This window comes from Bubalus kerabau, chromosome 2, assembly GCF_029407905.1.
Source record: "Bubalus kerabau isolate K-KA32 ecotype Philippines breed swamp buffalo chromosome 2, PCC_UOA_SB_1v2, whole genome shotgun sequence".
NCBI classification, from domain to species: Eukaryota; Metazoa; Chordata; class Mammalia; order Artiodactyla; family Bovidae; genus Bubalus; species Bubalus kerabau.
In genome coordinates, this window is record NC_073625.1 from 9,376,511 (window position 1) to 9,446,750 (window position 70,240).

Below are 70,240 nucleotides of genomic sequence, written 5' to 3' on the forward strand. Positions count from 1 at the left end.
TTGGCATACGACCTGATTGGTCGTGCCATACTGGTTTTAAAATATTTTTAATATTCCCCCTGGGAAGACCAGGCAACCTTGTAACTCTCAAGATGTTCAGGCCCTGGAGAGGACTGTGGACAGGTCTTCTGCCTTACATCATGGACCAGCTCTGGTCCAGCCCTCTCTTTCTCTCTCTCCCCAGTGTAGCGAGCTCTCCCTCTTTGCATGGTTTGCAGTCTTTTCTCTCCTGGAGCTTTTCTTCTGGGCACCCACATGACGGAAGGTCGGCTGCACGTGTTTCATTGGCAGCTGCAGGCTCAGAGCGTTATAGTCCCCTTGGCAACCCAGGACCCCCGAGTCCCTTTTCCTGGCAGCAGTCCCCACACCCAACTTCTGACCGCCACAGGCATCTGCAACTCCTTCCTGCTCTTCTGTGGGGAGACGATGGGTGAGTGTCTGTCAGGTGTGGCGACCGTACTGGCGCTCTGAAGCCAACCACCCTCTGGTCTCCATCCGCAGCTGGGGGCCCCTCTCCCAGTCTCCCTCTGTCTGGATAATGCATCCCATCTTAGAGGTCACGCTCACCTGAATTCAGGCACTTTGCTCCCCATCCCCAGGACCCTCAGGAAGGGACCTTGGGCACTTGCCCCTGCTTCAGACCCATCTCACCATCCTGCCCTCTTTCAAAACCATTGCTTCCTTCTAGCTGGTCTCTGGGAAGAACTTGATAAATGAACACACAATAAGATGTCAATGCCAGCAAAGGCTCTCTGGGTTTCTCTCCCCAGAGATGGGCATTTCACAAAGGCAATTAAGCCGAGTCAACAGGATTGGAATCCAAGATGGGCTTTCCTGACTTGAGTCTGTCCAGCACCGAGCACAGTAATGGCTGGACTGCTAGTAAGGGTCCCACCGCTCTGAGCCTCTGGGTCTTCTGTTCAAGGGGAATAACGAATTGCTCCACCTGCTCAGAGGTTTTTGTGAGGCCCAAAGGGGATAATGCAGGTGGAGTCAGACCTGGGAAAGCCTGCAGAGGTGCAGTCACTACTGGGGATGGGGGGTGGGTGGGGGAAGAGCGCCTGAGCTCAGGTGAGGACCGCCTCTAAGACCGGATGCGTTTCTCAGGCAGAGGGAGACTGGGAGAGGGGACCGCCAGCTGCAGATGGAAATCAGGGGGTGGGTGCCTTCAAAGCACAAGTGCGGTCACCGTACCTGATGGACACCCACCCATTCTCTCCCGGCGCCTCGTTTATATCAAACTCCCAAGAAGGGCGGGGCGTGGGGCTCCTCTTCACACTCCCCGGTGGCCACCCATCCCGCCTCGGGAAGCCGTCTCAGCAGATTTATGGGCCCCTATGATGGAAGCCTGTGCCACTTCACTTTCACCGCTGGGATCGCCAGAGGGGAGGGGTTCCAAAGGATTCACTTTCCCTGCTCTGTGATGGCCAAGCAGAGCCCGGAGCTCAGAGCCACGACCTGGCACCGGGTCTCACCGCTGCCAAGCCTCTTCCAGCTTCTCTTGACCCTCCTCCTCTCTCAGGCGCTGTCAGAGGCTCCCAGGATCCCAGGCCTTTTGGGTTCCAGATGCCGAGTTTTTAACAGCCTTGTATTAGCATTTGGGGGTCAGGGTCCACACAGGATTTACAGGAAGTTCAGTTCTTCTCCAGGAATCATCCAGGGCATTCACCAACTCCCCCACGGCCCATGTCCACTGGCTACTGAGCAGCCTACTTGGTGCAGGCCCCCTGGGAGAGGTGAGTTGGATGGGCTTCTGCCCACAAGGTTCACTCTGAGGGTTAGAGGGATGCAGGGGGAAGGCCTAACCCGCCACTGTTGGCTCTGAAGATGGAGGAGGGGGCCAGGAGCCAAGGAATGCGGGCAGCATAGGAAGCTGGAAAACACAGAAAAGTCCCAGAGTTTCCAGAAGAAACACAGCCCTGCCAACAGCTTGACTGTAGCCCAGGGAGGCTCTGACCTCTGGAGCTGTAAGATGACAAAACATCAGTACATCTTACAACACGTCTTACAAAAGCCCCACGCCGTTTGCTGTTGCTTACTCACTCAGTCGTGTCCCACTCTTTGCGACCCCACGGACTGCAGCACACCAGACTTCCCTGTCCTTCACTATCTCCTGGAATTTGCTCAAACTCATGTCCTTGAGTTGGTGATTCCATCCAATCATCTCATTCTCTGTCTTCCTCTTCTCCTCCTGCCTTCAATCTTTGCCAGCATCAGGGTCTTTTCCAATGAGTTGGCTCTTCACATCAGGTGGCCAAAGTATTGGGGCTTCAGCTTCAGCATAGTCCTTCTAATGAATATTCAGGACTGATTTCCTTTAGGAATCACTGGTTGAACACTCTGTTCACAGTATAAGGTGCTGAGGATCAGTTCCTCTGCAGTCAAAGAGAACTGTGTGAGTTATTCATGCTGACTTATTGCCTTAGTTCTCAGGAAACAGTGCAAAATTGATGTTCGAGGATATACCTCTCTTAGCCTGGATCCTTCCCATATCTGCCTCCTTCTACTACATATTTATGCATTTACTGGTGCTGCAGAGACTTTCTGAGCACTTACTGTATGCCTGGCACCATGCCGGATGTTAAGGTTATAAGGATAAGTGAGACAAAATAAGACAAGATCCTGGCCTTCCAAGAGTTCCCAGTCACGTAGAAGACCCCCGAAAGCAAGCAGTTATAAACCAAGAGTGTGGTAATGAAGTGTACACAGATGCTCTGGGGGGCAGAGAAGAGGAAGTTAATCCCACTAAGGGTGGAGAAGGAAGGTGATAGGCCAAGAGGGGAATCAGGCAAGGCTGCTGGAAGAAGGCAGTGCTGGAGGGATGAACAGGTGGGTTTGCCACGTAAAATACAGGATGTCCAGTTCAATTTAAATTTCACATAAATAGGAATGAGGTGTAATATTAGTATATCCTATGCGATATTTGGGACATACTTATACTAAAAAAAAACTTGTTCATCTGAAATTCAGATTTTACCAGGCATCCTATATCTTCATTTGTTAAATCTGGGAAGTCTATGAGTTGGAATTTGTACAAAGGTGGAGGGTATTACTGACAAAATGACATGTGTGATCTGGAGGGTGGAGGTGGGGTAGTGGAAGGACGTTGGAGGACAAGATCTTGATTTGTTCTGAATTCTGGGCTTTTTCCTGTGGACAGTCAAAAAGTCTGTGAGGGTTTTAATCAGAGAAACAACCCATTAGAGATTTTTTTAATGCTAAGTTAAAAATATGGGTATTCACTAGATACTCATACTTAAAGCTTTGGAAGAACTTTTAGCTTAGAGCTCTTGAGTTATTTAGGCTGCCCTAGACTGTTTTATGGGAGAAGGCAATGGCAGCCCACTCCAGTGCTCTTGCCTGGGAAATCCCATGGACGGAGGAGCTTGGTGGGCTGCAGTCCATGGGGTCACGAAGAGTCGGACCCGACTGAGCGACTTCACTTTCACTTTCACTTTTCACTTCCATGCATTGGAGAAGGAAATGGCAACCCACTCCAGTGTTCTTGCCTGGAGAATCCCAGGGACGGGGGAGCCTGGTGGGCTGCCGTCTATGGGGTTGCACAGAGTCGGACACGACTGACGCAACTTAGCAGCAGCAGCAGCAGACAGTTTTATGTATTTAACTTTTTATTGAAATATATATATGCAGAGAAGAATTCATATTCTGTGTATTCCGTTTTTTTTTCTTTTTTGTAAATTGTGGTATATTCTGAATTTTGTTAGTTTTTCTTCCTTCATTTATCTGGATGATCCTATGATCATCTCATTTGTTCTATTAATGCAGTAAATTAAATCGATTAATTTTTGAACTTAAAAAACACGTGTCTTAATTCCCCCTCTTTTCTGGGAGACAGTATAGAAATTCTACAATGTATATATTTATAAATAAGGTGAAGTGAAGTGAAGTGAAGTCGCTCAGTGGGGTCCGACTCTTTTCGACCCCATGGGCGGTAGCCTACCAAGCTCCGCGGTCCATGGGATTTTCCAGGCAAGAGTACTGGAGTGGGCTGCCATTTTCTTCTCCAGGGGATCTTCCCAACCCAGGGATTGAACCCCGGTCTCCTGCATTGCAGACAGACGCTTTACCGTCTGAGCCACTGAATAAGGTAGTTACATGAATACAAAGGGCCAAACCCAGTTTGACAAGGACTCATCTGGAGAGTGAGAGGGTAGGTCTGTCTGAGTGGTGGGGCAGGGAGTGTGTGACTGAGACCTTGAGGTTCAGGGCAGGTCCACTGCAGCTAGGGTGGCCTGGGGAGCAGAAATTACAGGGAGCACAGTCTCCCCTCAGGAAAAGAAGAACATTCTACTGACGTTGCCTGAACCTAGTGGCTGTGTCCCCAAGAAGCAAAAGGAGCCAGTGCTGGCAGCTTGGGGCTCAGCCAGCCCCCATCAGGTGTGGTGCTGAGGTTCACCAGTCCTGTCCTGGATACTTAAGAATGCATTTGGAGGGACTTCCCTGGCGGTCCAGTGGCTAAGACTCTGAGCTCCCAATGCAGGGGGCTCTGGTTCGATCCCCGGTCAGGGAGCTAGATCCTGCATCCTGCAACAAAGACTTTTCAAGCCACAACGAAGCCTGAAGATCCTGCATGCCACAGTTAAGACCCAGTGGTGACTCAGTGGTAAAGAATCCGCCTGACAATGCAGGAGACATGAGTTCGATCCCTGGGCCGGAAAGATCCCCTGGAGAAAGAAATGGCAACCCACTCCAGTATTCTTGCCTGGAAAATTCCATAGACAGAGGAGCTTGGGGGAGGGGGGTGGGTACAGTCCAAGGGGTCGCAAAGAGTTGGACGCAACTGAGAATGCACACAGCCAAATATATAAATAAATAAAAAAATGCATCTGGAGGGCAGCTCTCATGTTACGTGTTCTTAGGACAATAGAAAGTGAATAAAAAGAAAGATGCAGAGGGATATTTGCCTGGGAGGAGATGGGGCTGTGCCTTTAACTCCAAGTGTTTATGGTTCTTCCCAGACAGTCCCAAGCCCCAGACAGTAAGTCAGGCCAGTTCTTGAGTCAGAGGTACTTGGGAACCACAGGACATTTGTACCTCCATGGAGGCAGAGTGGAAAAGATGCTTATCCAAGCGAGAACATTACTGTGCTTGATGTTGTCTTGTGTGGAATGCCACTTTATTTATGTGCTTATCGGTCATGAGGCACGTGGGATCTTAGTCACCTGACCAGGCGCATTGGATCCCCCGCCCCCCACTGTGTTGCAAGCTCAGAGTCTGAACCACTGGCTTAGCAGGGAAGTCCGTGGAATGCTTCTTTAAATGTTGCAGACCTTAGAAGCCTAACTGTGAACCTCAGTGACACTGGACACTGAGAATGCACAGATGGTACCTCCTGAGGGAGCAGGGCAGGCATTAACTGCTGCGATTTACAGATGAGTTGAGTGTGAGTGTGAGTCGCCCAGCCACAAGAAGCAGAACTGGAGCCACACCCTGTGTTTCTTGACTCTGGGTCAGGATGCTTTTCTCCACATGGCCACAGACCCATCACCGCCCAGCCACAGGCAGGACACCCTCCCCTCCGCCCTGGTGTCCCACTCCTGGCTGACTGAGAGGACGCCGAGTGTAGTTCTTGGGAGTGTGTGGTTAAGAATCTGCCTTGCAATGCAGGGGATGCAGGTTCAGTTCCCAGTCAGGGAACTAAGATCCCATGTGCTGCCGGGCAACTAAGCCTGCGTGCCACAACTAGAAGACCTGACACAAATAAATAAATACATAAAATATATATATATATATATATATATAAAGAACAAAACCTGCCGGGAAGTTTTCCCCACCTTCTTGTTTTTCTTCTTCTATTTTTTTTGGCTGTAACATGTAGCATGGAATCTTAGTTCCCAGACCAGGGACCAGGATTGAACCCTTGCCCCCTACAGTTGAAGTGGGAAGTCTTTACCACTGGATCACCAGGGGGTCCCAACTGCTGTTTTTCTGGCAAAGGGCAGGGAGGATCTCTGGGTGTAGGTGCTGGGAGGCCCCACAGTGATCCTGCTTGGCCTGACCGTCAGCTTCGGGCGATGGGGAGGCTGAAGAATGCCTCCTTAAGCTGGGGACTTGAGGCAATAGGGGACGTACTTCTGATGTTCTTGTACAGGCATCTGGTAGGGTGGGAAAAATAAGAACTTTTTTGAAATGAAAAACACAAATGTGAAGGTATTTTTTTGTTCATTCAAGAAGGAAAGGTGTGTCTCCTGGTTCCTGATCCCATTCTGGAGAATGCTGGTTTCCGAGATCTCTGTCATGTCAATAACATGTTTAAAGAATCTTTGCTCTAGGACTTTCTCCTCTACACACACACACACACACACACACACACACACACACACACAAATTCTTGCCTAGGGGAAGGGAGACTGGGCTTTGAAGTGCAAAATTTGACAACATGACAAAGGACAACTCCCCCTCCCTGCCCCTCACAAAACCCCAACAACTGCATTCACCTCTAAAATACGGAGTGTTTAGGACTGCGTGGTGCTGTCTTACGGTATGAGAACTGACTGGGGCTGGCAGTCATTCTCCAGAATCCTGTGCAGTGCTTAGTCGCTCAGTCATGTCTGACTCTTTGCAACCCCATGGACTGCAGCCCGCCAGGCTCCTCTGTCCATGGGGATTCTCCAGGCCAGAATACTGGAGTGGGTTGTCATGCCCTCCTCCAGGGGATCTTCCCAACCCAGGGATGGAACCCAAGGTCTCCCACATTGAAGGCAGATTCTGAACCACCAGGGACGTCCATGGAATGACTCTAAGCACTGCAGACCGTAGAAGCCTAGCCTCGGTGTGGGTTCAAGTCTGTCAGTGGGACTGAGACTTGAGCCCTGCCTTTCCAGCTGGGATTTGGGAGGAGCCAGAAATGCACTGAGTTTAAGATTCTGGCGGCTTAGTTGCTCTCATACCCCCTGTATTTCTTGGGACAGTCATGTCCCTGGGTGCCCCAAAAGCCCTCTCACTGAGACTGATTGGGGTGATAAATTGGAAAAAACCAGACCTAGGCTAGGCCCTCCCATGAATGGAACTGTGACATTTACTGCTGCCTCGAGACCCCCAAGGACTGGTGGAGGAGCCATCCCCTGAACTAATTTCCCGAATTTTCATATGGGACAGACAGGCCCTTCCACCATCTGGGGAAACAGTCCAGACATGAGTGAGGGCAGGGCGAAGCCTGCATGCAGAGCTGACAGGATGTTATCTGCTAACACAACTCTTTGCAGGCAGTGAGTAAACAGACACATTTGCCTTGGGACCGAGGGCCTGCCTCTAGGAGAGAAAAGGACCCCTACCAAACTGCATTTTTCTCTAACTGCCCCTTGAATTGAGACACAGTTGCCTGGTTTCCTGTGGTCTCTTCTCTGTCTGTGAGGAATGTCTTCCCCAGCTTCTGGGCTGAGCATTACCAATTGTTTAGGGATTAACCCTTTGCCACCCGAAGGAGTCTTGCTCTTCCCCCATCTCTTTCCCTTCGCATTGCCCCTCTTGCTTTAGAGCACCTTTCATCAGCTTAGAAGTGATGGAGAAGTTGACCACCGGCACACATTCCCTGGGTGCACAGTGGCATCACTATATCTTTAGGCGCAGGACTGCTTTAAGAGCCTCTCTTCATCGAAAAACTCCAGTCGTTTGACTTGGAATCTGTCCATCAAGAAATTTGGTCTGCAGGGTCCAAAGTCAGCTTCCCCCAGCAAGGCAGCGCCTCCTCTGGTGTCTGCCTTCAGCTCTGGGCTTGGTGGCCCATTTGCCACCTGGGGTAGTGCCACGCCACTCAGATGCGGTCTACAGCCTTCTCTGCGCCCCTTCTCCACCCCAAATTTCGGGACACAAGCAGTGTGGAGACCCAGCCAACCTCAGGGACAGCTGTTGCTCTTGCCTGTCCCTGGAGTTGGTCGTGGTCACACTCCTAGCTCTCTGGAGCTTGGGCCTCATTACAAAGAATCCCCAGGGACTCTGAGGCGGAGGGTGGCAGGGGGACCACCCTCTGTTCTGGGGTGGTGGAGGAGGGGTGTGGGGAGTGGGCTGGATGGAAAGAATGGGCTGTTTCTGCTGGGACTTTTCTCTCGCCTCTGTCTGAACAGGAACCCTTGGTTTTTGACTTGAGGTTCCTGGGCCGGCTCTGAGTGTAGCATGTGTGCCTGAGTGATGGACTTGATATTTACACAAGCCACGCTGATAAGTGCACATGTGTTTTTAATGTTTTGGCTTTCTAGACCACAAACATGTCAATGTGCATATGCGTGCACACACAGACGTGCTGTCGGGCTGGGCCTTGAGCGGGGCTCTTTTTTCCCTTCTTTTTCTTAAAAAAAAACAAAAACAAACAAAAAACCAAAACAAAAAAAAAAAAACCCCAATTGTCCTCCCCAAATCAACACCTTTGTGCGCACCCTTCCCTTCCACACTGCCTCGGGACTGTCGGAGGGCCATCATCTGGTTGTCTCACCTGGAAACGCAGCTGCCTTTTAAAGCCAGCAAACAGCCGGACTCCACCTTCCCCGGGTCTTCGCGGGAGCCGAGCCCCACCGGCTGGGGATGGAAAGGCAGACCTCCCCCGCTACAGCCTTCCTGAGCCCCGGTCCGTCGGCAACGGCCGCTCTCCGTACTGCAGCCACAGAGAACAACACCGAGAAAGCAGTCTGCTGCTGCGTTAAGTTAGGGAAAAGTGACCAAAAAAAAAAAAAAGTCTTGATTAGCTCATGGACTTGCAAGTACTGTTAAGCGTCCTTGCTTTCCTGAGATCTGACTCAAGCTAGCTGCAGCGTTGCGCATCCTTTTTACCCTCCGCACGCTTCTCTCCATCCCCTCTCTCCCTTCCTTTTTTCTTTCTCTCTTTCTTTTTTTGTCTTTTCCTCGTTTTCCCTCCCTTCTTCCTTCTTTTATTTATTTTTTTGGTTTTGTTTTTAAGGGGTGTTGACCTGCGCTGAGTTCTGGGGAGCCGAGCCCTCCCGCCCGCGAGCCGATTGGCCGGCGGCGCGGGTGACTGACGGGCGGGCCCGGAGCGCTCCCGGCGGCCGGCGCTGATTGGCCGGCGCGGCTCGGAGGGCTCGGCCGCGGGAGCGCCGGGCACTCGGGTCCCGCCGCCTCGGGCGCCTGGGCTGCACTCGGGCCGCGCGCTCGCCTCCCCGCGCAGCTCTCCTGGGCTGCCCCGCCAGCGCCGGGCAGGAGCGCGCGGCCGCCCAGTTGGGCGCGGGTGCGGACGGCGCCTTTTGTCCCCGGAGCCGTGGGGCGGGTGGGCTCCTGCAAGTTCGCGGCGGGACGCGCGCGGGGAGACCACCGAGGACGCCCCGCGTCGCGGGGGCCGGGGCGCCGAGCATGGGCGACGGGCGCTGGGCCGCGGCGGGCGCGCTGCTGGCGCTGGCCGCCGGGCTCCTGGCCGCGGGCTCGGCCAGCGAGTACGACTACGTGAGCTTCCAGTCGGACATCGGCGCCTACCAGAGCGGGCGCTTCTACACCAAGCCGCCGCAGTGCGTGGACATCCCGGCCGACCTGCGGCTGTGCCACAACGTGGGCTACAAGAGGATGGTGCTGCCCAACCTGCTGGAGCACGAGACCATGGCCGAGGTGAAGCAGCAGGCCAGCAGCTGGGTGCCCCTGCTCAACAAGAACTGCCACATCGGCACCCAGGTCTTCCTGTGCTCGCTCTTCGCGCCCGTCTGCCTGGACCGGCCCATCTACCCGTGCCGCTGGCTCTGCGAGGCCGTGCGCGACTCGTGCGAGCCGGTCATGCAGTTCTTCGGCTTCTACTGGCCCGAGATGCTCAAGTGCGACAAGTTTCCCGAGGGCGACGTCTGCATCGCCATGACCCCGCCCAACGCCACCGAGGCCTCCAAGCCCCAAGGTGAGGCGAGGGTCCCCCGGGCTGCGCCCCGGGCCTGGGGGACGTGCCCTCGGCCCTGCCCGACGGCCTCGAGACGTCCGAGGTGGTGCCCGGCTGGGCAGCCCCGCGCGCGCACCCGCTGCGGGTCGTGGAGCCGCTGCCCTGGGAATCCAGTTTCCAGGAAACAAAGCTTTAGCTCCGGGTCCCAGGAGAGTGCTTTTCTCCCCTGGGAGGGAACCGAGTCCCCATCGGAGCTTTGAACCCCGTAGAAGAGATGCCCCCTGGGCTGGGGGCGGGAAACACAACCCAAACTCTAAATCTGGGAAGCTCTGGAGGGCCGAGCAAATGCTAAGGTGCAGCTTTGTTTATATTCTTAGGTTCGAGGAGGATTTTCTTTTTTAAATCGCTTTTCTTAGCTAGTCATTCAGCCAAGTAGCTCCCGGACTGGTGCAGAAGAAGCCGAGAAAAAAAGTTTAGAAACTGCAAGGCTGTTTCCTCCTTTTAGGTAACAGCTTCGGGAGACTTGAGGGAGGGGGGTGGTTGGGAAAGACTTCTCCCCATCCTTGCATACCCCCTGCTTCTCTCATTCACACAAATCCTCAGGTAATTAGGAAGATAAAATTGTCATTAGCTCATTGTTCCGCTCTCCTTGGGGAGCGGGACCGCAAATTGAAGACTTTCCTAACAGCCCCGGGGAAGGGCAGGAGGTTGTTCTCAGAACCCCCTCCCTGGTAAAGGGCAGCTCTTGACGGGGGAGGAAGGCACATCACCCCGCCACCCCCCACACCCAGGCCACAAGACAGAGCAAAACAAGTTAACAAGCCAAAAAAAAAAAAAAAAAAAGAAAAGAAAATCCCCAATAAATCAACACCCCAGCACCCTCGCCTGACTTTGAGAGGAATGAATTCAACCCCGATTTCTTCGGAAGCAGAGTTGAGGCTCAAAGAGCTGCCAGTGATCAGAGGTGGAGAGCTGTGTGCCCAGGGCACCCAGCATAGGGCCGGCGTCTCTAGGGCTTTTGAGGAAAGGGCTTAAGGTGTGTGTGTGTGGTGGGGTGGGGGGGTTGGGGGGGGGAGTGGAAAAACCTGTTGCTTGCTGGCTCAGCTTGTCTCCAAGTGATGCCAGAGGAGGAATGTCTCCTGCGGGGCAGGCTCCCCAGAATGAGGGTGGAGTAGTCCGGGGAAGGGCACCCTGAAATTTGAATGCCTTTGCTTATTCAGGGAGGGCGGAGATAAGTCCAGAGTGGGGGATGTGGAGATGGGCTCGGTGGGTGGACAGGGCAACAGCCCGAGGTCTGGGCCCCGTGCTCACCCTTTCTGGAGGTCTGCACAGGGTTCACCTTCAGGGAGATGCTGCTAGTACCTGGAGCAGACTAAGCCCTTGGTGTTCTGTCTGGATAGAACCCATGGGATTTTCCTTCTCCCCTCCTGGGAGAGAAGCCCAGCCCTACCCCCAGAGACCTCAGCCAGCTCTGCTGGGGCAGAGCCCACCCCCAACTGCCCTTGTCTGGTACAAGCAGCAACAGAAACCTTCTGAGGGGGACTGGCAGGTGGGGGGACTGGCTGGGGTGCCTCCTTATGCATGGACAAGAATCCTCTTGGCTCGACACCCCCCCCCCCCCAGAAGCAGGGGTGGTTGAGGGAAGGGAGACCAAAATCCATGCTGTCTTCTTGGAGCCATTTACTCCTTGGCTGCTGCCCGCCTTGGCCCCCTCCCAAAGTCTCCCCTTTGCACCATCTCCCCTCCCCTCTCCATCCCAGAAGTGCTCAGGTAGCCCACTGGACCAGCCACACAGCGGTGAAGGGACCAGTCAGGGGTGGAACTTGGGACCTGGTTCTCCCCACCGTGTTTCTGGTGACAGGTTCTGCTGGAGGCACTGCTCCTACCTGGGACTGCAGCCCCCTCAGTGGAAGGAACCCCCAAAAGGCGTCCCCTGGGGCTGCGTGGCCCCTGCTGTCAGCTGAGCCTGGAAGTGGGAGGGATGTGTGTGTGTGCACGCAGGTCGGGGGGAGAGACCAGACTCCTGGTCCTCATCCCTTATGGCTCGTGCCTCCAGAATAAGAACTGGTACTTTTGGAGGTGACCAAGTCCACATGCCCGACTTTTATTCTTTATTTCTTTTTATTCTGTAAAATTAAAATGGGATTTTCAAAGCAGTGACATGTCTCTGAATGCCGGCCGGCTGGCTTCTGTTCACATACGGGAGCAAGTACTGTTTAGGGAACTGGGGCCGGCCTTTGGGGCCACACATCATTTAAGATCAACTTGATAATGAGATGAGTCAAAGGAGGCTCCCCTGCACCCCCAAAAAGCCGAGGCTCAAGCTGCTTCAGCATTGATTATGGGAGAGGCACTTCTTTTTTTTTTCCAGAGAAGTTATTTCTCAATCTTGCACTTGCATTAGACCCATGCACTCTCAGGCCGATACATTGTCATTCCTCCTCCCTGCCAGGTTTTACTGATTCAAGCTCTGTGAGTGAGCACATATTTTTAGTTTTATTTTGTTGTTGTTTAGGCATGTTGTGCGTTCAGTGAGCCTGACTTTCAGGCACAGATTGCAGAGGCCACGGTGCCTCATTCTTCCCTAGAGCCTTCCTTAAAGTCCCTTCCCTGTATTGAGGAGCTGGCCAGGGAAGACCTGCTGTGTGTGTATGTGTGTGTGTGTGTGTGTGTGTGTGTGTGTGTGTGTGTGTATTGTGTGCATGCGTGTGCATTGATTAAAAAAAAACCCACGTGTTTCTGATTCCAGTGTTGCACTCCTCTTCCCCTTAAATATTGATGAAACACAACACCTTTTGGTTTTTGCTTCTTTCACTTGAAACATTTTAAATGCGTCTAAAAACAGCCATTTCGTCCTGCCTCTCTGATGGATGACTGGGTGGGTTTGACTTTTTGTGCTCAGGCTGCCTGCTGCCCCCCGCAACCCCCGCCCCGGCACAATCTAGAGAGACCACAAATTAATATTGCCCTTCAGAGCTGGCTGTGAGAAAAGTTGAGGCGGGCTGGGGAAAATACACTGAGCTCATCCCAGCCACCTCCTGCCCCCCGGGGGTCGCTGAGGGCCAGATGTGGCGATAGGACTGAGAACAATGCCCAGTGGTGTGCAGAGCCCTGGGCTGCAGTCAAGTCGGGGAACTCAGGGCGTCCAAGCCAGGTGGTGTGAGTGAGCCGAGGGCACCCTGTGTTTGCATTCGGATAGTCCTGCCCTGCCGCTTGTTTGGCCAGATTATAGTCATTGAACTTTGCCCTGTGATAACTTCCATTAAAAATTTTTTTAACCCAAACAAGGAAAGCCCCCCAGCACAGTCCACACTCCCCAGGCAGGTACCATGGTCCTTAGTATATATGGTGGGACTTCCTTTCCATTTTTCTCCCCATGGAAGCCAGAATCAGATTGCACAATTCCGGGAAAGTGTTTCCCTTTTGTCAGAAACACGATCTCTGGAATCTGATCTTAAGTTCTGGCTGAGAAGCACAGTTCCAGGCTCTGGGTCCAAAGATAGTCCTACCGTCTTCTGCTTGGAGAGCAGCAGTGGTCCTGCTGCCGAAGGAGTCTGGATGGCGCGTGGCCCTGGGCCCAGCATCAAGGTGGGAGAGGGGTCTGCCAGCAAAGACGAAAGCGTATGGCCTCTGCTGGGCCTCACAGGGACCCTGCCTGGAAGCGGGGCGTGGTCAGGCACCCCGTCCCGGGCGCTGGGGACCAGCTGTGTCCCGGGGGGCAGCACCGGCCCGGGAGTGCTTTAGCTGACTCCCTGTCTGCCATGGGAGGCTCTGCCCATTTCTCTGGACCACAGAAGTGCTCCAAGGTGAAGGAGATGCTGCCGTAGGAGCCACAGAGAGGGAGGGGGAGGAAGAAGAGCCTTAATGGGAGTGAAGGTGCTCAGCACACCGTCCTCCTTTGTGACTTTCCCAAAGCTCATGGCCTCTGCTACTGTGCTGGATGGAAGCCCCTTAAGATGTGCCCAAGCTTTCCTACATCCTGGATAAAACTCCAAGATGTCTGATAGATGATGGAGGCGATGCTGATGCTGACGGGGGGATAGTGGCGGCGGCGGTGACAAGCCACCTCCCCTTCTGGCGATTCCACTGCGTGGTTTTCTCCCAGCTCTTCCACAGGAGGCCGTTTACCAGGGGAGGGGCCCCTCCAGCATCTGCAGCATTTGGCCGGGAGGATCCGCTGGCCCTGGCTTCCAAAGCCTCCTCCCCCTGGGGCCTAGTCGCCTCCAGTTCCCCCCATGCCTGCGGCACACACACCTCCTCTTCAAAGTACTTCACCGTGTGAAAACGCAACAGAGGGTCTCCCTGTCCCACTCGGTCCTTCCATTTGGCAGCAGGGCTGGTGATGCCCCCCCAGCCCCCACCCAGCTCCTCTTGCTCCCCGCCCCGCAGGATCTCGCTGCAGCAGCCCTTCTGGACAGGGGCATTCAGAGCCTTGGTTGGGCTTTGTGAATTTGGCTGATTTTCTTTCTTGGCTCATGGAGAGCTGGTCAGATGGATCGGGGAGTTTGGGAACACGAATAGGGCAGGAATCAGGCAGGTATTTCAAGGGGAGAGGAGAAAACAGGAAACAAACAAACAAACTCTGATAGAGGTGTTTGGTTACAAGTCAGCTTTTCCCAGGGACCCACCACCTCAAGACACGATTCACAGGACCCGCCCCATTCAGCCCCAGATAATGTTGATCTGAATAGCTGTACTAGATTCAGTAGCTCTGCTGCTGCTGCTAAGTCGCTTCAGTCGTGTGAAGTTGTGTCGACTCTGCGACCCCATAGATGGCAGCCCACCAGGCTCCCCCGTCCCTGGGATTCTCCAGGCAAGAACACTGGAGTGGGTTGCCATTTCCTTCTTCAGTAGCTCTAGTCCCTGAATTTTCAAGGAACTTGATGTCTGCCTGGGTTTCCAGGACTCGTCTTTTCTGGGATTGCCTTTCAGAAATTCCAGAAGACTGTCACCCCCTTCCAGCCTGGTCCTGAGGCTGATCTCTGTCTGCCCCGGGGGCAGTTCCTCCAGCATCCTTGCCCCCCATCACTCAGCTCCTGTCCTCCCCTTTCCTTTCCTAGGCACGACCGTGTGTCCTCCATGTGACAACGAGCTGAAATCTGAAGCCATCATCGAGCATCTCTGTGCCAGCGAGTTTGGTAAGAAAGCAGCCCTGGCTGCCTCCGGGAGGTTGGGCGTCCCTGGCTCCTCCTGGTCTGCGTCCCTGGAGCAGAGCCTTTCGGAGCTTCTTTTTGGAGATACGTGTTCTCCCTCCATCCTCCCCAGACAGCTGCTTTTCTCAGGCTGATGGGAGACTAGATAGGGTGGGGAACTGGCTTCTTTTTATGAAAAGACAAACTTGGCTTCTGCCTTTCCGTGTGTGGGATCACTGGATGGGTTTGGGGGGACCTTCTCTGGGCATAGAGGGAGGCAGATTTGGGGTGAGCTGGGGAAAAACCAGGCTGCTGGGCTGGCTTCCCGCATGGCTGTTTTTCCATCCACCCCTAGGTGTCAGCACCATGCCGCCCAGGATCCGGGAGGGGGGTCATTGGCGTTTAGGGCCCTGGGGGCAGGGGCTCTCAGGAACTTCCTGGCAAGTAAAATGACATCCCCACAGTGGGGGGAATTTCCCTCCCTTCTTCCCAAATCTTTCTGGGTTAAAAGGGAATTCTGGGTCCACATTTGCAGCCCCAGGAAGAGGGCTGGATGTGGGCCCGGGGCCTGATCTCAGGTGACCTTTCAAGGGTGGTCCCTGTCTTCTGCTCCTCAGAAGACAGAGCCTCAGACACCTCGAAAGTATGTCCTCTGGAAAAGTAGACATGAACTGCATCCTTTTGAAGGGTCGGCTCCCTTCAGCCTGCTACTATTTTGTATGGAGCTGATGTATAAAATAGAGGCGGCCGGGGCTGTTTTGCTAAGGACAGGTTCTCACGATTCCAGCCACGGTGTCCCCGAGGCTGGATTTGTTACAGAATTCCTCCCAGGAAACATGTCATGGGCTTCCCTGGTGGCTCAGACAGTAAAGAGTGTCTGCAATGCAGGAGACCTGGGTTCGATCCCTGGGTTGGGAAGATCCCCTGGAGGAGGGCATGGCAACCCACTCCAGTATCCTTGCCTGGAGAATTCCATGGACATAGGAGCCTGGTGAGTTACAGTCCATGGGGTCACAAAGAGTCAGACACGAATGAGTGACTTAATACTCAGGGCTGTTTTGCTAAGGACAGGTTCTCACAATCCCAGCCATGGTGTCCCTGAGGCTGGATCTCTTTCAGAATTCCTCCCAGGAAAAGTGTAAATGATAGGTAAAAGAAATCTTTATGTGCATTCAGGGCTACCTGTTGTGGGTTTTCATTAACCATGTGTAGTAATGCACATAAACGGGCCTTAGGCTGACAAAGTGCCGTTGGAGAGGTGCACACACTGACGCTGAAGGAAAGGGTACTTGTCACTGTGACTGCAGGCAGGAGTGGGCCCAGAGAGCTCCTTGAGAATGCACACGTTTTTCATGCCCTATTTCTGCGTTAAGTATTTCTACCTGCCTCTTTGGTTCTTGGTGGACGAGCTCTAGGAAGGTTTGTCTGCCCTGCCTTCTGCTGCTTGTATTTGAGTCACATCCTTTCTTCTGTTTGCCATTTTAAATGAATTTCAAATAAATTGCAAGAGAGCACCCGCAGCAGTGTTTGCAAACTCTGATGACCCTCCTTCTGTCCGACCGGGGTGATACTTGCTTCCTGAGGCTCACATTCTTACTCCATCAAGGGGACCCCAACGCCCACGAGGCTGGCGGGTCTGCATGGCCCTAACCTGTCGGAGTGACAAGCTTTCCTTCCACAGATGGCGCAAGATTCCTTCCCAAAGAGGCATTTGGGCATTGAGTAAAAGACCATAAATAAAATCCCTCAGAAGTCCTCACCAGAAACCTTTTGCTGCAAAGGGTAGGGGGGAGGGACAGGAAGAATCAGCTTGCATGCAGCCGTGATCCCAAAGCATCCTTCCTTGGGTGGGGGTGGGTGGGGGGTGCGTGGGAGTGGGAGGGGGTGGGGCGGAGGGGTTGGATAATACTCAGCCGCTGCATTTAGATTTCACCGACCCCCTTCTGATAGTGTAAATCACCACACTCTGAGAAGTTGGCTCCCTGATGTTTCAGCAAATCCGGGGAATCCTATTAGAGCCATCTCTGAAAGGTGGTGTATGAGCGGATGCTTGACGCTGGGATCCCATCTCCCGGGACCAGTGTGCGAAGGAGGCGGAGTCCGGTCACTGATTCATGCGTCCAGTCGGTCATTCAGCATTTCTCGAGCTCAGAGCTCTATGCTAGACTACATGTACCCAAATATGAACCTAGCATAGCTGAAGATTTAATTTTAAAAAATTTCATTTTTAACTCTGACCACACATGACCACACATGAAATCGGTCATTTCCTGGGGAATCATGGAGTCATATAACTCGCCGCCTGAAAGGGGCGCTGTTGGCGATGCAGGGCAAAGGATGTTCTGGCGCTTTGGGAAGAGAATCGGTTGTCTTTCTGCTCTGATTCCCTGGAACTCACCAACCTGAGTTTGTTGAGGGGCTTTGTGGCAGCTCGTTAATCTAGAGTCATTCCCTAGGTGTAGGCTGAAGAGGCAAACCTTGGGAAAGAATGTGAATGGGAAAGCTGATCTTTGAGTGAAGGGCAAGGGTCTCAGCGGGCTAGGATAACCCACCTGGGGAGATGAATCCTCCCCACGCCGCAGTGGGTGCCAGTAGGTCCCTGCTGGGTCGGCTGGCCACCTGCTCCCTGCAGTGTGCAGGCACCAGGAGTGTCTCTTATTTTAATAACCAGTCTGGGCTTGGCCAATCTGATTAGCAGTTTCAGACTGTGTTCCTTTCTCCCAAAGATGGTTTCCTTCTTGAGTGCCTAGAACTTTGGAGTTCTCCTGGGTCCTCTGGGTCATCCTATCAAGTCCACTTATTTCACAAAGAAGGAATATGACCTGCTCCCCTGGTGTTCTCTTTCTGACACGCTGCCTTTCCCACTTAAGATGAACAGCGTCAGGGCTGGACGCCAGGCTTCCCTATCTGGATGCAGGAGAGACTTTTATGGTTTGTGTGTGTGTGTGTATTGTATTCTCATAAGGCAATAGAGAGGATTTTTTTTCTCTCTTTCTTTCTCTGCAGGGGCTGAGTTCAGCTCTGCCCTTCTCAGCACCCTGGAGAATGCAGCCTTGTTGAGAAACTTGTTTCCTAGCTCAGTGCATTTCAAGTGAGGGAGGCAGTCAGCCACGCTGATGGGATTCAGTTAGGAGACAAAGAAATGCAGCGAGGCAAGCTGATACACAGCCGAGAAGAAAAAGAATGCTTTACTCCCCACTCGAGGGATCAAACTTTGCATTAAACGGCCTTGACATCCCCGGTGGGAAGACATCAGCTTATTGGAAGGCTCTTTGGGAGCTCGGGGAACAAGGGATCCATTCCTTCGGGGTCAGCACTCCCGAGCCCTCTCCTGCCAGCGGTCATCCTCAGACTCCTTACCCGGCCTATTACCACCTCCCCGGGAGGTGCGATTGTAACTCTCTGGCAGCTCTGCCTGCCCACTGGTTCTCTCCACCCCTACACTGTACCTCCGCAGTTGAGAGTACATTTTTCCCCCCCTTACCGACAGGGAAAAGCCTCAGTAGAAACACCTGTGGGCTGATGCTCAGGAATGCAGCTGGATCAGCCCGGATCAAGTCCCAGATGTGTGGCAGCCCAAAGTTAGCCGGGGAAGAGGTTCTGAATTCAGCTTGGCGGCCAGGGTGCCTGCTGGGCTCCATTCAGGACGCCTGGCCCCCGCCGCTTGCTCTGGCTCTGCTTTTCCTGCTCCGTGACAACAGGGTGCCGCTGTTTTCTCTTCGACGGGGTCAATATATTATTTGCGAGCTGCCACACTTAGTAATCCTGCTGTTAACAACTCAGCACCCATAACCATCTTTCCTTCAGCCCAGCTTATCCCAGGGGATGGGAGGGTCTGATTTATGACGGGGGGCTAGGACCTCCCCTCCGCCCCCCCCGCCCCACCCCCATCCCTGCTCTGGCCACTCTCTCGAGCTTCTGGATCCGTAAACACCCTTAAGCTTTTCTGGTCAAAATGGGCAGAAAGCATCATATACTTCTGCTAAGATAGTTCACAGCTTCCTCTTGTGCTGGCTTCTTTTCTGAGATTTCAGGTGGCTGCTTTGTTAGTCCAGTATTTTCTGGCTGTGGAAAACGATTTCTTGGCCCCCCTAGAAATTTTTCTTGCCTTCTGAACATTTTTTTTTCATTTATATGTTTCCTCATAAAGAGTAAAACTGTACATTGCAACACTAAACTGAGTCAAAGAGGAAAGAAAAAAAAGGCTCTCACCGTTAGCATTTGGGAGTATTTCCTAGAAGAACATTCTCGGCAGTGCCTGGACCTTTACCAATTTGTTCTCACTCTGCCTCATTCTGCTTTCAAGGTGTCTTGGCTGGGCTACTGTTTGGAGGCGCAAAGTTTTACTCGGAATGTTTGATTACTTGCAAAAAGTAGGCTCAGCCTTTCCAAGCCAAACCTTGGGTTTCCTCCTGCAGAGGAGGAGATGTAGCTGCCAGCAGGGTAACTGCAGCGTCTGTAAGCTGCTTGAGAGCAGGGTCTGTCTCTGGTACCATATTTTACCTACTGTAAGACACCCATTGATAGCAAGATGCGCCATCCATCACATGTGTGATGCCTTGCCTACAGGGGGACACATCCTTCGTGTTAAAATGTGAAAAGAATCTGTGTCTTAGAATGAACAAAATAAGGCCTGTGTGTACTTAGATCGGTGATTGCACAGTTCCACAGTAGGCATAAAATAAAAGTTTGTTGGACTCATGTATGGATGACACGATATGACTGGGAGATGGAAACTGGCCTTTTTTTTTTTTTTTTAAAGTGGTTTAATTTCCAGCTTATTTTCTGTTAAGTAACTACAACTTGATTTTAGGATGCATCATCTGAAAATCCACCAAGATAGATGAATATAGGAATTTTTAACTCCAAAAATATTACAATAGGAAGTACACGTTTGAGTATAAATCCTAGATTTTCTACAGTGTGCATAAAGTGCCTTTCCTGAACATTCACAATTGTTAAATGGGCACAAGTACATTTAAATCGTAAGATTGGGCTGTATTTAAGTGAGAAAAATGATATTAAAATTATTTAATATTAAAATATCCCCAGATGAATACAAATTGGGATAATTTAGACTTACATTTCAACTCTTTGTACAGGGTGGCCTTTTTTTTTTTTTTTTGCTTGACCTAACCATTGTCTATCCTCATTTTTGGCTGTTATTAGATTCTACTAGTTCTTATGGAAACTTGGAGAATAGACAAATGATATTGTTCTGGCAGTAAGTGCACCTTGTAGGCAAAAAACGGAGCATTGGTTTTGTTTTTCAGTTTTCTTCTTTTTTAAAAAAAGAAGTGTAGCTGATTTACAGTGTTGTGTTAATTTCTCCCTGAGAAGGCGATGGCAACCCACTCCAGTACTCTTGCCTGGAAAATCCCATGGGCGGAGGAGCCTGGTGGGCTGCAGGGCATGGGGTCGCTAGGAGTCGGACACGACTGAGCGACTTCCCTTTATTTTTTCACTTTCATGCATTGGAGAAGGAAATGGCAACCCACTCCAGTGTTCTTGCCTGGAGAATCCCAGGGATTGGGGAGCCTGGTGGGCTGCTGTCTATGGGGTCGCACAGAGTCGGACATGACTGAAGTGACTTAGCAGCAGCAGTTAATTTCCTCTTTACAGAAAAGTGATTCATATATAAACTATATTATATATACTTTATATACATAAGTATACATATATACACTTTTATATATACATGTATATATATTTTTCATATTCTTTTCCATTATGGTTTATGTGCTACATGGTAGGACCTTGTTGTTTATGGCCTTTTTTTTTTTTATATATATAAGGAGAAAGCTCCTTTCCAAACGAGTATGTGCATTTGTTTATTAAGTTTGAGGGAAAGTACATGCCCTGTTTTGGGTAACTGAGTGTATATGTCAAAAACAAAACAAAACGCTAATATCCAAAAATCTAGTTCAGTTGATTTATCATTACTCAGTTGAAGTAAAATTAAATAGCACATAGATGATGGCAAGGTAACCCCGGGGTGGAGTTGTTGGGCTGAAGGCAACTGGTTTTCGTTGTCCCTGAAAGTCTCTAAAATACACAGCCCGTCCACAGATCTGGTAATAGTTGGAAGGAGTTGTGTGGCGTTTCATGTTCAAGGAAACACAGAGTCAGCCCTTTAAGTGCCCTGGCAAGGCAACTCTCAGCCTGCGGTCCATCCTGAGTCCTCCAGGGACTCAGGGGGTGGCTTGTTCTGTGCAGAGACCGTGGCTGAACCCTTGAGCACCCTTTTTTTTTTTTTTTTTCGAGCACCCTTGAATGGGCCTGGTGGGTCGTGATGGTGAGTCCCTGCTCACCCATGGATCCAAGTGGAGAGCTAGGGGCCTGACTGGGGCCGTCAGTCCCCGGGCAGATGGGTACCACTCTGCGCTCTGAAGCCATGTCAAGGAGCTGTGAGCAGAAGCTGGGAAAGGAGCCGACTTTCCCCTCTGTGAGCACCCCTTCTGCACATCTCATTGTCTCCTGGCAGGAAGTACTTAGATGAGGTGGAAGTCCATAGCAACACTTTTCTTTAGCATGTTTGACCCTGAAGACGTATACTGAACTGAGAGACTCAAAAGCCAGGATCCACAGGTTGGGGTAGCACTCTGGGAGCTGAGTTCATTTCTCCTTCTGCCCCAGTTCGTACACCTGGCAATGCTGGGAAGTCTCGGAACCTCTTCAGGCCTCAGTTTCCCCACGAAGTGGCAGCTGATACCCCAGGATGGGTTTTCAGGAGCAGATGAGCTGGTGTACGGAACCCAGGCCTGGGCCCCCACACCGACCAGACTCACTCACTGTCCATCCCCGTGGTCCTGCCAAGAGTGGAGTAGCCCAACCCAGCCCAGCCCTCTGTCTCCAACAGGCGAGGCCTCCCTTCACCAGAGAAGCTGGGGCTGCAGCCCACAGGCTCTGGGTTGAAACCTCTCCAGAAGCTGTTTCCAGCTAGCTGTCCCGTGGCTGGCATCCTGCTGGGTTGGTGCTCTAGGTGGGGGCACTGCTGCTTCAGGACGTGACGGCTTCCCCTCTTCGGTGATGAGTGCAGCCCCAACGAGGTCATTTCTTGAGACAGTCAGTTGCCAAACTGCATGGTTTGGGCGCCGCTTGACGTGGTTTTCAACCTTCCATCCCGTGATTCTCCTGTTGAGTGGCTCCGATCCACTGCCTTGCTCTCCTTAAAAAAAAAACCAAAAACAAAACTGCACTGTGATAAAATATACATAACATAAAATGCACCGTTTTCATCATGTTTGGGTGTACAGTTAGTTCAGTGGCATCAAAAAGGTTCACATTGTGATACAGACAGCACCGTCCCTCTTTGGATATTTTTCTTCATCCCAAACTGAAACTCTGTACCCAGGCACTGGCCACCGCGCCCCGCCCCCGCCACCCCCCAGGTCTCGGAGCCCCCGACTCTATTTTCTGTCTCTAGGACTCTGACGATTTCAGGTGCTGCATGTAAGTGGAAGCCTACACTGTTTGTCCTTTTACGGGTCTGGCTTATTTCACTTAGCATCGTATCCTCCTTATCATTCGATGTGTATATAAACAGTCGTGGAGAAGTAGGGGGGCAAGGGAAGGGTTTACCCTCGAGTTCACCTGTGTTCCCTGGAGCCTTCTGGGGGTGGGTACAGAAGGAGGGGGTAAGGGATGAGCTGAGGATGGGCGGGCTGCCCACCCATTTGCTCGGGTGCTGTCTTGCTCCTCCTCCGTACCCCTGTGCCATTGTGAAGATCTGATGGGCTGGATGGGACCTCAGAGATCAGCCCGTCTTGGGCTGTCAGCTTACAGATGGAGGGAAATAAAACTCAGATAAAGGCGTTACTCATCAGATGGCCCAAGGCCACTCCACCTGGCATCCCTTGCCGTTTTTATTCCCAGCAGCTCTTAGCTGGGTAGCCGGTTCGGATTCCACACCCATCCACCTTCATGTTCCCTCATGCCCATCGCGTTCCCATTCTGCCGGGAATGGGAGAGGAAGCTTTCCGGGAAGGGGCACTGGGCGCTTTCAGAGTCTGCCCGGTATAAATGGACTGATGTCTGTGCCTGACACAGGGAAGGGGCTCCGTAATCCATTGGTTTCTTTATCATGAGGTGGGCCGTGCCATCCAGGAGAAAGAACATAAACTTTGGGCCAGACAGACTGGGATGAAGTCCCACCTTTATATGCGGAGTGACCGCGAGGAAGTCTCTTAGCCTCTCTGAGCCTGTCTCCATCGTCTGTGGGCAGTGGTTCCTGTGCGGTTGTGTTGGGAAGGGAATTGGGTCAGTCAAGTGGATTCAGTTCCTGGACCATGGCAGTGGCTCCAGCCGTGACCAGTATTATCTCTTCTTATTGGAAAGAATTATTTCAGGGTGGAAACTGGCCTCCGTAGGAGGATTGGAGCGCTAATAAAATCAGCTTGCTTGGCATGAAGTGTTAGGAAATGGAATGGAATGTCCTGATGGATTTCTGGTTAGTAGAGGATTAAACAGGAGAGACCTTGCACAAAACCCGTTTAGGAGAACTTTTAAAAGCTTGACATGGCTTCAAGGTGCTAAAGTTCACATAACCAAAAACAAACCAAAACCCAGACAAACCAAACAAAAAGCAACCCTATACATACTAGAAGTTAGGCAGTCCGGGCTTTAATTAAATGACACCCTAAAGTCACTGTAAGACTGAAGTCATCGGACAATGATGACCGCGGGGCACATGGAGCTTGGAATGAGTTTTTGCTAATCCCAGGACACGCCCACAGAACTTTGTTCTTTTGTTCTGGGGTGATTTTTAGAAATCTTATTCCTGATAAGAGTTTTTCTGCTCATAATGTATTGAGTCTAAGGGAGCTCTTTCGGCCCTTTGTGTGTCTACTTTTCCCAAGCACTGTCTCTGCGTAGTTTTTCACATTTTTGCCCCCAGCAGTTGTGATACTTGTGAAATACACAGCCGTTAGCAAAAACATAGGCCATATTCAGAAGCAAACGAGCATTTAAATATTGGCTAATTTCTTCCAGTTTTGCAGAAATGAGCCAGAAGCTCCCATCCGTATTTATTTTTCAAAGGAGAGCAAGTGGCCAAAGAGACGTCAGGCCCTCGCCCTGCCCCAGCCTGCTTGGAGCAGCCAATTAAACATGCATTAGCTTTGGAAGGCTGCTCAAAGGCCTATAGATTGCACTTGAAATCTTTGTTTAGTCTTTCAGGAACACTGTCACATGGATGATTTATCAAAGAAAGTTGTTTATCTGGCAGTAAAATAAACTCCGGGCCTGTTCAGACGAAGGTTTCCCGTGAATTTCTACCAAGGTAAACACTGGTAACTGGCAAATTCCGTGTGAAAGCCAGATGCACACGATAAATATTTGAGCTACAGCTCTGCGGTGTCCGAGGCCCGGCCTGTCACCGGCTCTGTCACTCTCGCCACAGCCTGGAGGCCCTGGCCTTGCAGCCTGGCCGGTGGGGCCGCCAGAGTCCACGTGTGTGCCGGAGCTGCCCCCACATCGTGGGCCTCCCGGGGCTCGAGTGCCACTTAGTGCTGGCACCGCGGCCTCCCTGGCTCGGAGCAGGCCAGCCTCTGGCCCCTCCCGCCTGCCTTGCACTCACAGCCTGCCCAGAAGTGGCCAGTTTAGGCTTCCCTGCAAATAGAGACCTGTTGAACCCAACTGGCAGGAGGCTGGGTGTGTTGAAGGATTTGGGAGCTGGGGCGTGGTGGTCGGGGGTGGTGCCTGGTGGATTCTGCTGAGCTAGAAGTAGGGTCTCAGAAGGCTGAGATACTTCCCAGGGGTCTCTGGCTGTGCTCCTTGGGGGCTGGGGGGCTTCATTTGGGATTAAGGAAGGGGCAGGTCCAGCCCTGTGAGGGCGGTGTGTGTGCCTGGGACCTGTCTGAGCGAGGGAGGGAATGAACGGATGAATGGGGATGATGGAGCAGGGGGAAGCCAGGCCTTGTGGGTCTTCCTGAGCCGATGTTTGTAGTGACCTTTCAGGGAGGGGCTGAGTTATCAGCTGCTTGTTCTCAGCCCCAGAGGCTGGAGGTTTTGGATCACCCTGGTCTTGGTCGGGGTCCTCGTGGCATGGCTGAGTTGGAAAGTGTCTGTGGGCACCACCTGTGACCCAGGCTCTGTCCTGGATCCTGCCAACCCTGATTTCCCTGGTGGGTCAGGGAGGAGAAGCAAGGACCCGAGAAGAGATGACGTTTGTTCACCTGCAAGGGCTTTCGGATGGGGGTCTGCGCTCATGCTGAGTCTTGAGAGCAGATGGCATTGGTCTTTTACCCCTTGCTGTTGGAGGGGCTGCGGGTGTGGGAGGCTGGCTGCTTCAACAACTCTTCAGGGATTGCTGTGCGGGAAATGAAATCTTCCAGGCCTGCAGATACTTAGGGGAATAAAGGAGTATTTCTTTAGGGCAGGAATTAAGGGGAATCATCCACCACAGATTCTGAAAGGATGTGTGTGAGCTGGAGAGAGATTCCAAAACAGTACTTTGGCAGTGGGGAAAAATCAGGAAGCAGCTTCCCTAAACCAGGCTTGCTCTCATTCAGGCGGGATTACCAGAGGGATTTTTCTCTCTCCTGTTTTCTTTAGCCCTTCTATGAGCGGTTTCCCTGGGACGTTTCCTCCCGGGGGTCCCTCAGATGTGTTCTCTGTGCTCTCTGAGCCCTTGGAAAATGAGTTCATCGACTGATGTGTCTTCCACTGCAAATCCAGTTGGCTTCTGGAGCTGGCTTTAGGGCTGAAAGTGAAAGAAAGTGAAAGTGAAGTTGCTCATTCACGTCCGACTCGGTGCGACTCTGTGGACTGTAGCCTACAAGGCTCCTCAGTCCAGTGGATTCTCCAGGCAAGAATACTGGAGCCAGTTGCCATTTCCTTCTCCAGGGGATCTTCCCGAACCAGGGGTTGAACCTGGGTCTCCTGTATTGCAGGCAGACGCTTTACCCTCTGAGCCACCAGGGAAGCGAGCCATTGGGAAAGCCCTTAGGGTTAGGGCTGAAGGAAATCCCTATTTCTGTGTCTGTGGCTGCAGAGCTAGACATGGGACCTGGAATAAGCATTTGAAACCCTCAGCAGCTGCTGGACACCCCTCTGTGGAGCAAGTCCCCTCCTGCAGGCTCCACGAGGGCCTCTCAGACCTCAGTCTGTGTCTGTGTCTTGCTACGGTCTCAGCACCCTATCGGGTCAGCAGATCCAAGGACCTGGAGGATGAGATAGGCCAGGGCCAGGCTTGTCTGTCTGTTTTCTCACTTTGGTGCCAGGTTCTAACTTGCAGGCCTATGGGAGGGGCAGGGTCTACAGGGGAGCTGGATACATCCAGAGTGTTTCTCTGGAGGAAATGAAGATGACTGCAGACAGTCCTTGGTGGCTCAGACCTGGTAAAGAATCCACCTGCCATGCAGGAGACCTGGGTTTGATCCCTGGGTTGGGAAGATCCCCTAGAGAAGGGCATGGCAACCCACTCTGGTATTCTTGCCTGGAGAATCCCCATGGACAGAGGAGCCAGGTGGGCTACAGTCCATGGGGTCTCAAAGAGTCACACATGACTGAGTGACTAAGCACAGCGCAGCACAGCAGACAGTGAAGAAAGGCATCCTGATGTCAGGAGAGGAGGGTGGGAAAGGAGTTAGGACTCAAAACAAATATTGAAAGTGAAAAAGGTTAGTCACTCAGTTGTGTCTGACTCTTGTGCAACCCTGTGGACTGTAGCCCATCAGGATCCTCTGTCCATGGAATTCTCCAGGCAAGAATACCGGAGCGGGTTGTCATTTCCTTCTCTAAGGGATCTTCCTGACCCAGGTCTCCTGCATTGCAGGCAGATTACCGTCTGAGCACCAGGGAAGCCCAAAACAAATATTAATAGTACTTAAAATTTCCAGGATTCTTGCTCCTTGGAAGAAAAGCTATGACAAAACTAGACAGCATATTAAAAAGCAGAGACAACACTTTGCCATCAAAGGTCTGTCTAGTCAAAGCTATGGTTTTTCTAGTAGTCGTGTACAGATGTGAGAGTTGGACCATAAAAAAGGCTGAGTGCTGAAGAATTGATGCTTTCAAACTGATGTTGGAGAAGACTCTTGTGAGTCCCTTGGACAACAAGGAGATCAAACCAGTCAGTCCTAGAAGAAATCAACCCTGAATATTCACTGGAAGGATTGATGGATGCTGAAGCTGAATCTCTAAAACTTTGACCACTTGATGCAAAGAGCTGACTCATTGGAAAAGACCCTGATGTTGGGAAAGATTGAAGGCAGGAGGAGCAGGGGGTTAGATGGTTGGATGGCATCACTGACTCAATGGACATTAGTTTGAGCAAACTCTGGGAGATGGTGAAAGACAGGGAAGCCTGGTATGCTGCAGTCCAGGGGGTCACAAAGAGCTGGACGTGACTGAACAAATTTTTTTTAAAGAAGTTACTTTATTGAAATATAGCTGATTTACAATGTTGTGTTAGCTTTCACTATACAGCAAAGTCAGTCAGTTATACATATATATACATTCTTTTTCATTATGGTTTATTCTAGGATATTGAATACACTTCTCTGTACTCTACAATAAGACCTTGTTGTTTGTCCAGTCTCCATGTAATAGTTTGCATTTGTTCATCCCAGCTTCCCAATTCATCCCTCCCCACCCTCCATCCCCCTTGGCAATGATAAGTCTGTTCTCTATGTCCAGGAATCTGTTTCTGTTTCATAGATAAATTCATTTGTGTCATATTTTATATTCCACATATAAGTCATATCATATGGTGTCAAATAGTATTTTGTAAGTTGACAAAACCTGATTCAGGTAAATCACGGGTAGAGAAGGTCTTCTGTGTTTTGGCAGCTGATTCGGTATCCTGTTAGGGCTCGCATTGGCCAAAACTCAGGGGGGCTCAAGGGCTGAGTTGAGGCGTGAGGAAGAAGGCAGTCCCTTCCAGCACCCACCCAGGAAGGGTGCTGGGATCCCAGAGGGAGCAGGATTTGGAGTGAGCAGGTGTATTACAGGAATGACCCACCCAGTGTGGCTGTGGGCCAGAGGCAAGAGGCCCCGCCGGCCCGGGGAGTGAGGTGGTCTGCTGTGCGCTGCTGAGCCCGTGAGGGCAGCCTCCAGACCACGTGCAGCCGCCTCCGTGACAAGGAGGGGCTGACCGGAGAGTCACAGGTTGGCCTCGGTTCTGAGATGGAGGCTCAAAATGGAGGCTCAGCTGCCCACCATGTGCCAGGTGCCAGCGAGCACCCAGCCTCTAGGGCGACAGCTCCTTCCTTTACTCTTAGCTTGCATTCATTTAAAGACAGGGGTGTGATGTGTGCCCGTGTTTTCCTTTAAAAACTTGAACGATCCGCCGAAGGCACGCACTCTTGCACGGATGTCATCCAACAGATGACTGTTGGGCTTCTGCTGAGGACCTCGCTGCCTCTGCTGGCTTTGGGATCCGCAGACATCCAGAAACACAAGTGTTTATTATCATTTCTTCCCAAAGTCTGGGAGGAGGGGAGTCCCCTGACGGTCAAAGCCAGAGACAGCAGCTGTCTCCTCCCTGCAGGTGCTCTGCCCTTGGCCAGGAAGGTCAGACCTCAGCCAGAAGGTAGCTTTTACCAGCACACAGGTGCTTTTTAGTGGGGGCAGCTCCACCCATCTTTTCGTGTGCAGCTTTTCAAATTGCATTCTCAGTGAGAAGGCCTGGGGCTTCCCAGGTGGCACTAGTGGTAAAGAAGCCCTGCCAATGCAGGAGACTTAAGAGACATCAAAGGGATCAAACACCCAGGGTTTGATCCCTGGGTGGGGAAGATCTCCTGGAGGAGGGCATGGCAACCCACTCCTGTGCTCTTGCCTGGAGAATCCCACGGACAGAGGAGCCTGGTGGGCTACAGTCATGGGGTCGCAAAGATTCAGTCCTTAGCACACCCACACGAGCTACCTCTTGGAGATGAGCAGCCTGTGTTCTCAGGCCTCAGTGGAGCTGGTGGGAGCTGGTGAATGTAGAGGTGAACTAGGGGCGGGGTGGAGTGTTGCGGGGGCGCGGTGTGTCTCCAGATGAGCTTGTAAGAGAACCAGGACACCTCCCCCTCTTTCTTCTCGGAGCCAGCTTGAGGCCAGAGCTTCGTTCGGGGGTGGGGGGCTCCACCAAGGGGCTCATATGCTGCCTCTCAGGGGCCTGGCACCCAGCCCCTCTGTGCCAGTCGGTGCGGTGTTCCTGCCCTCAGGAGAGAAGTGGGTCATGGAACCAGCCATGTGCTCAAGTTAGTCTAAGGCAAATTGAATTGAATGGAGGCTGTGTCTGGTGCAGACTCAGGACTGGTGATGCGCGGTGGGGCAGGATGACTGGGGTGTGGTTCCTGCCTTCAGATGGTTGACCATCTAGAAGGGACGGAGGGGAGAAAAGAGACAAACATCAGATCATGTCATCAATGCTGAGATCCCTGTAGGAGGGAAGCCCTGGGGCTGCGGGGGCCCAGAGGAGGGAGCAGGTCTTCCTGGGGAGAAGGTGGGGGATGGGGGCCACTCCAGAGAGAGGACACCGTGTACTGTCCTCCAAGGAGCTGCTCGAAGCTCGGTAGGCTGAAATGGTGGACGTCGGAAGAATATTCCAAGGGGAGGCCTCTGCCGCGACCAGGGCTCAGAGGCGTGATGTCACCCGGGTGCCAGGGATGGTGAACCTCTGTGGTCAGCTTGTAAGGTGTATGGGGGCGAGTGTCTAGAAATGAGACGCCTGGTGTCGGGGAAGGTCAGCTTGGGGCCTTGGATGCTGAGAGGAAGGAAGGAACTTTTTGTCTTGTTGGCTGTTCTGGGTATGGGGAGCCCATTTTAAAGTGAAGGCCTGGGGTGGGGAGCAGGGAGAAGAGGAGAAAGGAGGAGGAGGAAGGTGAAAGGGAAGCTCTGGCATCCACAGCAGTGATGCAAACCTCAGGCGTCTGGGGGAGATGTTGGGCTGGGGGCTGTGGGCTCAGGGCATCTCTGGCGGGGCCGGGCCACCCACTGGAAGGAACCCCTATCGGGCTGTTCAGATGAGCTCAGCATGCGGCCAGGGCAGCCGGGCAGGGCCCTCTGCTGTGGTCAGGACCCCGGGAGACCTCTGGGCACAGCGGGGCGGGAGCTGGAGTTCACCGTCGGCACGCACGTGGGGCAGTGCAGCGTGGGGTCATTATGAGCCGTCGTAAACACCCCGTTTCTCTGCAGGCCTCTTTAGCGGCGGACACACGGTGCTGGGCAAGCCGGCTGGGAACTGCGGGGCTGCAGGGCTGCATCGGCCCAGGTGTCTGGGGCCTCCCAAAGGGGGAGGCAAGGGGTTGCAGCCCCGGGACCAGGGGGCAGCCTGGGACGGGGTGCGAGCGCGATGTATGCGCGTGGACTCACATTTGAGTGTGTGGGCGGGTCTGAGGGTGGGTGTAGCCGTGCGCTGCACACGCATGTGTGGGTCTGTGCACAGTATGACTGCCTGGCGAGCATGCGTGCTAGCCACCCCTCCAGGGGCTGAGCCTCCACGGGTGAACATCAGAGGCCTTCTCCCCCTCTTCCCCCTCCCCATCTCCAGAGGGGCGCCTTCCATAACCTGCTAACGATTTCCCCCTACCCCGGACCCGGGAAGACTCTAGAGCCCGTGAGGGACTCCTGGGCAGCTGGCCTCCGGGCACGCCCAACAGCCGTCTCTGCGGTCCAGTCCCCCGTGTTTTATTTATTCCTCCAGATGCTAGCCAGGCCGATTTTGTTAGGTTTCAGTGTTTGCAGCAAGTCCATTTAGAACTGCTGGTTCTCTGGGCAAGAGCCACTTCCTTGGCGGATTCCAGCGGTTCGCAGGGATTGTCGTAAAGGGCACTGGTGTAGTCCCTGGGACAGAGAAAAAGAGTCCATCAGGAGGAACAAGCAGCGCCTGCGGCATCGGAAGGACCTGAGTTCAAGGCCTGGTCCTACCTAGTGTGTCAGCTCGGGCCAGCCGCTTCACCACCCTGAGACTCAAGTTTGCCCCCGCTGGAGACAAAATATCCACTCAACCGTAAAACAAAACTAAAGCCTTCTGGGCTTCCCTGGTGGCTCAGCGGTAAAGAATCCGCCTGCCCGTGCAGGAGATACAGGTTTGATCCGTGACCCGGGGAGGATCCCACAAGGCACGGAGCAACTAAGCCCGTGTGCCACGACTACTAAGCCTGAGCTCTAGAGCCCGGGAACTGCAACTACTGACCCCCCATGTGGCAACGACTGAAACCTGCGCGCCCTGGAGCCCGAGCTCCGCAACAAGGGAAGCCTGCGCAGCCCAACTAGAGAGTAGTTCTGGCTCGCCGCACCTGGAGAACAAGCAGCGGCGAAGACCCAGCCCAGCCCAAAATAAGTAAATGAAATTATTAAAACCCCCAAAGTTCTGTGCGAGATGACGTGGGATGTGACAGACCGTGATCCGGATACTGGAGGCCCTGTGCGCTGGTTTCCTGTGCTGATGCCGCCTAGCGGGGCGAGCGCTCAGCATCCCTTAGGTGGTGGCGGCCGATTTCGGGTGTTGTGTGTAGGCAGGAGCTGTGAAACGTCCGCCCGTAGGCTGCAGGGATCATTGTTTGATGCCATGGGGGTCAAGGTTGGGTGTTTCCCGCTTTCCCTGGGTCCTGGAGATGATCTTCCTATATCCTCTTTAAAATGACGAGGCTGCGTTTGCCCCTCAGAACAAGGGTCAGGGGGATGGTGGTTGAGAGCTGGGACCCGCTTGCTCCGCCAAGGGGAGTCATGTGCTGTGTCGCTTAGATAGAACCCGGCTTGTTGAGGCAACAAAATCTTAACCCACAAGGTGGTAGGGTCCCCACCCCAGGCACTGTTGACTGGTTGGATGGCCTCTTGCCTGCACTGGGCAGGAGGTGGGAGACACAACCCTCTGATCCCTTCCAGCCCTGTGGAGTCCAGGGCTCCAGGGTCCTCGGGGCACCTGCTGGCTGAGCTCCTGTGGACACGCTTCGCTGGGGAGGGTGGGGGGAACCTTCCTTCTCAGGAGGACTTCACGTGGTTTTCTGGAGGTCAGTGGAGGAGCTGCTGGGGCTCCCAGCTCATTGGGGCCCCCAGCAACCTGGGGTACCAGCCTGGAGTCCAACCTCACACATAGACCCTTCAGGAGGGCACCCTGGTAGGCACCATGGATCCTTGAAGCCATCTGGAGATGTGCGTATTTGTGATGAAGGCCAGAGGGCTTGGAGCACCTGACTCCTAGGACTGGTCCTCTGATTGCCAGGGAGGAGGCTGATGGGGCTTGAATGAAGGTGCTGGTGGGCCTCCCTCCTGCCCTTTGCTCCTTGCATGCGGGACCATTTGGTACCCCCCACTCCGGGAACAGCTTTCCCGGGGCTTGGCCTTTCCAGTTGTGTAACTGGGTGTGCAGAGCGGGGAGGCTGTGGAGCCCAGCCGCCTGCTTTGGAAGCAGGCGGCGTGGTGGCCGACAGGGGTTTGCAGGTGACGGACAGCTCTTCGCCTGCAGCCTTCTCTCGTTATGGACCTGATGTGTCTTCTGGCGGGTTTCCTTGCTCTGATTATCAGACCCCGCGGAGCACCAGCACTTTCCTCTGCTTCTGCTCACATCCCCATCCAAGTCCCCCCTTCCCCAGTGGGTCGGTGGGTGGAATCCCATCCCAGTGCCCCCTTCCCCAGTGGGTTGGTGAGTGGAATCCCATCCCAGTGCCCCCTTTCCCAGTGGGTCGGTGGGTCGAATCTGGTCTGGACCAGCTGAAAACTGTGCTCCTTCCTTGGGCCCAGGGGCTTTAGCATGAGGAGCCCCGGCCAGAGCTGAGAATCTGCCTGTTCTTCCCAGGGAGCCCTGAGTATGGAAATTCCAGGGGGGCCCACACCCCAAAACTCTGACACAGACACTGACACGCAGCTACTCATGTAGTGGCTTTTGGGGTTGCTGGCATCCCCCTGGGTGTGGTCATCAGGGGTGTGAGATCCGACAGCCCATTTCTCGGGGCGGGGGGTCACTCTAGTGAGGGGAGGCATAGGAGCACTTCCCTCCATTCAAGCCCCTGCCTCACCCCAAAAGGCCCCCAGAGGAAGGCAGGTTGGGGACTCACCCGGGCAGGCCCCAGGATTGCTCAGCAAGGGTGTCCTGGGCTGGGGAGACATGGGGTGCCAGGCCTCAGCCCGCTGTTCTGTCTGGTGGGTGGTCCTGGGCCAGAGGGAGGGGCTAAGCTCTCCTTGAAGGGGTGGGGGGCCAGCAGAGTGACCTCTGCCCCCCGTCTCCTCCTTCACTGCAGCCACGGCTTCTTGCAGGAAGTGCCAGATCTGAGAGAGAGAGAGCTGGGGTTCTACTTGTTTAGCAGCTCGGTTTTCTGGCTTGGGACATTTTGTCCTGGCCTCTGGGAGGGGCAGGATTGCTTGCATTTGGAAAGGAGGGGCCAGGCCTGCGTGATCACGTAGGGTAGGAGCCCGTGGGGCTGGGGTCCTCTTTCTGAGCTGGAGTGTGTGTTGGAGGCAGTGATTGGGGATCGAGGGGAGAGGGCAGCGGGGGCCTGGGTTCCAGCTCCCGATCAGCTGTGGGCGGTTGAGACCAGGGTCCTCTCAGCCCCTGTTCACTGATCTCCGGAACACAGCTTGGCTGGGTGGCCTCTCTGACCCCACGTTGCTCTCAGACTGTGCTTCTGTGAGCCTGCTCTGTGTCCTTTAAACACACCCATGCCATGAAGCAGAACCTTTCTTCAAAGGAAATCTTACCCTGCCCTCCATCGTAGAAACGGGTCCACAAAGACCTCTGGGCTAGAGGAGGGGGCCCTGGACCTGGGTGGACTTGGCTACTTCTTATTCCCAGAGCCCGACTGACACTTACTCTTTCTAGAGGTTCCTGGGCGTGTGGAAGGATGTCTGACCTCCAGGAAGAAGGGCTGCGCTTATCTGATGAGATATGTGTCCTGTATTTTCTTCCTGATGGACACTGGGGCCTCCACCCAGGGTGCCCTGTGGGTACGGACAATACCAGCCTTTTCTTGCTGGTGTCCACCTGCTCACCAGAGGTGGCGGGTACTCTCCGTGGGAGATTCTAGCTGTGTCTGCAGCAGACTTGAGTTCGGCTTGTAAGACTTTGCTAGGGCTGAGGTGACGTTGACCGCCGGGGCGGTTAGACAACATAGATGTATTCTCTCCCTGTCTAGGAGGTAGGTCAGAGGTGCGATTAAGGCTCCTGCTGGAGTCTGTGCTCCGCACCCACCCCTTCTGGCCGGGGGGCTCCTCTGGGCCCACTTGACCCTGAGGGCAGCAGTTTCCACATCCGCAGGCAAGTCTGTTGATGATGTATTTATTTATTTTTTTTAAATCTCTTTGATAAGGGCTTCCTAGGTGGCCCTAGTGGTAAAGAATCCGCCTGCGATGCAGGAGACCCAGGAGATGAGGGTTCGATCCCTGGGTTGGAAAGATCCCCTGGAGGAGGGCACGACAACCCACTCCAGTAATCTTGCCTGGAGAATCACATGGACAGAAAAGCCTGGTGGGCTACTGTCCACAAGGTCTCAAAGAGCTGGACAGGACTGATGTGACTTAGCACGCATGCTCTTTTTAAGAAATGGCTTTCCTGGAGATGCAGAAAGGAGACCTGAGTGGGGCTCCCCATCCTGTTGCTCTGTTCCCCTCGCACATGTTCCCCCCAGGCTCTCAGGACCCAGATCTGCGCCCCTTACCTGTGTGTGAGGCTCCCGGTGGGTGGAGAGAAAGAAAAGAGACTCAGTAAAGGATTAGAGGATCTGGAAGCAGGAGCCAGTATATACCCAGCTCGGGGCTGATTCCACCAGCCACCGGGAGTACCCACCCTCTGAGCTCGGCAGGAGCTGGGACCCTCGACAGTGGAGAAGAGGCCAGCTCTCTATATTTTATCTATTGCTTTATACAACTTATAGTTACTAAAAATTATTGGCTATATTCCCTGTGTTGTACCTACATCCTTGAGCCTGTCTTACCCCAGTTGTTTATAACACCCACTCCTCAATGCTTATCATGCACCCACCACTGGTTACTTCTAGTTTGTTCCTGTATCTGTGAGTATGCTTTATTTTTTATGTTATGTTCACCAGTTGCATTTTTTAGACTTTAAGGATCACATATAAGTGATATCATATGGTATTTGTCTTTCTCTGTCTGACCTATTTCAGTTAGCATAATGGCCTCCAAGTCCATGCATGTTGCTACAAATGGCAAAATCTCATTCTTTTTCATGGCTGAGTAATATTCCATTGTATATATGTACAACATCTTTATCCATTCATCCATGGGTGGAGATTTAGGTTGCTTCCATGTCTTGGCTATCATAAACAATGCTTCTATGAACCCTGGGAGGGGGGTGGGCACATATCTTTTTGAATTAGTGTTTTTGGGTTTTGGAGGTATATATGCCTAGGAGTGGGATTGGTGTGTCATGGTAGTTCTATCTTTAGTTTTTGGAGAAACCTCCATGCTGTTCTGCACAGTGGCTGCACCTCTGCACCTGCCTGGCAGCTCTGGGAGCCAGGAGAAGGAGAAGGGACTCCATCCTTTCCTTCCCACCAGGCCTGTCCCCACCACCTCCACTCCAGCCACATCTGTGAAACATGCATCCCCCCTTCACACATGGGCCACCTCCTTGTTAGGACGGCCACTTATCCTCCTTGCCCAGGACCATCCCAGTTTATTCTGTTGTCCCAGCGTCTCTTTCTGTCTCTGAAGTGTCCTGTTTTGCAGGCTCCATTGTAGAGCTCTCGCCCCCCCGCCCCCCACCCCATGACCTGGGCTTTCCCCTGCTGGACACCCCAGGAAACTTCACGGGATGACAGGGAATCGAAAAATTTTTTTGGATGGAAAATCTGGTTGAATGCACCCTGGGTTGATTGATGTTTAATTTAGTGTCTTGTGGGCTCGCTGTGGAGCCTTGCTTCTGTTCCTGAGGCAGCAGCCCCTCTTAAAGGACAGAAAGCAGCCTCTGAACACCCACAGGAGGAGTCATGAACTGTAGGCTGTGAGCATCTTATTTGCTCAAAGTAAGAAATGATTTCCCAGGTGGCTCAGAGGTAAAGAATCCATCTGCCAATGCAGGAGACATAAGAGATATTGATTCAGTACTTGGGTTGGGAAGATCCCCTGTAGGAGGGCATGGCAACCCACTCCAGTAATCTTGCCTGGAGAATCCCATGGACAGAGGAACCTGGTAGGCTACAGTCCATAGGATCACAAAGAGTCGAACGTGACTGAATGACCAAGTGCGCGTGTGCACGCGCGCGCGCGCGCACACACACACACACACACACACACACACACACACACACAAGATGCAGTGGCCGCCTGCCCAGCCTGCACACAGGGTTGGTTTACCTGGACCTTAGCTGAGCACCATCTGTGCTTCAGGTGGGGAACGGTGCCGGCCAAGGCCCCACTCCTCCTGGCATAGTTAGTTTCCCCTTGGGATTATTTATGAGTTGGACTCCCAGGAATCAAACCCCAGCTCTGCCATTGGCCCGTGGGACCTCGGCCAGCTTCTCAAGTCATCCCGCCTCACTGATCCCTCCCGGTCAGTAAGATCAGAAGCGTCTGCCCCATGTGGTGGCTGAGGGTTCGGCGAGTTAACGTGTGGAAGAGCTTAGACCAGGGCCTGGCCTGCCGAGTATATCCGTTGGTCGATGTTGTTGCCGCTGAAGCCGGGGTTTCTGTGATTAACACCAGTCTCACCAGTGAGGCGGTGACCTTCGGGACAGCCTGTGCTGTTTACATCTCGGTTCATCGGTGTATCCCGTCAGTGTTAGCCGAGCTCTGGGGCGTGTGGGGCACCCCCTAGTCCATGGACGGGGCTGGGGAGATGGACGGGTCTGCATGAGCTCACGTGGGGGTGTGGGAAAGCACGCTCATGGCCACGCCCACCTGAGCCAGGTCACCGTGCAGAGACGGTGGGGGGCGGCGCGAAGGTCAAGGCTGGACCGGGTCGGGGAGGCTTCTGGAAGAAGATGGCCTGGAGCTTGCCTGGAAGGATGCCTAGGAAAAACAGTTTTCCCTGGAGCACACCCTCTGCCTGCAGAGGGATCAGCTAGGAAAACGATGAAGGGCTGAGGTATGCCTCTCATGGGCTCTCAGAGGTGAAAGTCATAGCTGATCCAGGGATCTCCCAGCTGAGGGGTCAGTACCTCTTCTCGTATCCGTGAGATGGGATTCTGTGAAGCTCTGCCTGCCACCAAGCTGGGACATGCTCTGCTGGGGCTGCCTCTTGAGTTTAGACCATGCCATGGCCATTGCTGGACTCTTGAGCATTGTGTTCCCTGTGGGCTGACCTGTGACCACTGTCAGCGGGGTCCCCAGACACTGAGCAAGTGAGAGTAGCCCATCCCACCCGAGACGGAGGGTTCTTTTCCTCGGAGGATCTAAGCTGGATTTCAAGACAGAGAAAGGAGACGTGAAGGTTTAGACAGATGGCCAGTGCTAGAATGGAAGTCGATAGGAACTGGTCCAAGTGGCTCCATGAAGATCCAGAGAAGTAAAGTGATTGATACAGAGGTTAGTGATGGAGTCCCAACCAGAGGCTGGAGTCGGCCGATTCTGGGCTTAGAGTCCTTTCCTCTGAAATATACTGCCTTTTGCTGTCAAAGCCTTGGTTTTCTTGACTTTGCAAGATTCCACTCCTGCAGGGTAGCAGCCCCCGAGACCTCAGTGATTCTGAAAATGGCACTAGACCCGCTTGCTTGAGGTCAGTCGGGTCTTGGACATGCCCATGCTGACTTCAGCCTGAGCATTAATGCGTTTGGAGGGCTGTCCTGGGTCTCCAGAAAGTTCAAACACCATTCAAGAAAGAGTCCTCAGAGTACAACAGTGTGAATAACCAAGGTGATCGACCAAACAGCCCGCCCAATCCCCACCCTCCCACCCTTTGAACCGGTGGTTCTCAAGTGTGGTCCCAAGACCAGCAACATCAGCATCGCTTGGGAACAGATTAGAACTGCAGATTCTCGGGCCCCATCCCAGTGCCGCTGTGGGGGCTTCTGGGAAATCTGCATTTTAACCAGCCCTCTCCCTGAAGATCCTGAGGACTCCTCTCTGGAGCATCTTTCAGAGTCTGGACTGGCTTACATTTTCCTCGTCCTGTTTCTGAAACCCAGTCCCCATCTTTTTCTGTCCAAGAGACCATTGCACACTCCAACATGCCATGTGGGCGAACCCTGGGGGGTGGAATGCAGGGGAAGGGAAAACCAGTGACCCCTCTGGGAGGACTGTTTGCCTTGGCCAGTTGGCCCGAACTTGGAGCCAAGATTCCATCAATCCTCATGATTGACTTTATTTAAGCGAGTCTCCTATTCTCCTCTGCCTCCTGCTTGGGGACGCAGTCCTCCTGGGAAGGCGATGGGCCCGGGCCCCTGCTGCCTGGGCCGCCAGTGCACACGCTGTCCCAAATAAAACCACGTCAGGCAGCCCTTTGCTCTCATAGTGGGGCTTGCATTTTGCACCATTAGCTTCAATCAGTGGGGATTTAACACAATCCATGAAATCAAGCAATTAGGCAGTGGGATTCTGGATGGCTGACATGGACGCTGCACGCCCGGCTGTGTGTGTGAGGGCTTTGTGAGTGTGTCGGCGCTGGGGGCATAAAGTTCCGAAATCTACTCTCCTGCCTTAACTTACTCCCCTCTACCAACTCCCCAAGATATCTGGGATCCAGAAAACAGGACAATTTCAATGAAATAATTTGCCCCAAATAAATTGCTCAGGAACATTTTCTACGTCTGCTGGGTTTTTTTTTTTTTGTAAATGAGAGAAAAAGAAAATCTGCTTTCAATAATTTTTTTGTTTGTTTTCTTTGGGTTTTTCTTTCTTTTTTTTTTTGTAGCATCTGTCCTGTAGTTAGGAGGTGCATGTAAATCTGCCACGTGTGGTTTGTGGTCGGGGAGAGAGTCTGCGTTACTGTGACCAAGCGCAAGCCCCTTTGCTTTGCTCAAGGAATTAATGATGCAAACCCTGGCCCCTGCTGGGAGCGGAGTTCTGTGGAGCAGCCTTTGCAGGGCTTTTTCAGCAGGACTCATTTGGACCCGTTGCTGCAACCCGGACCCTCTGCTGAGGGTTGGAAGGAGCCTCAGCTTCTCGGGGCCCCGCCCTTACGAGCGGGTGACCAAACCTCATTTGCACAGTCGGCTTTGGGGACGGCACTTAGTGCCTCAGGGTTGCCCACCCAAGAGACTCGTGAAGGGCCAGAAGGTAGAAAATCAGGTCGTCTCTGTCTTACTGCACAGTGAGGTCCGCTCTCTGAATAGGTTTTTTTTTTTTCTCCCCCCACAGGGAGGCTGGATGGGATGGGGGATGTAAACTGTGGTCCCTTCCTGGTCCTGGGGGCGGGGAACGAACGGGACACTTGGGGAAGAGCTAGTCAGTCTTGTCATCCCCACCCCAGCTGCTCAGATCATCTGTTTGGGAACTTCAGCCCTGTCTGCCAGAGCAAGGAATTTAGGAGAGCGAGTCACTAGGAATCAGGTGATGTCAGAGGTTACTTGCCCCAGGAGTTTTTTATTAGCATCTCTTGGAGACAGTGTATCTGATTGCCAGTGGTCCCCAGAATCTGCAGGGACCCCATGCCGTCCTCCTCCTTGCTGGGAGGCCCTGTGACCTCAAGTAACGAGGTCTGACTGAGAGGCAGGGAACAGGGTTCCCAGCAGAGCTTGTGAGTACCTTCAGCCTTGGGCAGGCAATTCAGCTGAACCAGGTTGAATATCTCGTCCTGTTCAAAGTAAATAATCCAAATGCTAACGTAACTGGTTTTTTTTTTTATTTTATCTGAAAAATGATCGGGTTGACAAATCCTGTAGGCTACCTCCTCCTCTCAGATGAATGGTGGAAAAAGTAGAATTCCTACTCAAACAAAACCCTTGCTGAGAAGCCCCGAGTGAAGCTAAGCTGCTCTAGTTGAATAGGGATTGAAGGGCCTGGAATTGTAATCTTTGTGTTTCTTTTAAGAGCTCCCATTTTGTGATTCATTGACATTTTATATACATTTCAGCTCTTTACTAGACAGCAAGCTTTTTTTTTAAATCTAAGTTTTTTTACTTCAGTATAAATGCAATTTAAAATGTCAAATAGTATTAAAAGGCTTTTAACAAAAAACTGCAGGCCTCTGTCCAATGCCTTCCAACCACTGATTCCCACAACCCAGAGGAAGTAATTTTCAGCTATTTTAGCCGTTTTTTTTTTTTTTTTTTAGAGTTAGCAAAATGGAGTAAATAAAGACCATACTTAATTTTTTTAAATTTATTTTTAATTGGAGGATAAATGTTTTACAGTATTATGCTGGCTTCTACCACACAGCAGTGGATATCAACTATAAGTGCTCATGTCCCCTCCCTCTTGAACTTCCCCCCAACCTCCCACCGCATCCCACCCTGCCAGCTGGTCATCGAGTACCGGGTTTGAGCTCCTTGTGTTATACAGCAGCCTCCCGTTGGCTGTCTGTTTACACATGGTAATGTATATGTTTCAGTGCCGCTGTCTCACATTGTCCCACCCTCTCCTCCCCTGCTGTGTCCAAAGTCTCTTCTCTACCTCTGTGCCTTTATTCCTGCCCTGCAAATAGGTTCGTCAGTACCGTTTTTCTAGATTCCATATATATGTGTTAGTATGCTATATTTGTTTTCCTGTTTCTGACTTACTTCACTCTATAATAGGCTCTAGGTTCATCCACCTCACTAGAACTGACTCAACTGCATTCCTTTTATGGCTGAGTAATATTCCATTGTAATGTATGTACAACTTCCTTATCCAGTCATCAGTCTATGGACATCTAGGTTGCTTCCATGCCCTAGCTACTGTAAATAGCGGGCTTCCCTGATGGCTCAGATGGTAAAGAATCCAGGGGACTCAGGTTCAGTCCCTGGGTTGGGAGGATTCCCTGGAGGAGGGAATGGCTACCCACTCCAGTATTCTAGCCTGGAGAATCCCATGGACAGAGGATCCTGGTGGGCTACAGTCCATGGGGTCGCAGAGTCAGACATGACTGAGCAACAAAGCAGAAACATTGGGGTACATGTGTTTTTTTCAATTATGTTTTTCTCAGGGTATATGCCCAATAGTGGGATTGCTCGGTCATATGGCAGTTTTATTCCTAGTTTTTAAAGAAATCTCCATACTGTTCTCCATAGTAGCTGTATCAGTGAACGTTCCCACCAACAGTGCAAGGGGGTTCCCTCTTCTCTGCATCTTCTGTAGTATTTATTGTTTGCAGATTTTTTTGATGAGGGCCATTCTGACAGGTGTAAGGTGATACCTCATTGAGGTTTTGATTTGCATTTCTCTAATAATGAGTGTTCAGCATCTTTTCATGTGTTTGGGGGTCATCTGTATGTCTTCTTTGAAGAAATATCTTTTTCGGTCTTCCGCCCACTTTTTGATTGGGTTGTTTGTTTTTTTGTTGTTATTCAGCTGCATGAGCTGCTTGTAAATTTTGGAGATGAATCCTTTGTCAGTTGTTTCATTTACAAACCATATTTAATTTTAACTTAATTTTTAGACATTACTTATTGATGCTCTACGATTGAAGACAAAGATTTATCTTTTGCTTAATTTTCATTTTTAAACAATTTTTAGTTTTTAATCAAATTCTTAATTTTTAAACACTATTCATTTTCTATTATTGATAATGTCTATCTTATAGTCTATTCCCTCTTCTTCCCATTCTTTTCAGTTTAACATTTTTGGTTAAAATGATATTCAGTGTTTAATTTGTTGTAATTATGTAAATATAATTTATAGTTGAGTCGTGTGTGTACTGCATTTATATTTCCTTTCTTATGCACTGTTTCCCTGAGATGGTAGTTGCCTCATTTTATTTACCTGGTTCCTTATGTTATGAATTCAGTCCCAAACGTTCCTGCAGGTTTTCATCCAATCTGCCTGGCCCTTCTTTCCTCCTGTGTCTATCTGCACTGGTTGAGCTTTAAGCCCATCACACAGTTGTCCTGGAAAACCATTCTAAGGCTTCCATTGCTTTTATCTTACGTTAGACCTTTAGTTTCCTGATCCTGGGTTGCATTTTTAGAGCAGTTTCCCAAGAAGAGATACATGGAAGACTTTTTATTTATATCATTGAATGTCTGAAGTTGTCTTTCTTCTCCTTACCCCCGCTGAGTTTGGCTCAGTATTGAATTTGTTTTAAAAACCTTTTATTTTATATTGGAATATAGAAAATCCCATGGACGGAGGAGCCTGGTGGGCTGCAGTCCATGGGGTCGCTAAGGAGTCGGACACGACTGAGTGACTTAACTTTCAGTTTTCACTTTCATGAATTGGAGGAGGAAATGGCAACCCACTCCAGTGTTCTTGCCTGGAGAATCCCAGGGACAGGGGAGCCCGGTGGGCTGCCGTCTCTGGGGTCGCACAGAGTTGGACACAACTGAAGCGACTTAGCAGCAGCAGTAGCAGCAGCATAGACAATTAACAATGTTGTGATAGTGTCAGGTAAACAGCAAAGGGACTCTGCCTTACATATACATGTATCCATTCTCTCCCAAACTTCCCTCCCACCCAGGCTGCCATGTAACATTGAGCAGAGTTCCCTGTGCTACACAGTAGATTCTTGTTGGTTATCCATTTTAAATATAGCAGTGTGTACCTGTTGATCCCAAACATCCTAACTATTCCTTCTTCCCTGAATTTGGGAATTTAAAAGCATGGCTCCATTGTCTTTCAGCTTCTAGTGTTGCTGTGGACGAATCCTGTGCTATTCTGATGCCTGGCACTTTGCGGTAGATGTATTCTGTCTTTTTCTCTGGAGGATTCTTGTAAGTTCTCCTTATCCCTGGTGTTTCTAGATGTCATGATTCATTGACCTGTGTGTGCTCAGTCACTCAGTCATATCTCTTTTTGATCCAAGGGACTGTAGCCGCTAAGCTCCTCTGTTCATGGGATTCTCCAGGCAAGAATACTGGAGCAGGTTGCCATTTCCTTCTCCAGGGTATCGAACTTACGTCTCTTGAGTCTCCTGCATTGCAAGTGGATTCTTTACCTCTAAGCTGCTTGGGAAAACCCATTCATTGACCTCTGCCTGCATACTAAGTCGATTCAGTCATTTCTGACTCTGTGCGACCCTACGGACTGTAGCCCACCAGGCTCCTCTGTCCATGGGGATTCTCCAGGCAAGAATACTGGAGTGGATTGCCATGCCCTCCTCCAGGGGATCTTCCTGATGTGGGCACTGTTTAATCTGAGAGCTTGTATTCTTCCTTCCTGGAAATTTTTCTTGTATTATTTCTTTGGTATTTTCTTGGTTCTCTGTTATTTGTTTTCTTGGTTCAGACATTGGGCCTCCTGGACTGAGGCTTTCTTTTATCTTTCTTTCTCCTGTTTCCATCTCTTTGTCATTTTGTTCAGCTTTCCAGGAAATGTTTCCACCCTTATCTTAAAGCACAGGCGTTTCATTCTTTATTTCTGCTCTTACCTTTTGAAATTTCAAATGCTTTTCGGGTTCTCTGAACATTCCTCTCCACAGAATTCTGTTCTCATTTCGTGAATACAGTATCTTGTTATCTTTGTAAAAAAGTTTCTTCTGCAGCCTACCTTGTCTCTGTCATCTCTGATTTCTTTTTTTTTTTCTGTGTGTTTTGTATGTTTTAGTCTCTTGTTCACATTTAGAGGCTTGCCTTTAAATGCCTGCTGATCCTTTTGAGTTTAAGAGTAAATCACTAAGTTGGAACTCTGTGTATGCGTGTCCTGTGAGTTTTGAGCCTCATTTTGGAATTTCGCTGGAGGGAGCTGTGGGTCTTCTCTTTGGGGTTGCTAGTTTTTTCAGATAGAACCCTCCGGGATCCTCTGATTGGGGCTGTCGCTCAGAGTCTCACTCTTCGCTGCAGGCTTTCACTGAACCCTTAGCCGTCAGGGCTGCTGTTCCTTCCCACCCCATCTTCCTGTGTGTCAGGCGTACCCAAGCCCAGTCTGTCTGGATCGAACTTTCTGTACAGATTAAACCTCTTGGCTGCTGCTGGAGTGGGTGAGGGGTGGTCATCTGGACTCACGGCCTGGCTCGTGGATCTGGGTGCATTGATGCAGGCTTATCAATTCCTATATTTAATAGAGTCTCCGTAACCCAATTCAGAAGCACCCAGTGGCCCCTAGCTCTTGGGCATTTCTGGGTCCTGCCATGTGAATTGGTGGCTTTCTTGCTCTCACCCCCCTCTGTCAGCAGCTGGGTTTCCACATCTCTTCGTCAAGTCGGGATCCACCATCCATTTGCTTTCTGTTACACTAGATGTGATGTCCTCGTTTCTGTACCATTTTCTTGCATATGTTTATAACTTTTTTTAAACTGTAATTTTAGAGGAGTGGAAATGATCGTATGCCCAATCTTCGGCAAGATGTTTGGAAAGAAGTGGCCAGGGGTAACGCCTCACAAACATTCCGGATGCTTGGTGGTTGAGGATGCAAAACCTTCTGTCTTTCCGTCCCATTGGTTTTAAGCTCTCTGGGATTCTCCCTCGACCCCTCTGGTTCTGGCTCCCACAGGTCATCAGCAGCACCCAGCCCCCCGCGCCCCCACCATTGCCAAGGCCAGTGCTCCAGTCCCACACTCATCTTTAAACTCAACAGCACGGGCGATCAAGGAGCATTGCTTCCATGTGAAAAGCACCTTCTCCAAGAGACACCAGGCTACCTGGTTCTCCATCCATGCTTCTGATGACTTTGCAGGAACTCCCCAGGGAAGGTCCCTCCGTCTCTCCTGTTCTCTGTACTTCACTCTTCACTGCAACGATTATCATCAGTGATCAGATGAGTCACAAAGCTGGGGACTGACTCAGCCCCCTCCCACCTACCCCCTCAGGGCCCTTTCTTGCATTCCTGCCGCAGTTCCTCACAGTGGATCCTGTAAATGCCTGGCCCTTGGCCAACTGTGGCCTCTCATCCAGGCTTCCTGTCCGGGTGATTGGAAGGATGGCGGCCTCATTAGCATAAGCAGGTCAGGAGCAAGAGACGGCTTTGAAGCCACTGTGGGTTTGGGATGAGTGTAATGAACTTCCACTGCTCATTTCAGCCTCAGAAAACTTCTATGTGGCCTTGTGGGGAGGCTACCGAGAGAAGATCAGTTGTGAGCAAAAAAATATGGTTTTGGTGACTGCACATGGAATGAAGCTTTCAAAGTCTATCTGAATAGAAGGGGATTGTGTTTGTTTTTAATTTTTTTTTATTGGAGTATAACTGCTTTCCAATGTTGTGTTCGCTTTGGCTGTACAACAGCATGAATCAGCTGTATGTACACACATAACCCCACCTTCTCCAGTCTCCCTCCCGCCCCCCCACGCCCATTCCACCCCTCTAGGTCATCACAGAGCATCGTGCACTGAGCTCCCTGTTGGAAGGGGTTATTTAATTTTAAGGCTGTGGAGCAAGACCCAGAGGGCCCTAATTGTGACCTTAAGTTTAGGGTTTTCATAGTATCTGGTCTCTGAATTCTTGCTGGCAGTGACCAGCAAGGTGAGAGGCAGGAGTCCTAATCTACTGTCTGAGGATATTAAGTTGTTGCTAAAAAAAAAAACCCAAAGAAGGGTTTTGTTTTTGTTTGTTTCGCTTTAGCTCAGGGAAGCTGAGATCAAGGGCCCGAGGCAGACGTGGACTCATCACCAGGGGAGACATTCCCGGGAGGAGACAGAGAAGCATAGGGACGGGGTGGGGGCCGTGGTGCTGGGGATGGGTGTCGCTGTCAGCCCAGGACCACCCAGCACGGCCTTCCGGATGGTCACCCTGCCGGGCCTGCAGGCAGATGGAAAATGCAGACCCTGGGAGCTCGAAACCAGCTTCTGTGGTTGAACATGGAACGCAGTTTGAACCCAGGACCAGGGACTCCAGCGGCACCCCAGCTGTAAGCCCAGCCGCTCCATCCTCGGGCTTCTCCTACCTGCGCACCAGCACCGTATGTGATGCAAACACAGTCCATGGGCGAAGTCCCTGGGGCTCCGGGCTGTCCCCGCGGTGGAGGCTGGGTGGGGGGAGGAGAGGAGGTGAGGGTCAGTCCCCCATCCCCCGCCCCCCAACCCAGCAGCCCCTGGTTGTGGCATGGTGGGGGGCTGTACCCATAGCCACAAGGCAGGGGGAAATCAACCTGGGACGGCTAATCGCCTATCCAAACATCGTTGGTAATCTACATCGCTAAAATAAACCCCTGGAAGATGGAAAAGATGGTAGTAATTTCTGGCCACATGTGCCTCCTCTTTCCCACCTCAAAAAAAGAAAGTGAGCCAAATGGCAAGAAGCGGAGAGTCTAATGCAAAACACATTTCCATCACTGGCTTCTCCCTCCCCTCTCCCCACCTATGTAAACCAAATTCCTTGACACGGTCATGGCAAAGGAACATTAATTTTTTGATTTGAGTTGTGATTAAAAGCAACACAATCAAAAGAAGGAAATAGTTTCCACTGGAGCACTAGCATTTGAAACCCCGTCATGGTGTAGTGGGAACCAGCGTGCTCTTCGGGGTCAGGTGTGGGTTCGAGTCCCAAGTCTCTTCTTACAGAGCCTGGCCTTGGTTGTCACCCTGAGTCCTTCGTCTTGATTGTCATCAGTAAGAACAATGGTTGCTGTGCATGATGTCGGAGCCACAGAGAGAATGACTGTCCTGGGGTTTCTTTCCCCCAGATGATGGCTCGCTTCTCTGCAGATAAGGAGGTGCCCAGTTGTCCCCGGAAATGCACTCATTTCTTGCCCCGCCCCCCCACCCCTGCAGTGATGTCGTTGATCACTCCTACAGCAACACTGGGATCGTGGTTTTAGACCTTGGGAAGTAGTCCAGGGTCATCTGACATGCGTCCCCATGGCCTCGCCTCCCTGAAGTCCTGGTTGTTTTCCTCGGGTCAGTGGGTCCTTGCAGCACAGGGGGTGGGCAGAAATGGAGCCGAACTCGCCAAGCCTGGCAGGGAGTCTCTCGGGCTTATCCCCAGGAGAACTTTCTTGTTCAGTGAGCTACAGACTCACACAGGTGAAGTCTTTTCTTAGGTGACCCACCAGGTACAAGGATTGTAAACCAACCAGGGGAGCGAGCCGGGTGGGCCTGTTGGGCAGACATTGGGGCTTCCCTGGTAGCTCAGCTGGTAAAGAATCCGCCTGCAATGCAGGAGACCCTGGTGCGATTCCTGCATCAGGAAGATCCCCTGGAGAAAGGATAGGCTACCCACTCCAGTATTCTTGGCCTTCCCTGATGGCTGAATCAGTAAAGAGTCCGCCTGCAATGCGGGGGACCTGGGTTTGGTCCCTGGGTTGGGAAGATTCCCCTGGAGGATGGAAAGGCTACCCACTGTGGTATTCTTGCCTGGAGAATCCCCATGAACAGAGGAGCCTGGCAGGCTATACAGTCCACGGGATCGCAAAGTGTTGGACACGAGTGAGCGGGCAGAGGTCCCAGAGGGTGATCTGTGCTGCTTCCTATTTGATGCTCTCCCACCTGCGGGTTCTCCTGCCTCGTCCTCAGGGTCCGGGTGGGTAGGGGAGTCAAGTGAAATCAGAAGGGCTGGGCAGCGACTGGTTCGGCGGGGGTGGTGGAGGGTAAAGCCAGGAGCTCCTTGGGAGACTGTGCTCAGCACATTCCTGTGTATGCAGGTCTGTCCAGCCTCCGGGGTGAGGGCTAGCCCTCTGCTGCTTGGACTGGTCCCCAAAACTTGTGCCACCCTTGGGACTGAAGTCTTTCATCCAGGCTGAGGGCCTGGGGTGTTACGTGGGGCCCAGAGGCTGGAGATCTAGAACCCCTTCCGTAAGAGAAGGTGATGGGAGCACATTTAGTTTCCTGACTTTGACACATCCCCTGAAGATTTGTGCTAGGATTTCTCCCTCCTCCTAATTCTTGGGTTGGCCAAGAATATGCTTTTACTCAACTAAACATTAAATAATAAAGCCATCACGCATGCAGTGTTACCTTGGCCGGAATAGCTCCTTTCAACCGGGAGGAACTCTTACCATTTCATTAAGTAAAAGCCATTTTGAAATGTGGCTGAACCTGGGAAGAGAGCTCTAACTGTTTTCCCTTATTTTCTTGGTCCCTTTAATCAATGCTTGAAATGTCAGCTTCATTATAAAGAATGTTGGAATTCAGCCTGCACAGCATGGTAATTACAAGTGGACACTCAGTCCATGAGTTTAAGTTTAGGATCAATGACTCTGGGCAAGTAAAGGTAACGCTGACACCTCAGTTTTCTCATCTGTTAAATGGGGGGAATAATTGTGCCTTCTGTGTGGAGTTATTAGGTTTCATGGAAGAGGTGCCTGGAGAATACTCAACACACTTGCTGACATCCAGATGCTTTCCTAATCACTAGCTACTGTTCTGTAGTTCAGATTCAAGTCTTTCCTCATGGAGTGTGGGTGGAAGCTTGGAGCTATTTAAAAGAGAGGGCTTGGTGATTTGGAATTCAGAGGAGTTTGGAGGATGGACATAGCATCTGGTGACCAGGCTCTAGAAATGGTTTCCAACTCCTTTGGGGTGATCCCTGGCCGGCCAGTTTCTGAGAGGAGCTGATTGTTATGGGGATGATGTTTGTGTTCTTGGTGCATTTCCAATTACAGGACGTCTCCACGCTAATTTACCCTCCCCAGTTAACCCTGTTGTAGCCAGCACGGGAGTGTGTTGTCCACACGGTAACACCCAAGCACTGTCGGCTTGGGCTCCGTAGAGACAGAAAGATGAGAAGGTGGACTTGGCCAAAGGATTGGCTTTCCCTCTCTGCAGGGAGCCAGGCTGAGAATGGAAGAAGGCCGGGTACCATGTTGGAACTGAGGAACCGCCACCTGGATCTATCCATCAGACCCCACCAGGACTCTCTCCAGTGGGTTGAAAGGTCCAGGTCGAGTTTGGTTCTGTGGGTCTACGCTGTGGATAGGATAGCCCATTAGTGGCGCCGTCTAGTGGTAGATGAGTGGTGGACAGCCTGTCCGTGGTACCTGCTGTCTGAACTTCCTGGAGGCACCGTGGTTGGGACCACAGTCCAGATGCTGAAGTCGGACACTGATGTTTGATGCGGTTAGCTTTCCCTTGCTGTCAGCACACACATAGGTCTTGTCTGTCTTATTTCCAGAGCCTGAATTTTAGGTCCTTTGGATGTTAAAAAAAAAAAAACTAAACCAATAACTTTCTCCTAAAAAAAAAACAAAACAACAAACTCAGGGTAAGTTTTTCTTTTGAGTGCTGAGGTCTGAACCATTAGATTATATGGCCTTGATTGGTTCAGAGGGTCCCCTTCTCTTGAAGCATTGTATGACCGTCTGAGTCCCAGAGTTTTTAAAAAGAAACACATGATTTGGTTTTGAACATCTGTTTAAGCCACTCATGACATCCTGTGGCAACTATTAAGATACCATCAAATACACCAAAAATAAGGGGCAGAATCTGTGTGTGAAGGTCGCCTGAGACCTTGGTCCTTATCTATAGAATAGATACATACAGCCTCCCTCTTTGAGGTGCTCTTTGCTTTTTATTTCTCCTGCTCTTCAGCCCCCAGGTGGGTTGTGGTTGCGGATAAAAAGCCGTGCTTTTTTTTTTTAATTGGAGGATAATTGCTTTACAATGTCATGTTAGTTTCTACTGTACGACCAAGTGAATCGGCTATATGTGTACATATATCCCCTCCCTCTGGGACCTCCCTCCCCCCAGCCCCATCCCACCCCTCGAGGTCATCTCAGAGCCCTGAGCTGAGCCCCCCGTGCTATCCAGCAGCTCCCCACTAGCTTTTTAAAAAGCCGTGTTCTAAAACTCTCTCCTCTTCCCCTTCCTGCCCTCGCCCCTCTAGCCCTGAGGATGAAAATCAAAGAAGTGAAAAAGGAAAACGGCGACAAGAAGATTGTCCCCAAGAAGAAGAAGCCCCTGAAGCTGGGGCCCATCAAGAAGAAGGAGCTGAAGAAGCTGGTTCTATACCTGAAGAACGGGGCCGACTGCCCCTGCCACCAGCTGGACAACCTCAGCCACCACTTCCTCATCATGGGCCGCAAGGTCAAGAGCCAGTACCTGCTGACCGCCATCCACAAGTGGGACAAGAAAAACAAGGAGTTCAAGACCTTCATGAAGAAGATGAAGAATCATGAGTGTCCCACCTTCCAGTCGGTCTTCAAGTGATTCTTGGGAGGGGGGGGTGGGTTGGGGAGGGAGCCTGGGGTGAGGGGAGGGGTGAGGGCTGAGTGGACGCCCCTGGACCCCCGGTGGTTCCCCCTCCACCCGCTTTGCTCCTTTGCGGTGGAGGGCAGCGTAACCCAGTTGCTTTGCAGCATCCATGACCCTCCTGCCTTCCCCAGGCTCCAGCCCCTCCACAGGTAGAGCCGATATTTAAAGCCGCATGCCCAGGTGAGAAACCCACTTAGATTAGGAAGCTTCTCAAGACCTACACGTGGAGCAGCACATCCACAGGGGGGAAAGGGAGATACAGGCCTGCCGGGTCCACCAGAGACACAGTCACTAAAATAGGCAACGCTGCTGGCCCAGAAAGGGGGCTGGCAGCCAGAGCTAGCGAGGGCAGCAGATGCTAGCTTCTGCCACGCTCTCCGTGTCACTGCACACCGTTTATGGACCTACCAGCTAGTCTGTGCCTTTGGAACTAGAAAATTCTAACTCTTGGCAAAATGCTTTCCGTTCCAGAGGAATTTTCTCTTTCTGTCCATTGTTCAGACAGAAACAAACACACCACCACACTCGCCATGAAGATCAGCTCCAGAGAGTGACCGGTGCGGGGAGGGGGAGCTTGCGAAATAGCCCAAGGGAGTGCAGTGCCTGGTTCCCTACCTCTGTGTGGTCCTTGAGACGGACCAGCCTGTCTTGGATGCCCTGGAGGTGGTTACCATCAGACCCTGCCGTAATCTCGCCTCCTGACACGTGGAGGGCAGCACAGGCCTGCCTTGGGTGACAGAGGTGATGACTCATAGACTGGGAAGGCAATTGTTAGTGGTTTTCAAAAAAAAGAAAAAAAACAGAGTTAAAGAAGAAAAACAGAAAAAAGAAAATTTAGAACAGTCCAGCACATTGCTAGTCTAGGGCGAACTGTCATTGGGTGAAGAGCTTGTTAATCTAATTCCCTTGTTTGTTTATTTCACATTGTTTTAAAGCAACCAACAGACCCACTGACTCTTCAAGGTTTTTTTGTTTGTTTGTTTAAAAAAGTCTCCATGGAGCATTTGGAAAGGTGTGGCAAGATGGGGGACTCTGCATGCCGTTGAGGTCACTTTCTAGCTGAGCAGCTGTCTTTCTGGGTATTTTCTGTGGGAGGTGGATTCTCCTGAGCATAGCTGTGGTTCTCCTTCCTGAGGGGTTCTGGGTCACCCTGGCCCAACACCAAGCTCATTTAAACTCGCAGTGCGCCCCACTCCCGTCTTTCTTGTGACGAATGGATTCCTTTGAACTTGATTGCCTAGAGATCAGAGACAGTCAGAATAGCCTGGCTGCCTCTCCTCCTGCACTTAACAAAATATTTTGTTTTCATTTCTGCAGAGGGAAAGTTAAGCTACAAAGGTCCCCATTCCAAGGAGGGAATTTAGAAAGCAAAGCAACTGCGGTTTTTCCCCGAGGGCCCTAAGATAATTCTCACAGCCGTTGTGTTAATAAGTGATGTACATAAACCCATTCATGGAAGCAACTTGACTCCTCTTGTTCAATGTATAGGAAGTAATTCCCCCCAAAAAAAATTAATGTTAATTTCTTCCTCACGTCGGATTCTTAATTCTCTGTAACACCTCGAGGACTTTCGTGATTGTCCCTCTGGGTGAATCTGATGCTGCAGTGGAACTTGGACTCATCAACCCCGTGGCTCCTTCTGTTAACTTCCTAAAGTACAGTCTGAAAACCAGCCTGCCAACCTTGTTACCTACTTGAGGGTTATCCTGACCTAATGAACCCTGGCAATTAGTGATCCATTGTTTAATACATTTTTTTATTCTCTCTGACCTTTAATCATAAAGTGTTGGGGATTGTATGTGATTTGCCTGTAATTTTGGATGATTTTTTTTTTTAAAATGTGTGTATATATATATTAGTGAATTAGAAATATCCTCCTTTCCTATTGTCAACTGAAATTCAGAGCAATTCATGAAAGCCTAGATCTGGGTCTTAGTTTTGATTAATTAACCCAAAAGCTCAGTGTTCTTATGTATCTGCTTATTTGGACAGTGGGTGTCATGTCACAGGGCCTCTTCAGGGTGGGGGCCTTAGGAAAGCTTCGCGTGGGGCACAGCGGTTACTCTAGACAGGTTATCAGTGAATAGGTAGACTCTCAATGGGAATTCTCAAGTAGGAAGTGGTGTTTTCAGATGAGAATTCAGAATCAATTGCAAATGTGAATTGCAGCTGCAGGTTTTACCCTGGCCACAGAGCCGGACCTGAGGTTCCCTGTGGACATGGGACAGCCTGGGCTGTGACCCGTCAGCCAGTTTAGGGTGAAGGGAGGCTCTGGGTCTAGAGCTGCAGTGGATCACAAACCATTGTTTTTCTCAACAAAGGATATGCTGGAACCAACTTGGAGATTCGCGGGCTTGCTCACTCCTTTGCAGAAGAGTGGTGTAGGTGATGTGGTAATCATTGCTAGTGCAACGATTGTCTTCATCAATCATCAGGGTGGTTTAAAATCATCATCCTGGGTGGAATCCAGTGAGATCACGGGCAAAACTCAGCTACATCTAAAATAAGACGAAAGTGAGGTGAGAATCCAAGAGCATTTTATTTGTAGAGCATCCTCTGTCACCCTTGGCTTTGGGTGGCTGTGAATTAGCACCAAGGGCTCCCTAAGGCATGTCATCTGTAAATGACAGAGACCATTGTGCAAACCTAGAATCTGTCTTTTTCAGCAGACTCCAAGTACCCAGTTGCTGTGCCCTAAGTGTGTGGATGTCTTGGGCTTAGGAGCTCTGGTTTAGAAAAGGTTCCCCTGGAACAACGTGCTGGTCCCCTGACCTGTCACCAGCAGATACATAGGATACAGACGAGATTCCTGTTTCCTCTAGTTCCTCCGTGTAGCACTCCTCTTATAGAACCTAAATCTCTTATATATGCTTTGAATACTGTGAAAATGTTTTACATTCCATTTCATTTGTGTGTGTGTGTTTTTAAACTGCATTTTACCAGATGTTTTGATGTTATCACTTATGTTAATAGTAATTTCCATATGTGTTCATTTTATTTTCATGCTTTTCCTGCCATGTATCAATATTCACTTGACTAAAATCACTCAATTAATCAGTGGTAATGTGCATGGTGACTTCTTCCCCCCCGGGATGGCACACCGTTTGCCCTCTGCCCTCCTCCGCCACACACATATCCCTTCTCTTCAGTTTTTCCAGGGATGTTTTCTGGCCCCCATTCAATACTTTTCAAACGGTAACGGGGCATGGTGGGATGGTAGAGTACCTGGGGGCCCCAAGGCACCAGCACCCCATCCCATGTATACCAACCACCTGCTCCCCTGAATCACTTCCAGAAGTTTCTCCCGGCTGTGTGTTCCAGATCAGAGAGAAGGTTAAATACTTGCTCTCCAAGAATGTATTTTTCAACCCTGCCTGAGTTTCTTTTCTATGTTTTTGGTTTCAGATGCTCTTTCCCCTCCAGAAATTCGATGTTAAAATTCCAACTAAAATTTGAAAACTCTTTGGTAGCTGGAGTGAGCCTTAGAGGAAACTATATCTTCCCTGTTAACAGATGAGACGCTCAGATGGGAGATGGCTAAGTTTGCTCGGAGAGTTTGGGGCTTCCAGGTCACTGGTGTTGCTGGAACCAGACCCAGTCCTGGGGGAACAAGGTCTGAATCAGAAGGTCTGGGTCCTCCCTCTGGACCCAGGCGGTGCACTTGACAAAGCCCAGCTTGTCCCATCTAGGCTACAGGTTTCTTGCCTAAGGAGTTCTTTGGTGTGACTTTGTATTCTGTGAGCAATGAGAGGGACAACTTCATCTTGTTTCCTGATTAACAAGGCACTTCCAAACCTCAGACAACTGGCAGTTTTGTCCAGAAGTGAACAAATTCTCCCAAGTGACCCCCAGGCCACACCTAAGCACAGAGACACATCTTTAAGGCTTGGTAGAAGACTTGCAAAAAATTCCATTAAGTTGTGCTCTAGTAGCAGATTTTCCCATACGTACGCCAGCCTGACCAAGGAAAAGATTGACATTGCCTTTTTGTTCCCCTCTGGCTGATACGGAAAATCTCTTAAGCTGTGGGTGTCTCTTAAGCTCTTAAGGTGTGGGTGTCAATGTCATCCCAGTGGAACCCCACCACTATGACCCATACATTCTCATTGCTCTTGTGAATATTTAAAAATCAGATCATCAGAAAGATGGTGAAGTGTGTGTACAAAGGCATTCTAGCTTCAGCAGCTGGTGTTGTCCTGGAGTTTGGGGTGTATAAGGGTCACGACTGCTTGAGCCTCATGTCTAAAAGATGCTTTAGCACCAACAAGAGCAGCTTTGCCCTCAGGGTGCGTAGCACTCACACCTCTTGAAGGAATCGTACAGGTGCTTTTCAACTCGGGCTGAAAGAGATCAAGGATCAACATGTTATCCAAGGTAGGTGGGTCGTCTAAGGCTATGATGAAGCCAGAAGTGCTAGCAATTCAGTTTCTCTCCTGAGAAAGAAATCTGTACCAACCATCCTACAGTACTCAGAGGATATAAGGAGACTCATTCTTAAGTCTTAGCATGTGTCACTGAGGGGAGCTTGCTAACGTGTGATTTCTGCTGTCCAGTCCCAGAAATTTAGATTCGGGAGGTTTTTCCTGGGGCCTTAGGATCTCAGCTTTGAACTAGTGATCCAGGTTAACCAGACGCCAGCAGTCCATGGGATCGTTCTTTCCATAACATCCTGTAGGACATAAGTGGCTTGGGGTTGAGAGGTGAACAATTATTGTGGCATCTCCTTTCCCTACCTACAGGGCTTCCCAGGTGGGGCAATGGTAAAGGCAGGAGACAGGAGTTTAATCCCTGGGTCAGGAAGATGCCCTGGAGTAGGAAATGGCAACCCGCTCCAGTATTCTTGCCTGGAAAACTCCATGGACAGAGGAGCCTAGTGGGTTACAGTTGCAAAGTGTTCAAGGGACTGAACGCACACTGCATCCCTCCTTTTTCCTACTCACACGCTTCGGATTGCTTCGGCACAGTCTGAAGTTCTTTTCTTATTAGGTATTAATCAAAAGAGGTACATCAGGGAGGGGATGAACCTGCTGCTGCTGCTGCTAAGTAGCTTCAGTCCTAACTCTTTCCTTTACTGCGGGTACATCAGGCTCTCCACGAGGGCTTCTCAAAACTCTAATGTGCATGTGAGTCACCTGGAGACTGCGTTAAAATGTAGGTTCTGATTGGACAGATCTGAAGCCTGTTGGAGTTCTGCATTTCTGATTGGCTCCAGAGTGAGGGGCGGAGCTGACGCTGCTGGTCCTGGGAGGCTCCAAGCTACACGGAGAAGGGCCGCCCGCTCAGCCGAGTCCTGGCTTCCAGCGGTACTAATGCCATCTTTTGGGTCAGGACTCAAAATATTAACCAAACTTTGGGATGGAAAGAAAAACTGCAAGAGTCGCAGTTGGAAACTCAAAGCTACGAGCCCATTCTCTCTGTCCACTCAGAGTTCACTTTTGTCTTAGCTTTCTAGGGGGTGATTCTTTTCCCCCAAAGTCCTTTCCTTTAAAAAAAAAAAATTGCTAAGCAAACTATTAGCCATCCTGCCTCTGCTCTTTAACCAACCTTCCCCCACTCCTCATTCCCTACCAGGCCCGGCCCACTGCGGGGGCCTTGGAGTTCACCTCCAGCTGGTGTTCCCCTCCACTGCCCAACAGTATCAGGATTTGAGAACAGAACGGGAACCTTCCATGTTGGGATGCTCACATCTGCGCAGCTTCAAGCTCAGGTTATGGAAGAGGCCACGAAAAGAGGGGTGGAGGTGGGGGGATGAAGTGTTTGGAGGGGAAATCCCACCTCTTTGATAAATTGAGGCCAGCCTGCCCAACAGGGCTGATTTACTGGGGGACCAGGCATGAGGAATTTCTGTCAGTGAAGGCCCAGGAAGGCTGCTCTTTGTAGGTTTGGGGAAGATGGGTACCAGAACAAGCTGCAAATAGAAGCCCAGAGCGCCTGTGTCTTTATACATCTGTGGACTATTTAGATAAGTGGAGGCTGTACTTAATCACCGAGAAAGTTGTTTGCTTAAATAAAGGGAGGGAAAGTTGCATGTGTGCGTTTAAGGGGAGGGAAGGAGGAGGTGGGAGGTAGGAGACAGGATCCAGCAATTTTTCCACAGCTGAAACCCCACCACGTGGTTTAAATTAAGATGACCTTCCCATCACCTGAGCGCTGGATCTGGTGGATGGGGCAGGGGTGAAGGATTCTGAAATCTCGTGGCCCTGCCCTCCGGCATTTCAGCAGAGCTCTGCTGTAGGCATCCATGAGCAACAAGGACTGATTTTACCATCTCTCTTCCCTGGATTTCCCGAGTCCTGAGCTCTGAAACAGCACGCTCCAGGAGCCTAGCAGTCCATCAGCCAGCCAGGTGGAATCCTGGGCTGGAGGCTGCTCTGAGAGTCCCTGGAAGTCAGGACTTAAAGATAAATAAAGTCATCAAACCTCAGAACTGCATACTGCTGCTGCTAAGTCACTTCAGTCATGTCTGACTCTGTGCGACCCCATAGATGGCACCCACCAGGCTCCCCCGTCCCTGGGATTCTTCAGGCAAGAACACTGGAGTGGGTTGGCATTTCCTTCTCCAATGCAGGAAAGTGAAAAGTGAAAGTGAAGTCGCTCAGTCGTGTCCAACTCTTAGCGACCCCATGGACTGCAGCCTACCAGGCTCCTCCATCCATGGGATTTTCCAGGCAAGAGTACTGGAGTGTGGTGCCATTGCCTTCTCCAAGAACTACATACTAGATTTCCTTAAAAAGAGAGAGGGTGAGAATTACAAAGAAGAGGATACCCCATCTTGAACACAGTCCCACCTCTGTTGTACCTTTTAACAATTCACACCAACCGTCACCATCACTCTTTGTACCTGGGAAAAGATTGGGAGTGGAAGGTAGTTTAAGGGTCTCAGTTTCCATTTTTGCCCTCGAGTCCCCCAGAGAGTTTGTGCAGATCTGGGTACTTTAGCCTGTTTGCTTAGAAGATTGAGCCCATTGTCTGAAGGAATAAAGGCATCGTATGCCAAAACTCAAGTGTGTATTTCACAGTGTGGCCCAGAGACAGCCAGGCGTGGGTTCCCCAGAATTAACTGGATTCCTTGGGGGTCATCACTCCCTCCCAAGTATGGCAGCAGAGGCCACTGGGAATCCAGCTCTGGCTGCCCATCCTGGCAGGTTACTCAGTGAGATCTAGCAGCAGTATGTCCCCCCCCCCCCCACCCCACCCCTGCATAGCAAATCAGACCCTGGGCTGGGCCAGGCTTGGGGGAGACCCCCAAGACCCCTGCAGAAGAGGAAGTGGAGGAGGAAGAGGCAACTTGGAGATGGTTAGAGGAAAACTGAACCCCAGCCTGTGATGCTCAGTTAAGTCCAACTCTTTGTGACCCCACTGACTGTAGCCCATTAGGCTCCTCTGTCCGTGGAATTCTCCAGGCAAAAATACTGGAGTGGGTAGCCATTCTCTTCTCCAGGGCATCTTCCTGACCCAGGGATTGAACCCAGGTCTCCGCATTGCAGGCAGATTCTTTGCTGCCTGAGCCGCCAGGGGCGCCCCTAGCTTCCTAGAGCTTCCCAGCTGTGCCATTGGCTCACGGACCCCTGCCACATGTAATCTCTCAGTGCCCTCCCGTAACTCCCTCGCGCTCCCTCCATCCTTTCAGATGCCGCCTCTCTGCAGGCTGTTTAAGATGTGGAGATGGAGAGGGATGATGAAGGCATCCCCTAATGGAGAACACACAGGGACAGTTGAGGTAGATAGCAAGACCCAAACACTTGCTTTTACTTCCCTTTAATGCGTTGGAAGGAAAGAACTCACCTTTAAAACCCTAGGAACTAGCTTTACTGTGTTGTGAATCTTGATGAAAAGTAGGACAGCGGTGGCCTTTGCAGGCCTCTAGCAAAATATTCAATACTTGCAACCTAGACCCTCCTCACCTGTGATCCTACCTCCAGTCTTGAGCCAGAGAGCCCAGCTCCGCATTGGGGATCATTCTTCTCTGGGTCTGAACATTTCCTATCAGGATTCCACTGAACCTACAGCAGGCCCAGAGAAATCCTCCTTCTTTTCTGACTCACTGTCTCCTCCCTGCCTGGTAGATAGAAATGTAATTTTTTTTTTTTCAAGAGAGAGATTTCAACTGCAGGGGAAAGAGATCCAGCTTGAAATCAAGTCAAATGAAATTCATGTGTTTCAAAAGTACCCCGGCCCCACCCCCCCTACACACACAGAGTCACACATGTGCCCGGGGAGGGTCATAGCTCCATCCCAGGAGGACGGTTTTTTCAAAGTGCAAACAGCTCCGGGTCTCAATTTGTTGCTCTCGTTTCTATAATCACTGTGATGTGTTGTGGATGATTGTGAGTGGCGTTGGGAATGTTTGTTCTCATGTAATTGCTTGTTTCCTAATGAAATTTCCATGTCAGACCCTTTCATTGTTCTCGTTATCGCTTGCCTCCTATTCTGCCTGCCCGCCTGCCAGGGAGGCCATCTGGGTGCTGCTGGTATTGTTGGTAGTTGGTATTGTTGGTATCGATTATGCAGCCAGGTGTCCCCCTCCCTGCCCCCCGCCCAGGCAGGCTGTCAGGCAGCTCTCACCCACCAGCTACAGGATGTAGGGCTGTGAGCTCCTGCTCTGTCTTGCCCACCTGGGGTCCCAGATGCTGGGCCAAACATGGGGACCAAGGAGACGTGACAAAGGCCTGGCTTATTTCCTGATTTGGGATTAAGCTAAATGCACCCCCACCCCAAGTATTTCAGAGGAATGTGACCCCTGTGCTTCTTGCTGTGTACTTAACTCATTAAAATGTTGATTTACAAGGGATGGGTGATGTACAAACCTCAGGGCCTCTATTCAAAGCCAACCTTTTTTTTTTTTCATATGACCTTTTGTGAGGAGGGTAGGTGGGAAGAAGGAATGGAAGGTCTTGACTTTGAACCGGGAAGCGGCGTGCCATCAGGAATGAAACTTGGATCAGAGGCAAAGAATTCCTCCCTTTGGAATCAACCAGGTCTCTATTGGACAAGCCTTGTATTTCCAGACCTGATCAGAACCACCTGGATTTTCTTACGGCCCAGTCACTGTCCAGGCAGCACGAAACATTTGAACTTGACCTATGCTGGAAACGAGCCAGAGTCCATGAAAAGAGAGGCCGGCATCTGTTCACAGGAATAAACACTTATCCACAAGAACACTCGGAACTCTGGGATGGACACTCCATGCTTGTCGCTTCTCTCCTTTATCTGAAACTCCAGAGACCACTTCCCACAGACACTGATTTACTCCCCCAAGAAGCCCAACCGTTCCAGAAGTTTAGGGTCCATTTTCTTATGGGTTACACATACAACATATGTGGAATAAGGCAAAAAGATGATGACTTAATATAAATTTAGCCGATGGAGAGGGTTTGGAGAAAAAGGAACCCTCCTACACTTGGTGGGAATGTACATTGGTGCAGCCACTATGGATTACAGTATTAAGGTTCCTTAAAAAAGTAAAAATAGAACTAACAAATGACCCAGCAATCCTACTCCTGGACATATATTCAGAGAAAACTCTAATTCAAAAGGACACATGTATCCCAGTGTTCATAGCAGCGCTATTTACAATAGTTGGAACATGGAAGCAACCTAGATGTCTATCAGCAAATGAGTGAATAAAGAAAATGTGATAATACATACAATGGAATACTACTCAACCATGAAAGAAGGAAATATTGCCATTTGCAATAACATGGATGGACCTAGAGATTATCACACTAAGTGAAGTAAGTCAGAAAGAGAAAGACAAATACCGTATGATATCATTTATAGTGGAATCTAAAGTATGATACAAATGAATTTGTTTATAAAACAGAAACAGACTTCCAGACATAGAGAACAAACTTGTGGTTACAGAAGGGGTAATGAGGTAGGGGAGGGATAAATTAAGAGTTTGAGATTAACAGATACAAGTATATGTAGAATAGATAAACAACAAGATTCTACTGTATAGCACAGGGAACTACATTCAACATATTGTAATAAATCATAATGGAAAGTAATAGGAAAAAATTATGTATGTATAACTGAATCATTTTGCTGTACAGGACTTCCCTAGTGGCTCAACAGTAAAGAATCTGCATGCGATGAGGGAGACCTTGGTTCAATCCCTGGGTCGGGAAGATCCCCTGGAGGAGGGCATGGCAACCTGCTCCAGTATTCTTGCCTGGAGAATCCCATGGACAGAGAAGCCTGGTGGATTGCAGTTCATGGGGTCGAAAAGAGTCGGACATGACTGAGCAACTAAGCACAGCACAACACATAACTGAATAACTTTGCAGAAACTAACACAACATTATACATCAACAATAATTTGATAAAAATAAAATCAGCCAGGCGTGCCTTCTCGGGCCACCAAACCTCTTTAGGAAGCCTTGGGCTTTTGTCCACTTCTTATTTCCTTCAGCGGAAGAACTTGAACATAATAAGCCCTGAGCTGGTGTGTGGGGAACACATCTCTTTTCAGGGTGTGTGTGGATGGTGTGTGTGTGTGTGTGTGAGTGTCAGAGTGTGCAGGAGTTGGTGTTGGGATGTGTGTGCTTGCATTGGTGTTGGTGTCTGTGTGTGTGATGTGGTTACACTATCAGGCCAGGGAGGGGGGGCTCCCCCCTCACAGACCCCTCTTCTGCTAGTGTCCGCCATACCTGATGTATAATGGGGTGTTAAATTGTGCAGTGCCAAGCCTGTCTCATATGGTCCCTCGTGTTCCTGGAATGTCTTTTAAACCCTTTAGCATGTTTGTAGGCGTGTGAGGTGTGCTAATGTAATATACATTGTACCTTATATTACACGTTATAATACCTATGATACCTGCATGATGGTAGTTCTGGGTCAACCCCTCCACAGTATTGCCAGTACTTGGGTAACTTGTCTTCATGGTTTAGAAAGAGAATGGGTGGAAACAGCTGGACTTCTGAATCAGCAGATGGGACCCTATATGGGGTCCCCCAGAAGAAAGGAGAGTTACTCAGAGGGAGGGCTTCCCCACCTCCTGGGGCACCATTGGCTTGAAGCTAGTTCTATTAAACTAGCTTTGCTGTTTTTCCATTATGAGAGGAAAGTGGTGAATTCATGCCAGTAGATTGGAATGTATTAAAGGTTGGTCTGGCTTCACAGAAAGTGTCCATCAGTTGCTGACATACCAAGGAAATTAGGGGAAAGCTGGCTTTCCAGTGTTTCTTTGGCAGAGGACCCAGCAACTGACACCGAACAGAGTTAGGACTCATAAAGCGCAGAGCCAGGACATTCACGCTGAGCTCTTTCTTCAAAGATGCTTTCAGCTGCTTATCTTTCAGAGCCATTAAATGTCCGCGTTTGGCTCACTCCCCTGGGAACCCTTTATTGATTTTTTAGAAGGATCCCATCTGATGATACAAGTAATGGAGATCTGAACCAGCCAGAAAGCCTGGGATGTTTTCTCCTAAGTAAGTGGCTTGTTTTGGATCTTACATGTGAAGTTAATTCTTTAGAATTTCATGCTGTACAACTTGAAAATGCGTACTCATAAGGCACAGGAAAAAAAAAAAAACAAAAAACCCCAGCATCAAAACAAAACCCAACCAGCAACAACAAAACAAAGAAGCCAAAAACCAAACTCCTAAGTTTAACACAGGTCTGCAAAAAAAAAAAAAAAAAAAAAAGAAAAGAAAAAAAGGATATCTTAGAACTTCATGCAGATTCTGACATGGGAAACAACGGAAAGAGAAGGTCAGCTCCTGTCCTGATCCATGTCTGCTTGTTGGGGCTGCTCTGAGATCTGGGACACATGTCAGCACAGGGTGTTATCTTGTTCTCTCCCTTAAAGACATCTTGAGAAGAGCCATGGTATTGCAATTGGTTAAAATCCTCTTCTTATAGGAAACCAAAGGTAAAAAAATGAATGAGTTGGATTATGTCAAAATTTTAAACTTCTGTGCACCAAAGGACATAGCAGAGTGAAAAGGCAGCCCATGGAATGGAAGAGTTTGCAAATCATACACAGGGTAAGAGGTTAAGACCTAGAGTATATACAGAACTCTGACAACTCAACAACAAAACAAAGAACCTTAGTAAGAAATGGGCCAGGGATTGAATAGTCATTTCTCTCTCCAAAGAGATATTCAAATAAGCACATGCAAAGATTCTCAACATCACTATTATCATTAGGAAAATGCGAATCAAAACTACAAGCTAGGGGGGTGGTTGTGGAAAATAATATGGCAGTTTCTCAAAAAATGAAAAGTAAATTGCCATGTGATTCATGCAATTCCATTTGTGGGTGTACACTCAAAAGAGCAGAAGGTAAGGTCTTGAACAGATATTGGTGCACTCATGCTCACAGCAGCGTTATCCACAAAAGCCAAAAGGGAGATGAGTGGATAAACAAAGCATGGTGTATCCATACAATGGAATATTTTCAGCCTTTAAAAGGAAGGAAATTCTGACACACGCTCCAACACCAATGAAACTTGAGGATATTATGTGAAGTGAAATAACAGAGGAACAGAGTGTGAGTCACTCAGTTGTGTCCGACTCTTTGCAACCCCAGGACTGTAGCCCCCCAGGCTCCTTGGTCCATGGAATTTTCCAGGCGTGAATACTGGAGTGGGTTGCCACTTCCTTCTCCAGGGGATCTTCCCAACCCAGGGATGGAACCCAGGTCTCCTGCATTGCAGGCAGACGTTTTACTGTCTGAGCCACAAACTAACCACAAAATAACAAGTGCCGTGTGATTCCATTTAGAGGAGATCTGTAGAATAGTCAAGTTCACAGAGACAGAAAGCAGAATGGTGGCTGCTGGGGGCCGGGGGCCAGGAAAGTGGAGAGTTGTTTCACAGGTACAGAGTTTCAAGTTCGTCAGATGAAAAGGGAACAAAGTGAGTGTACTCAACCCGACTGAACTCTACACTTAAAAATAGTTAAGATGGTAAACTTTGGGAATAGACTGGTGGTTGCCAAGGAGGATGAGGGGAGGGGAGGGATAGGGTGGGAGTCTGGGATTTGCAGACGCAAACTGTTATATACAGGATGGATGAATGACAAAGTCCGGTGGTATCGCATAGGGAACTGTATACAGTATCCTGTAATAAACTCTAATGGAAAAGGATTTGGAAAAGAATGTATATATGTGTATAACTGAGTCACATTGCTGGACAGCAGAAGTGAACGCAATGTTGGACATCAACTATACTTCTATAAAAAATTAAAAAAAAAAGATGGTCAGTTTTGGTATATATATTTACCACATTTAAAAATAGTTTAAAAAAACTACTGTTCCATCTCTCCTGGGCGTTTCTAGGACAAAGGGGGGTTTTCAGAGCCCAGGAAGACGTGAGTTGGAAGCTATGGGTGCAGCCGCCCCATATTTCTGAATTCCTTGCACATTTTCGTGGCCTCTTTCATGGAAGAAAGCCTCCCGGGGTGCTTTTTCCACCCCCTCTGCTCACTGCACTGGGGATTACAAGAGGAAAACAGCTCCGCCCAAAGTGAAAGTGAGCAGAATTCTCAGGGGGCAAGATTTTCCAACCCGGGCAGTTGAGCTCCTCCTCATCCGTCCCTCCCCACACACATGCATGCACACTCACACACACACACACACACACACACACTCTCACACACACACTGCATGTACTTCCCAGCTAGCTTCAGCAGACGCCCTGTCCTGTGCAAGATGACACCATTTCCCAGTACCCTGGCTGGACTGGGGTGGAGCCCTGAATGCGCCCCCTGGGCCTCCAGGACTTGTTCTGGGAAGAGAAAGGAATCGGACTGCCTTGGGCTTCAATGAGAAGCTCACAGCTCACCTGTGTGGCCCTGCTCCTTGCTGTTGGGAGAAAGCAGCGACTTGAACCAAGGGCCCCTCCTCGGAGGGGACACATCCAAGCAACACTGTCCCTCAAGATGTAACAGGCTCTGTTAACATCACCTCCTATTTGCCATCTCTTCCCCAAAGCTTCTTTTATTTCTTTATTTTCCTTTTTTCCTTGCTGATTCTTTTCTGTCTTTTTTATCTTTTCCATTCTTATTTAAAAAAAAAAATTAAGATGATGATTCTAAAATTTTAAATTAAAAATGAAGATGATTAAAAAAATAATCTTCCATTTTCTTATTGGCACATAGTTGATTTACAATGCTGTGTTAGTTTCAGGTGTATAGCAAGGTAATTCAGTTATGGAAGTGAAAGTGAAAGTGGCTCCGTCGTGTCTGACTCTTTGCGACCCCTCGGACTATACAGTCCTTGGAATTCTCCAGACCAGAGTCCTGGAGTGGGTAGCCTTTCCCTTCTCCAGGGGATCTTCCCAACCCAGGGATCAAATCCAGGTCTCCTACACTGTGGGCAGATTCTTTACCAACTGAGCCACCAGGGAAGCCCAAGAATCCTGGAGTGGGTAGCCTATCCCTTCTCCAGCAGATCTTCCCAACCCAAGAATTGAACTGGGGTCTCCTGCATTGCAGGCAGATTCTTTACCAACTGAGCTACTAGGGAAGCCCAATTCAGAGAGAGAGAGAGATATATATATGCTTTTCAGATTTCTTTCTATTATAGGTTATTCCAAGATATTGAATACAGTTTCCTGTGCTATACAGTAGGTCTTTAATGTTCATCTATTTTACATATAGCAGTGTGTATATGTTAACCCCAAATTCCTAATTTATCCCTCCCTTTTCCCTTTGGTAACCATAAGATTGTTTTCTATGTCTGAATGACTTTCCACTTTTACGAGTCTGGCTTTTCCAAATTCCACGTCTCACTGATATCACACGCTATTTGTCCTTTTGTGCAACTCATTTAGCATGATGTTCTCATGGTCCACCCTGCTTTTGTGTTGAGAGATAGGATGAGGTTTAAGGGTATAAAGTTATAGCAAGTAGTAAATAAGCCCTAGAGATCTAATGGCCGGTATAGTGAATATAAACAGAAGGGGCATATGATAATCATCAAACTTGCTAAAAGACTAGATCTTCATTATTCCACCTACTAAAAAGCAACTGTAATTATATATAGCATGATCGAGGTGGTTAATTATCGCTACAATGGCAACCATATGATAACATACACATGTATTGAGTCAACATGTCACACACCTGACATTTACACAGCATTATATGTCATATGTATTTCCTTAAAAATGTTCAAAGGCACAAAAACCGTCTTCCCTATAAGCTCTCCCTCTGGCCCCTCCCATGCCCCCTGCCGGCCCCCCCCCCCCCCCCCGCCGCCCCTCCCTCGTCCGCCTCAACCTTCCTATTTTCCTTGTCTCCCCTTCATAGCCAGATACAGTCCTGGGCTGGGAGACTCTGGTTTGGGGCGTGATTCAGCGGGGACTCTCCCGCAGGCAGGACCGCAGTCGGGGATCTGTCCGCGTAGGTCAGAATCCTCGATAGACCGGATCCTTTCGGGGCCGTCCTGCCTCTCAGGCTTCTCAGGCACCCTCTTCCAGCGGCCTTTGACTCGAGCCTCTTTAAGCCGGCTGGGCAGCAGAACTGAAGGGGTGGCAGTCTTTCTGAGTTGCAGGGGAACGCGGGTCAGCTCCCGCAGGGTTGAAATGTAGCGCGTTTCGCCTGCGTGCCGCCCTCTGTCCCGGTGCATCCTCGGATGCTGGAAAAAAATAAAACAAAAACAAGCCACGATGGGTTTTCCAGCTTACGCAGCACATTCCTCCCACCGCTCAGCACCCTGTAATCAAGCCTTGTGCATGTACACGAGACTCTAAACAAAAGTGCTTCCTTTCACACACCGCCGACCCGTCTTCTAGCTGCCAGGTCTGCATCTCCAGCTTGGGCCAACTGGGCCTCAGTCCCTGACCCTCCGCTGGGCAGGGAGGGGCCAGAGGGAGATGAAAGGAAGCGTCCTGCCCGACTGAGGCAGGGGGCCGCTCGTGGCCTCACTATTGGAGCGCTCTGGGAGGCGCGGAGTCCTTCCAAAGGGTTCCCGTAGCAGTCAGTCCCTTTCCTTAGGGCTGCTGGCTTCCTCTGGCCTGGGGCCACTGGGGCCTGGGCTTCCTTGGCCCTGGAGGTAGGAAGAACGGACAAACGACCATTTCTCTCCGCCCGGCCTGCTCCATGCAGACTGAGGGAGATCGTTCTGTTGTTTTCAACTGTTGATAAAAGCCAACTCTCTTGGGTAAACACTGGGCACTGTTATGAAGGCAGCAAAGGTAAGAGAAGAGTGAATCCTGCTCCCAAGTATCCTGCTGTCCCCCAGGCGACGAAAGTGTGTTCAGTCGCTCACTTGTGTCCGACTCTTTGTGACCCCATGGACTGCCGCCCACCAGGCTCCGCTGTCCATGGGATTCTCCAGGCAAGAAAACTGGAGTGGGTTGCCATTTCCTCCTCCAGGGGATCTTCCCAGCCCAGGGATGGAACCCATGTCTCCTGTGGCTCCTGCATCGGCAGTCGGATTGTTTACCACTGAGCCACTTTATTTTTTTGGGCTCCAAAATCACTGCAGATGGTGACTGCAGCCATGAAATTAAAAGACACTTACTCCTTGGAAGGAAAGTTATGACCAACCTAGACAGCATATTAAAAAGCAGAGACATTACTTTGCCAACAAAGGTCCGTCTAGTCAAGGCTATGGTTTTTCCAGTAGTCATGTATGGATGTGAGAGTTGGACTATAAAGAAAGCTGAGTGCTGAAGAATTGATGCTTTTGACCTGTGGTGTTAGAGAAGACTCTTGAGAGTCCCTGGACCTCAAGGAGATCCAACCAGTTCATCCTAAAGGAGACCAGTCCTGGGTGTTCATTGGAAGGACTGATGTTGAAGCTGAAACTCCAGTACTTTGGCACCTCATGCGAAGAGCTGACTCATTGGAAAAGACCCTGATGAAGGGAAAGATTGAGGGCAGGAGGAGAAGGGGACGGCAGAGGATGAGATGGTTGGATGGCATCACCAACTCGATAGACATGGATTGGGTGGACTCTGGGAGCTGGTGATGGACAGGGAGGCCTGGCATGTTGTGGTTCATGGGGTCGCAAAGAGTTGGACACGACTGAGCAACTGAACTGAACTGAGCCACCTGGGAAGCCCTGGGGAGGGAGGACATGACTTAAATGACTACAGGGCTGGTGGAAAGAGGGGGGCACCAGATCAGAGCAGCCTCAGAACAATGCCATCCAGCTTGACGGAAAGAGTCGTGCAGGTGGCATGAAGTCAGGCCCCAGAGAATAGCGAGGATGGGACAGACCGAGTCAGGAAGAGGGTGTCCCAGCAGAAGGGACAGCTTGGACACTGAGAGAGAGCATCAGGGTGCAGAGCCAATGCCGTGGGAACCACTGATGCTCCGGAGCCGGACCTACTGAGAAAGAACTTGAAGGCGCCTGGAGGGGCCACCGGGGAGGAGGGAAGACACAGCCTGGGTCTGTCCATTACTGCTTGGGAAGCGAGTGGCTACAATAGAGCTGACCCAGCTTGTGCTACATGGAGCAAGATTCTGGAGGGCTGTCACTGAAGGTGTGAAATACCTGCAGAGAGTGGCAGTTGATGGAGTGACTTCATGGCGAATCCAAGGATACAAATGTTGAGCTTGTATTTTGTACGCTTTGTGTTTATTCACTTTTTTTTCTAACAATTTGTTTCTATGATAGCTTTCAAAATATAGAGTTCCCTGATAGACCAGACCCTGCAATCCCACTCTTGGGCTTAAACCTGGAGAAAAACATGGTTTGAAAGGATACATGCAGCTCTGTGTTCACTGCACCACTATTTACAACAGCCAAGATGTGGAGCGCCGTCTAAGTGTCCATAGATAGAAGAATGGATAAGGTAGAAGTGGTACATACATACAATGAAATATTACTCAGCCATAAAAAAATGAAATAAATGTCATTTGTAGCAACACGGATGGACCTAGAGATTGTCATACTAAGTGAAGTAAGTCAGAGAAGGAAGAATATCATATGACATCCCTTACATGCAGAATATAAAAAAGAAAGAACACGAATGAACTTATTTGCAAAACAGAAACAGACACACAGGCTTAAAGCATGAAATTGTGGTTGCAAGGGAGCAAAGTGGGGAAGAGGGTAGTTAAGGAGTTTGGCATGGACATGTACACACTGCTACATTTAAAATGGATAAGCAATAAGGACCTACCATATAGCACAGGGAGCTCTGCTCAGTGCTGTGCGGCAGCCTGGATGGGAGGGGAGTCTGGGCGGGAATGGATACAGGGCTGTGTGTGGCTGAGTCCTTTTGCTGTCCACCTGAAACGATCACACCATTGTTAATGGTTGTAGGCCGTTACAAAATAAAAAGTTAAAAAAAAAGAAAAAAAACCACTGGTCTTTCACGACAGAGAGTTAGAGGAGCACCCCGTCAGCTTACCCCCGTGGTCCTTCCTGAAACAAGCCCCCTTCTCCCCCACAGTTTGAGGAGGTCTGGGGTCTGAAGCCCGGCCTGATTGCCCTCTTGGGATGGACCACACGTGGCACACGCAGTGTCTGCTCAGCCGTGCGGAGTTGCACAGTGGGGCCGGCCCGCGTCTACGGCGTCTGTGAGAGCAGGGGCTGCCGTTTCGGACCCCCACCTGGCGGGGGCGCTGTGGGCCATGAGGCAGGTCTGGACCCCAGTTTGGCCACTGCAAGGCCACCGGCGTGGACTTGGGCGAGGCCCGCAGCAGCTGCTCTCTGTCTTTGACTCTCTGGAGTCCCAGCTCTTTCCCCATAAACCTGTTTCCACATATTTGTAACTGGTTTGCTCCGTGAACCGGATTTGGTTTGAAGTCAGGAAACGAGACTCTTGTCTTCTGACTGTTGCTTTTCCTACCTGTACGGTTGGATCCGATCCTGAGAACTCAGGCAGCTTCCATAGTTTTCTGGTCCCTTGTGGGTACGGAGGAGGAGTCTTGTTTTCAGGGATCAGAGTCCAGACTATCTAACAGTGCTAAGTGCTTATTCAAATTCAACTTCTCTCCCCCAACCTCCCCCACCCCCCAGCCTCTGCAACCTACAGGGGAGAAAGGGCAGGGGTCTTCCCCCTCCCTTGCCCTGCTTCCTCCCCCACTGGGACCCCCTCCCCCCCCAGTGTGTGAAGTTCTTGTCTTTCTAGTGTCTGCAGTAGGGGCCCTCTAATTTGGATGGTGCTTCCAACTAGACTCTTCCTTTCATTTTTATTTATTTTTTTAAATGAATTACTGGGAATCCTCCTCCTTCCCCATGGAGATCCCTCATTTTCCAGCTGAGAAACTATCTCCATCAGATACTGCTTCTGGAAGTAGAGCCCAGAGCTGTCTGCATGGATCTCCTGAAGCCCAGCCTCTAGGTGGGCTCCTCCAAGTCACTTTTTCTGGTCCAGAGGGAAAGCTTGGCCTTCGAAGCCACTCCCAGGGCAGCCCTCTCATCACACCGCCTTTCTGAATGAATACCCACCCTCCGCCCTCGAAGGTCTACAGCTGAGAGTCAGTCAGACATGTGACCCTAGGATTTCTCAGCTCCAGGGGACACTTTTTATGCTCCTCTGGGAACTTTCCTACTGACATCTGCTCTTACCCCAGAGTCCCTCTGCTTGACCCTGGAGAGAGAGAGAGATCACGTCCGTATCTCTACTTCTATGAAGCCACTAACCTTCTTCAAGATATACTACCCCAGTCTAAACATGAGACACGTCAATGGAGAAATGTTCTAGACAATATTTCACCAGTACTCTGCAAAACTGTCAAGATCATGAGAACAAGGAAAGGTGGAGAAATATTGCACTGTGGTCCAGAGGGAATAAAGGAACTACTATGACCAAATGCAGTGTGATATCCTGGACTGGATTCAGGAAAAAAGGCATTAGTGGAAAAACTGGTGAAATCCAGTAAAGTCGAGTCTGGAGTTTAGTCCATAAAATGTACTAGTGTTAGTTTCTTAGTTTTGAGAAATGTACCGTAGTTATGTAAGATGTTGCTATTAAGAGAAACTGGGAATTGGGAAACTGGGAATTTGTGCTTGTCTTTAAGCACAGATGTGCTTTACTTTTCTGTAAATTTAAGTTATTCAAAATAGTTTATTTAAATAGAGGGGCTATTGTGACTGTGCTCAATATGTTCAAAGATCTAGTAGAAAATAAGAAGAGAATGAGGAGAAAGATGCCAATTAGAACTTCTAGAGTTGAAAACCATATGCTATCTACTAGAGATGCACTTTAAAAAGTCTTACGGAAAATTGGAAAGTACTTTGAACAGAGCAAAACTAAAGCTGTAAAAATACCAAAATTTGTCAGGTGTAATGTAACTAAAGAAATATTTGGAGGAGAATTTATAGCTTTAAATAGTTATATGAGGAAGGAAAGGTCTAA

At 50.4% G+C, this 70,240-nt stretch overlaps 1 protein-coding gene and 2 long non-coding RNA genes across 3 annotated transcripts; 1 reads left to right on the forward strand and 2 right to left on the reverse strand.

Annotated features, from left to right (window-relative positions):
• The first annotated feature begins 9,085 nt into the window (after positions 1-9,085).
• Positions 9,086-53,779, forward strand: SFRP1 (secreted frizzled related protein 1). The gene is made up of 3 exons (XM_055567019.1): positions 9,086-9,844; positions 14,884-14,961; positions 49,606-53,779. Exons 1-3 carry the CDS (start codon positions 9,319-9,321, stop codon positions 49,926-49,928), a joined length of 927 nt encoding a protein of 308 aa, XP_055422994.1. The 5' UTR covers positions 9,086-9,318; the 3' UTR covers positions 49,929-53,779.
• Positions 48,164-49,870, reverse strand: LOC129642985 (uncharacterized). The gene is made up of 2 exons (XR_008709968.1): positions 49,731-49,870; positions 48,164-48,954 (listed from the first exon to the last, which is right to left on the reverse strand). It is a non-coding gene; the product is annotated as an uncharacterized LOC129642985 (long non-coding RNA).
• A 242-nt stretch (positions 53,780-54,021) lies between the features above and the next one.
• Positions 54,022-55,570, reverse strand: LOC129642984 (uncharacterized). The gene is made up of 2 exons (XR_008709967.1): positions 54,914-55,570; positions 54,022-54,313 (listed from the first exon to the last, which is right to left on the reverse strand). It is a non-coding gene; the product is annotated as an uncharacterized LOC129642984 (long non-coding RNA).
• Between the last annotated feature and the right edge of the window lie 14,670 nt (positions 55,571-70,240).

Excerpts from the sequence above, each read along its gene's own strand:
- SFRP1 (XM_055567019.1), top strand. The coding sequence starts at position 9,319 with ATGGGCGACGGGCGCTGGGCCGCGGCGGGCGCGCTGCTGGCGCTGGCC. Across the intron at positions 9,845-14,883 it reads CGAGGCCTCCAAGCCCCAAG|GCACGACCGTGTGTCCTCCA; the intron begins GTGAGGCGAGGG and ends TTCCTTTCCTAG. Across the intron at positions 14,962-49,605 it reads TCTCTGTGCCAGCGAGTTTG|CCCTGAGGATGAAAATCAAA; the intron begins GTAAGAAAGCAG and ends TCGCCCCTCTAG.